General features: G+C 45.4%; 2 protein-coding genes and 1 long non-coding RNA gene across 3 annotated transcripts; 2 read left to right on the forward strand and 1 right to left on the reverse strand.

Annotated features, from left to right (window-relative positions):
- The first annotated feature begins 11,171 nt into the window (after positions 1–11,171).
- On the forward strand, positions 11,172–12,820 carry LOC123058622 (peroxidase 2-like). The gene is made up of 4 exons (XM_044481326.1): positions 11,172–11,322; positions 11,359–11,513; positions 11,624–12,343; positions 12,602–12,820. Exons 1-4 carry the CDS (start codon positions 11,172–11,174, stop codon positions 12,818–12,820), a joined length of 1,245 nt encoding a protein of 414 aa, XP_044337261.1.
- Positions 12,821–34,871: 22,051 nt separating this feature from the next.
- On the reverse strand, positions 34,872–39,206 carry LOC123062186 (uncharacterized). The gene is made up of 3 exons (XR_006429577.1): positions 38,698–39,206; positions 36,740–38,604; positions 34,872–36,654 (listed from the first exon to the last, which is right to left on the reverse strand). It is a non-coding gene; the product is annotated as an uncharacterized lncRNA (long non-coding RNA).
- Positions 39,207–57,817: 18,611 nt separating this feature from the next.
- Positions 57,818–59,242, forward strand: LOC123062187 (peroxidase 2). The gene is made up of 2 exons (XM_044485569.1): positions 57,818–58,204; positions 58,291–59,242. The coding sequence occupies exons 1-2, from the start codon at positions 57,884–57,886 to the stop codon at positions 59,035–59,037; spliced, it is 1,068 nt and encodes a 355-aa protein (XP_044341504.1). The 5' UTR covers positions 57,818–57,883; the 3' UTR covers positions 59,038–59,242.
- Positions 59,243–72,089: the final 12,847 nt, after the last annotated feature.

Below are 72,089 nucleotides of genomic sequence, written 5' to 3' on the forward strand. Positions count from 1 at the left end.
AGGAAGTACCTGGCCTCACCCGTGCAGCCCAGCCGGCCCAGCTCCTCCCGCGGCCCAGCCCACCTCCTCCTCTTTGTCATCTTCCTCCCCTCGCACCGAAGCAGCTCGGTGGCGAGCGCCGATGCCGCCTCGGCCACCTCCTGCCTCCCTGCTTGCCTCCGCTACTCCCTGGAGACGCCACGCGGCTCCCTCAGGCCTCTCTCAACTCCCTCCCGTGCTCATCCCCTTCTCCTGCTCTCCCTCTCGCTCCGCACCTCGGACCCGAACAGAGCCGTCGCCACCAACGCCGTTCGCCGCGGCCACCATCCCCCTCTCGCCTCCCCGACGCCTCCCAGAGCTCCGCAGTGCCTCCCTCGACCTCCTCGACACCTCACGCGACCAGAAGGGCCCCGAGCAACCGCCATCGACATCGTCTTCAAGCTTCGGCCCCGGCGCCCTTCTCCGTCAATTCGGCCACTCCGGCGCGCCCCCGAGCCCACTGACCCTCCCTACAGCTCCGCGGTGAGCCTCCGTGCAGAACCCCTCTCTCTCCCCTCGCGTTTGCGAGCTCTAGGCCATAGCTCCGTCGCGGCCGAACTCCGGCCGCCGCTGACCAGGTCGCCGCCGTCACTGCAGCCAGTAAGGCTCGAAACCGAGCACGGCACCGTGCTCCTAGCATCTTCAGGAGCCCGGTGAGCCCCTTAGCCATCCCCCCGTTCTCTGTGGCCTCACCCCGCTCGAACCCGTAGCTCCGGCCGCCGCCAAACACGACGCCGGCGCCTTTTCCGGCGACCCCGAACCCAACTACCTGCACCACTCGCCGCGGGCCACTCCCAGCTATCCATAGCGCCCAACGGCGCCCCGAACGGTGCCCTGTACGTGAAACCCGCACCTGCACCGCCGCGTTTAGCCTCACCGGCGGCTAAACGCCGGCGAGTTGACCCCGCCGACCAGGAGGTTTGACCTTTGACCCCCCCCTGGGTCCATGACAGGTGGGCCCCCGCCATCAGGTGATTAGCTTAAGCTAATCACCACCTAATCTAACCCCAGAGCCACTGACATGTGGGCCCTAGTGCCCTAATCTTTAATTAAATTAAACTAACCCCCCCCCCTGTCTAACCTGTGTCACTGACGTGTGGCCCCCACACGTCAGGTTTGACTCTGAGCGCTCAGTTGACCCTGCTGACGTCACTGTGACGTGGTGCTGACGCAATAAGTATTTTCTGGATTTAAAAATAATCAGGAAATTCCAGAAAATAGCTAAAACTTCAATAAATCATAGAAATTCAACCGTAACTCCAAATTAAATAATTTATATATGAAAAATTATCAGAAAAATTCAAGGAATCCATCTGTACCATTTTCATGCATGTTAGAACAACTTATAGCTGCTGTTTAGCACAAATCAATTAAAGGGCATTTAAATAATCACATATGGAGTTTGAATTTGAATCTTGTATTCAAACCAACTTCATTTAATCTGTTGCTAGTTGCATCGGCTCAAAACACATTCATTTTGCCATGTCATGATCATGCATCATATTGTGCATTGCATTGATTGTGTTCCCTTCTGTGTTGCCGGTATTTGTCCCCTCTCGATAGACGTGATACCGATGATGTGATCGTTGACACTGAGGAAGACTCAATGTTATCTTCAGAAGTGCCAGGCAAGCAAACCCCCCTTGTTCATTCCGATACAATCCCACTCTCTCGCTCCTGCTCTCTTTTACTGCATTAGGACAACACCGATTCAACTGTTACATGCTGCGGTAGTTGAACCCCTTTATCCTCTGCATGACCTGTCATTACCACAGTAAATAGATGAAACCCACTAGCATGAGTAGGAGTTGTTTGAGCCCTGTTGTGCCTACTCATTCATGCTTGCTTGTCATGCCTGCTACTGCTTAGAGTTGAGTCAGGTCTGATTCATCGGGGATGAATCAGAGGCGTGCAAACATGTCCTACTGTGTGTGAGCTAAGTGTGTGAACACGTTTTGGTAAAGGTAGCGGTGAGAGGACATGTAGGAGTACATGGTGGGTTGTCTCATTGCAGCCGTCCTCAGGAACTGAGTTCTGTGTTTGTGATCCATGATTCAGCTACTACCATACATTGGGCCCTGAAATATGACCCCGCTCGACTTCTTATTCACCATTGTCCTCTGTCCAGGAGTTGCAAGTAGTTTCTGGTGTTTGTAGCTTACTGGAGGCCGTGGACAGCGCTGACCGTAGGGGTGGGCTGTGATGCGGTAGGTACGTGGCACGGTGTACCGGATGCCCGTTTGGTATCTCGGGAACCCTGTTCACATCGTTTGGGGCTGTGAGCGAAACTCCGGCCGGATCTCCTCATGGATGGAACCCGAATAGGCGATAAACCTGGACTAGAGACTTGAGTGTTTAGGTAGGTCGTGGTCTACACCCACGTCGGCTTTCGCTTGAAGTCTGCCGAGCACATGTCGTGTGCAGACGCTAAGTGGTGGAAACATGTATGAAGAAGTACACCCCTGCAGGGTTAATATCATCTATTCGAATAGCCGTGTCCGCGGAAAAGGACTTCTGGGTTTCTTATATCAGTTCATAGACAAGTGAAAGTGGATACTCTAAAATACGCAAGATAAGCGTGAGTGCTATGGATGGCGTTCTCGTAGGGAGACGGGAGCGGATCCATAGTGGTGTATTGATATGGTGAATATGTGGACTCGTGTGCGCCACCTCAAAGAGTCGCTTGCAGTCGTAGTTTAGGATAGCCACCGAGTCAAAGCTGGCTTGCTGCAGTTAAACCCCACCATCCCCTTTGTTGATAATGATGCATATGTAGTTAGTTCTGATGTAAGTCTTGCTGGGTACATTTGTACTCACGTTTGCCTATTTTATGTTTTTGCAGAGAGACTTCAGTCTCACTAGTATTTCCGCGTGGTCTTCGACATTTAGCTTGATACCTCAGCTACGATCTTGTGCCTCGGCAGGATTTGATAGATAGTCAGGCTTCTCAGCCTTTTTCATTTATAGATGTCTGTACTCAGACATGATAGCTTCCGCTTGTGCTTTGATTTGTATGCTCTGATTGTTGGGTCATGAGACCCATGTTTGTAATATCTCGCTCCTCGGAGCCTATTGATAAATTACTTGAGTCGTAGAGTTATGTTGTGATGCCATGTTGTATTGCACATATCGAGCATATTGTGTGTATGTTATTGAAATGCTTGGTATGTGTGGGATCTGACCATCTAGTTGTTTATCTTTAGTAGCCTCTCTTACCGGGAAATGTCTCCTAGTGTTTCCACCTCCGGAACACTTAGGCTGGCCGGCATGTGTCCTTCTTCGTTCCTGTGTCTGTCCCTTCGGGGAAATGTCACGCGATGAATACCGGAGTCCTGTTAGCCTGCTACAGCCCGGTTCACCGGAGTCCTGCTAGCCCAGTGCTACAGCCTGGATTCACTCGCTGATGACCGACACGTTCGATGCTGGGTCATGGATGCCGGTCCCTGTAAGTCTGTGCCACTTTGGGTTTACGACTAGCCATGTCAGCCCGGGCTCCTTATCATATGGATGCTAGCGACACTGTCATATACGTGTGCCAAAAGGCGCAAACGGTCCCGGGCTAAGGTAAGGCGACACCCGTGGGAATACCGTGCGTGAGGCCGCAAAGTGATATGAGGTGTTACATGCTAAATCGATGTGGCACTGAGTCGGGGTCCTGACACGTTTTATACCAACATGACTCAAATGGCAGTGCCACAAGTACGTGGTACTATCATTACTATCTTATATCTTTTGGCATGAACATGTGTATCACTACGATCGAGATTCAATAAACCATTCATTTTAGGTGCAAGACCATTGAAGGTATTATTCAAATAAACAAAGTAACCATTATTCTCCTTAAATGAATAACCGTGTGGCGAGAAACATAATCCAATCATATCTATGCTCAACGCAAACACCAAATAACAATTATTTCGGTTTAACACCAATCCCGATGGTAGAGGGAGCGTGCGATGTTTTGATCACATCAACCTTGGAAACACTTCCAACACATATTGTCATCTCACCTTTAGCTAGTCTCTGCAGCCTTTTATTTTGAGTTACTAACGCTTAGCAACCGAACCGGTATTTATTACCCTGGTGCTACTAGGAGTACTAGTAAAGTACACAATAATATGACATATATCCAAAATACTTCTGTCGACCTTGCCAGCCTTCTCATCTACCAAGTATCTAGGGTAGTTCTGCTTCAGTGGCCGTTCCCCTCATTATAGAAGCACTTAGTCTCGGGTTTGGTTCAACCTTGGGTTTCTTAACTAGAGCAGCAACTGATTTGCCGTCTCATGAAGTATCCCTTCTTTCCCTTGCCCTTCTTGAAACTAGTGGTTTAACCATCAACAATTGATGCTCCTACTTGATTTCTAATTTTGCGGTGTCAAACATCGCGAGTTGCTCAAGGATCATCATGTCTATCCCTGATATGTTATAGTTCATCATGAAGCTCCAATAGCTTGGTGGTAGTGACTGTGGAGAACCATCACTATCTTATCTGGAAGATTAACTCCCACTCGGTTCAAGCGATTGCAGTACTCAGACAATCTGAGCACATGCTCAACGATTGAGTTTTTCTCCCTTAGTTTGCAGGCTTAAAAAACTTGTCAGAGGTCTCATACCTCTTGACGTGGGCACTAGTCTGAAATTCCAATTTCAGTCTTTTGAACATCTCATATGTTCTGCGACGTTTCAAAAACGTCTTTGGTGCCACAATTCTAAACCGTTAGTATTACATACTAAACTATCACGTAGTCATCAAAACGTGTATGTCAGATGTTTCCCAACATCTACAAACGATGCTCGAGGTTCAACACACTGAGCGGTGCATTAAGGACATAACCCTTCTGTACAGCAATGAGGACAATCCTCAGTTCATGGACCCAGTCCGCATAATTGCTACTTTCAACTCTCAACTAAATTTTCTCTAGGAACATATCTAAAACAGTAGAACCAAAGCGTGAGCTACGACATAATTTGCAAAGACCTTTTGACTATGTTCATGATAATTAAGTTCATCTAATCAAATTATTCAATGAACTCCCACTTAGATAGACATCCCTCTAGTCATCTAAGTGATACATGACCCGAGTCAACTAGGTCGTGTCCGATCATCATGTTAGACGGACTAGTCATCATCGGTGAACATCTTCATGTTGATCGTATCCACTATACAACTCATGTTCGACCTTTCGGTCTTCCGTGTTCTGAGGCCATGTCTGTACATGCTAGGCTCGTCAAGTCAACCTAAGTGTTTCGCATGTGTAAATCTGGCTTACACCCGTTGTATGCGAACGTTAGAATCTATCACACACGATCATCACGTGGTGCTTCGAAACAACGAACCTTCGCAACGGTGCACAGTTAGGGGGAACACTTTTCTTGAAATTTCAGCGAGGGATCATCTTATTTATGCTACCGTCGTTCTAAGCAAATAAGATGTAAACATGACAAACATCACATGCAAATCATAAAGTGACATGATATGGCCAATATCATCTTGCGCCTTTGATCTCCATCTTCGAGGTGCGGCATGAACACCATCGTCACCGGCATGACACCATGATCTCCATCATCGTGTCTTCATGAAGTTGCCTCGCCAACTATTACTTCTACTACTATGGCTAACGGTTAGCAATAAAGTAAAGTAATTACATGGCGTTTTCATTGACACGCAGGTCATAAATAAATTAAGACAACTCCTATGGCTCCTGCCGGTTGTCATATTCATCGACATGCAAGTCGTGATTCCTATTACAAGAACATGATCAATCTCATACATCACATATATCATTCATCACATCCTTTTGGCCATATCACATCACATAGCATACCCTGCAAAAACAAGTTAGACGTCCTCTAATTGTTGTTGCATGTTTTACGTGGCTTCTATGGGTTTCTAGAAAGAATGTTTCTTACCTACGCAAAACCACACGGTGATATGCCAATTGCTATTTACCCTTCATAAGGACCCTTTTCATCGAATCCGATCCGACTAAAGTGGGAGAGACAGACACCCGCCAGCCACCTTATGCATCAAGTGCATGTCAGTCGGTGGAACTTGTCTCACGTAAGTGTACGTGCAAGGTCGGTCCGGGCCGCTTCATCCCACAATGCCGCCGAATCAAGATAAGACTAGTAACGGCAAGCAAATTGAACAAATTATCCCCCACAACTACTTTGTGTTCTACTCGTGCATAGAATCTACGCATAGACCTAGCTCATGATGCCACTGTTGGGGAACGTAGCAATAATTCAAAATTTTCCTACGTGTCACCAAGATCAATCTAGGAGATACTAGCAACGAGAGAGAGGGAGTGCATTTTCATACCCTTGAAGATTGCTAAGCGCATTCGTTACAAGAACGCGGTTGGTGGAGTCATACACACAGCGATTCAGATCACGGTCGATTCCGGTCTAAGCGCCAAACAACGGCGCCTCCGCGTTCAACACACGTACATCCCGGTGACGTCTCCCGCGCCTTGATCCAGCAAGGAGAGAGGGAGAGGTTGGGGAAGACTCCGTCCAGCAGCACGACGGCGTGGTGATGGTGGAGGAGCGTGGCACGCCAGCAGGGCTTCGCCAAGCACTGCAAGAGACGAGGAGGGAGAGGGGTAGGGCTGCGCCAAGAGGGAGAGAGACTCGTGTGTTGGGTAGCCACAAAACCTCCACTATATATAGGGGCAAGGGGGAGGGGGAGGCGCCCTAGGGTTTCCCCTAGGGGGGGCCAGGGCAGATGGGATCTCCCCCTTGGGTGACTTGGCCCCCAAGCCAGGAGGTGGGAACCCTACATGGGGCGCCCCAAAACCCCCTCCTCATGTGGGATTAGGTGAGGGGGGCGTACAGCCCATAGTGGGCTGGTTTGCCCCCTTCCCTTGGCCCATGAAGCCCCCCAACACTTGCCGGGGCTCCCGAAATACCTTTCGGTCATGCTGGTCATCACCCGGTACCTCCGGAACACTTCCGGACTCCAAAACCCTTCGTCCAATATATCAATCTTCTCCTTCGGACCATTCCAGAACTCCTCGTGACGTCCGGGATCTCATCCGGGACTCCGAACAACATTCGGTAACCGCGTACATACCTTCCTTATAACCCTAGCGTCATCAAACCTTAAGTGTGTAGACCCTACGGGCTCGGGAATCATGCAGACATGACCGAGATATCTCTCTGGTCAATAATCAACAGCGGGATCTGGATACCCATGTTGGCTCCCACATGTTCCATGATGATCTCATCGGATGAACCACGATGTCAAGGATTCAATCAATCACGTATACAATTCTCTTTGTCTACTGGTATGATACTTGCCCGAGATTCGATCGTCGGTATCCCGATACCTTGTTCAATCTCATTACCGGCAAGTCTCTTTACTCGTTCCGTAACACATCATCCCGTGATCAACTCCTTGGTCACATTATGCACATTATGATGATATCCTATCGAGTGGGCCCAGAGATACCTCTCCATTACACGGAGTGACAAATCCTAGTCTCGATTCGTGGCAACCCAACAGACACTTTCGGAGATACCCGTAGTGCACCTTTATAGCCACCCAGTTACGTTGTGACGTTTGGTACACCCAAAGCATTCCTACGGTATCCGGGAGTTGCACAATCTCATGGTCTAAGGAAATGATACTTGACATTAGAAAAGCTTTAGCATACGAACTACACGATCTTGTGCTAGGCTTAGGATTGGGTCTTGTCCATCACATCATTCTCCTAATAATGTGATCCCGTTATCAACGACATCCAATGTCCATGGTTAGGAAACCGTAACCATCTATTGATCAACGAGCTAGTCAACTAGAGGCTTACTAGGGACATGGTGTTGTCTATGTATCCACACATGTATTATGGTTTCCGGTTAATACAATTATAGCATGAACAATAGACAATTATCATGAACAAGAAAATACAACAATAACTATTTTATTATTGCCTCTAGGGCATATTTCCAACAGTACAAACGAGTTACAAGCTTTTATAAAGAGGGTTAATTTGATTGGTCAATAGGTGGGGAGGCGGCCCACCCACCCCCTGAAAACCAGGGGGGAAGTTTATGATTGGTTAGTAGATGGGAAAATTTCTAGTCAGCATGTAATTACGTGTAACTCTTTGTATGTTTAGCATTATTGGCGAATGTCCTGTCTTTGTTTTTCTCCAGAAAAACGTGCATACCTAAGAATCAAACTCGCGCCCTCCTGGAGAGCCGCCCTGCGGAGCTAGAGTGGTGTTTGCGAATATTCTTGCCCTCAAACACCTTTTATGTATTCGAGTTAATTTATCTTTTTAAATTTCTATTTTTTTCGTTTGGTAGAAAATCCAAAAATCTTGAATTTTTCCATTGTCTGAAAGAGCAAAAATGCCTACTTTTTTATAGGTGATTTGTTTTCTAACTTGCCATGGGTATTTTTTATTATGTGTAGCATGGCATTTTCCATGTTTTCTACCCACACAACATTTCTTAATAAGAGCACATCATTTTCATAGTTAGTAACATGACATTTTTATTATTAACAAGATGTCAGTTTATTTATTAACAACATGCCATTTTTGTTAGTAGTAACATGGCACTTTTATTGTTAATAAAAATGGAAATTTTATTATTAGGAGGATGTCAGTTATTATTATAAATAGGTGGCAGTTTTAATATTGAGAGCGGCATTTTTATTATTAATAGGATGGCATTTTAATTTTTTATTGCATGGCAGTTTTCTTTCTGGGCTTATCCTGATAAAATATTTTATCTGGAGGAAGTAGTTTTATAAAGTAGCATGACAATTTTCATATTGTTCAGAGCATGGCATTTTCACAAATTTGTACATATTGTTTTGTTCATGGCATCTCTTCTATAGAGAGTGGCATTTTTATAAAGTATCACGGCAAATTTCATATTTTTTCAGAGCATGTTATTTTTATAAATTTGTGTGTTCATGGCATTTTTTATATAGAGGATGGTAGTTTTTGTAAATTAGCACGGCAATTTTCCTATTTTTTCGAAGCATGTCATCTTCATAAATTTTTGTGTATTCTGTTGTTCGTGGCATTTTATATGAGAATGGCAGTTTTTATAAAGTAGCATGATAAATTTCATACTTTTTTAGAGCATTGCATTTTTATAAATTTTGTGTTCCTGGAATTTTTTATATAGATGATCGCAATTTTATAAAAATAGCACTTTAATTTTAATTTTTTTTCCCAGAGCATTGTATTTTTTTATAAATTTGTATGTATTATTTTGTTCATGGCATTTTATATATTGAGGATGGCAGTTTTATAAAGTAGCACGGGAAATTTCATACTTTTTCAGAGCATTAACTTTTTATAAATTTGTGTATCATGGTTTTTTTATATAGAGGATGGAAGTTTCATCAAAGTAGTACAATAATTTTCCTATATTTTAGGGCATGGCATTTTTATAATTTTGTGTGTACTTTTTTGTTCATGTCATTTTTCATATAGAGGATAACATTTTTAAAGTTTAGCATGACAAAAACAAATTCTAGATTACTCGACCTTTTGTTTTTATTTTAAAGTCACAGCAATTTAAAAGGGCATTTTTAGGTCTCTGGGGTTCGCCTGGTCTGCCCTCCTGGCGAACAGCCAGGAACGGCCGCCAGGAGCACAACCCATGGCAAACGAATCGGCAGATGGGAGATCTCCCCTAGCAATCGATCGCTGGATATTAGGATCCTATTTGTACATATAGAAAACTACCAAAAGAGCTCTTATGCATATTGTGTGTTAATTATTATAGGCAGCAGATTTAATCCTAGTGACGGCCACTCCTTGGCGCGTGGCAAACTCGACTTGAAGAATGCATGAAGCATGGACCAAGAGCAGCGCCGAGGAACTTGACTCTTTAGTTCACTAAGGTCATCGCTAATCACGCGGTATCCGAGCTTTTTTATGCTTGTTTCACCTAACTCAAGTTGCAAGAGGCATGCACTATTGCACTCTGCAAGCGCAGGTTCGCACGTGATCCATTCCATGCGATTGTCAAAGGAAACTTGCATGCAGTTGGCAGCTGTATACCAAGAGCAGCACTTTCTCGGCACATCATGCCTGCATGGAATGGTTGTTACGTTTTCCACTCAATATTTAAGGGCATGTATAATGATTGATAAGATAATTTTATCTTAAGTTTTGCATGTAAATTAGAGATGACAAGAAAAGATGTCTACAATGGGTCATTTTTTAGTCTTATCTTCAATAATTAGTTGTTCCTAAAAATATGATGAGACAAATTATGCTAAGAGATCATCCCTTGTCTTCTCTTAAATAAGAGAAGACAAACCTTATCTTAGGCTTTCTCTCTCCTTCACCTCATCATTTATCCTATATGGTACTCTTAAGATAGAATTATTTTACATGCCCTAACAAGTCCGGCCGGCGAGGAGAGCAAGGCGGAGGCACTGATCCGAGCTTTTTATGCTTGTTTCGCCTAACTCAAGCTGTGAGTAGACATGCACTCTGCAATCGCAGGTTCGCACGTGATCCATTCCATGCGATTGTCAAAGGAAACCTGCATGTTAATGCAACCGGTTAGCATGCATGCAGATGGAAAAAATAGCCCCCGCGTATAAAATAGTGTCATCCCTGAAAATATGCTATAGCATGCTATTAGCAAGACATTGTACAATGATAATTTAGTGAGATAATTTTCAATACCCTATAGCGTGCTATTTTTTTTAGTGAGCACTTGCCCAGCACATCATGCCTGCATGGAATGGTTGTTGTCTTGTTGACGTTTTCCACTCAATATTGAACAAGTCCGGTCGGCGAGGAGAGCAAGGCGGAGGCGCTGATCCCTTTCAGCATTCAACAACCTCCCCACGCACACCGGCACCGCGAGATCTCGAGGCCAATCAGACGGCCGACGCTCAATCAGTAAGCAACTTGATCCCTCGACGACAGGGAACATGGCATCCAACGTCGCCGGTCAGCCGCTTGAGCTGACTGTACGCGCGCCCGCTCCGGTGGAAATTCGCGTCCATCTCAACGTGCGCCGCCCAGGAAACGCGGCCGTGCCTATTGCATGGCTTCGTCGTCGTCGGTCCGGGACGACCTATAAATATGCAACCCGTAACCCAGACGTAGCAAACAACACACCACACGACCATCTATCTAGTGGCTAGCTAGTGCGAAAAGAAGATGGCCGCTAAGCTCGCAGCGCTCGTCGTCTTGGTCGCGTTCCTCGCCGGGCCGGCGGCGTGCGAGGGCGCCAGCATTTGCTTCAACGGCTGGCTGAGGCTACCCACCTTCAACCCATGGCTCTGTTCTCGCGGCTCCAGGATGAGAAGCCGTTCGTGGCAGCGGGGGGCTTCTCCCTCGGGGTTAGGGCTCGGCCACGGCTACTACGACAACAGGTGGTCGAAGTCGTACTGCCCCAGAGCGGAAGTGATCGTGAGGGGTGCCGTGAAGGACGCCGTGGCCGCGTACCCTGGCATTGGTGCGGGGCTCATCCGTCTCTTCTTCCACGACTGCTTCGTTCGGGTACGCACACACAGTTCGTCGATTCTAGCTTATATACTAACTGCATTGTCGTTTAAGAAGATCAACAGCATGTTCATTATTTCTTACTTCATGTTCATTATTATATTCAGGGGTGTGATGCTTCCGTCCTCCTCACCACGACCAACTCCAATAACAGTGACACGGAGAGGGAAGGCCTTCCCAACAAGAACAGCCTGCGAGGGTTCCAGGTGATCGACGCGGCCAAGGCGGCAATCGAGGCCGCCTGCCCCGGCAAGGTCTCATGCGCCGACATCGTCGCCTTCGCCGCCCGCGACGCATCCTACTTCCTCAGCAACCGCAGGATCAACATCCGGATGCCAGGCGGCCGCTACGACGGGCGTGAGTCCTTTGCCAACGAGACCGACCAGCTGCCCGGGCCCTTCTCCACTGTCACGGAGCTCCAGACGAGTTTCACGGCCAAAGGGCTCACCTCAGATGAGATGGTCACGCTCTCTGGTGCGCACACAATTGGCCGCGCCCGCTGCATGTTCTTCTCCAGCCGCTTCTCTGAAATGGACCCGGCATTTGCCGCCAAGCTCAAGGCCCAATGCAATGGCAACGACGACACCAACGTGAACCAAGACGATGTGACCCCCTATGTTCTGGATAAGCAGTACTACCGAAACGTGATCGATCGGAGAGTGTTGTTCACCTCCGACGCCGTGCTCAACTCGATAAAAACGATAACACAGGTGACAGAAAATGCGAACATTGCCGGGACGTGGGAGAGGAAGTTCGAGAGAGCCATGGAGAACATGGGAAAAATCGGGATCAAGACCAGAGCCGACCAAGGTGCAGAGATCAGGAAGGTATGCTCGAGAGTCAACAACTAAAGTTAGCTAGTAGTATAATGCGGGGTGGCTGGCTGGCTCATGGCGGGGTCGCCTAATGGACGAGATGTAACTTCGTCTAGCTATTGTCATTGTTGGTTTTCTCACACTAATTAATGTTTGTGTGTTAATAAAGACATAAGTAGGAGTACACAAGTAATAACTGTGTATGTTCAGCTACGACTATTTTCTGGTTGCTTCTGCCCATTAAAAACTGATAATTTTGCGACCAGCTAGGTGTCAATTGACTCAATTTTTATGAGAGCAGCGATGCGGCGGACGAGCTCGCATGCTCCTGGTTTGTGCACCAATGGTACAAGGTCACGTGGAGGAGGCAATTATGGACGGAGGGAAATACGGCTTCGTACAGGAGACGGAAAGGATGGGATACGGGTGTGGGCCAGGAGGGACGTCGTGACGGAGCTGGCTGTCGCCCTGACGCCTGACGGCCGCTAACGTGATGGGATAACTAGCGAGGAGCAGCACGCAGCGGTTCAGAGTGAGTAGCTTAGGTCTCCCGACTCCCGTATGCCTAACTCGTTTGCATGCTTTCCGCAAAAAAGCGTGCGAACTAATTAAAATGTTTTTTCCCTGAATATGGTTCAGATTGACAGCTAGCAAGGAGCAGCAAGCAGATCCGTCCCTATGAAAAAGAGGCTCACAATTTGTTAGGCATAAATATAACATGCCCAGTCGCTTGCCGCCAAGAATACCATTTTTCTGTTGGGCAACTTCATCGTATGTCATCAAATCTCACAAATGTTTCGATCGAACGGTCTGAAAATTTTACGATTGAAAAAAATCACATGGGTTTCTGAAGATGATTCTTGCGGGGAAATTTCATCACAATGCATATTTTTTGAAAATGAGTTTTGCAATGGCAACTACTCCCTCCGTCCCCAAATAAGTGACTCAACTTTGTACTAACTTTGTACTAAAATTAGTATAAACTTGAGTCACTTATTTTGTGATGGAGGAAGTATATGTTACAACATGTGTCTTGACTCTTGAAACGATTTTTTTCATGGCAACTTTTATTAGAGGCATATGTTTCAAAAATTCATATTTCCATGGATTTTTTTATCACTTTGTATATGTTTTCAAAATGAAATCTTACCATGGATACATATGTTCTAAATTCGCCATGTGACCATTATATCTTTTCCTAATTTTCCCATGATTTTATAGACTGAAATTCATAGTTTTTTGTCATGTGACCATTACGAAGTTTCTATATTTTCCGTGATCTTTAGAGAAACAATTATATGTTTGTGGCAAATTTTATCATCTAGACATGGCCAGTTTTGTGGTAGTTTATTTATTTTAGAGCATGGCCAAAAAACGATTGTGTTAGAGAGATATAAATATATGAAAAATTTATATGTTTGTGGCAAATTTTATCTTCTATACATGTATTTTTTTGCTATACATATGTCTTTTAAAATCCTGACTATGTGGTAGTTTTGTTTTCAGAAGTGTGACAATTTTTTAGCTAGTTACGCCGGCGTGGCCGTGGTCGGTGGCAGCACCCAGCCACTCTCCGCGATTGCATCTAACCCTCCGCGATGGATCTGGGAAAGTGAACATGGAGTGATAGCTGACCTGACTATGCACAGAAGGTCCATAGGTTGTGGACGTCGCCCCGACAGACTGTTGAGGCCACGTTGGTAGAATATTCCGGCTGGTACATGATTTAGGCTGGCAGTGTGGGCCGTTCTGTGCAAACGGCAGTTTTTCCCTCGCGCAGAATACTGTCTCGTACGGGCCACATACCGCTCTCAATACAACTGTGTGCTTCGATCTCAATGCGAACGGGCGCGTGGAGATAACGTGGGCATGCGAGGACGAGCACGTCTATGAATTTTCGGGGTTGTGCTAGTTACTTCACTTAGAGCAATTCTAGTAGACCCCGCATCCAGTCGACCCGCAAAACTCGTTTGTAGTTCGCGCAAAACAATTTTTGCGGGCCGGCGCAGGCTGGCACAGATGCAGACCTCCTAAATGGATACGTAAAAAAGTATATTCGCAGAATATGCTTTTTACGGGTCGGCTATGCAAGTTCTGCTCTTTGCGCCGCTGCATCCTCGCATATCATCAGCCCGCAAATATCAAATCCAACATAATTCAACAATCGAAAACAAACTGAATTATTCAAATCAAACATAAAACAATAATCATCCGCATTACAAATAATTATTCAAATCACCGTAGCAAACTTAAATAATGCAATACAAAACTTGTCATGAATACAAATACCAATGATACAAAAATTACTCACTGTCCAGCCCTTTGCCCAATGGTGCTCAATGAGATCTTTCTGAAGTTGAAACTATGTGTCTGCATTTTCAATCTTTTTGTATGTCTGAAGAAAAGCTCTAATGTGGTTTGGGTCTCTAGCTGGTTTGACACGGCTACCCATATTGTCGTAAAAGAATTCTAAGTCAATTCCTCTCTCATCTTCAAAAATCATATTGTGCAGGATAACACAGCAAGTCATGGTATTCTTCAGGGTTTTCTTATCCCAAAAACGAGCAGGACCATGGACAATGGCGAACCTAGATTGCAAAACATCGAATGATCTTTCAATGTCTTTTCGGGCTGCCTCTTGCACCCTTGCGAATTCACATTGTTTTTTTGTTTTGGGTTCTTTGATGCTCTTGACAAATGTGCACCAAGGAGGGTATATACCATCTGCAAGATAGTACCCCTTTGTGTATTCATGCCCATTGATAGTGTAGTTGCAAGCAGGAGCATCACCACTAGCAAGCCTAGCAAACAAATGAGAGCATTGCAACACATTGATATCATTCAGAGTGTCGGGCATACCAAAAAAGCAATGTCAAATCCATAAATCCTCGGATGCTACGGCCTCTAGCACAATTGTTGCATCACGAGACTTGCCACAATACATTGCTTGCCAAGCTTTGGGGCAATTTTTCTAATTCCAATGCATACAATCAATGCTACCTAGCATGCCAGGCCAACCTCTCCTCTCATTAGCTGCCATCAATTTCTTTGTGTCATCTTCATTTGGTGCCCGAAGATACTCGGGACCAAAAACACGGACGATCACTTTCGCAAATCTACGCATAGACTCAATTGTGATATCTTCACCAATGCGAAGATACTCATCGACATAGTCAGCCAGAACGCCATACGCAATCACCTGCATAGCTGCGGAGATTTTTTGATATGCACTAAATCCCTTTAAGCCCGCGACATTCCTTCTTTGAGTAAAATACCGGCAATTTGCCTCGCAAGCTTCAACAAGTTTCACAAAGAGGGATTGGCGCATTCGGTACCTTCTACGGAAGAGGTGTGCTGGATATGTAGGATTCTCCGCAAAATAATCTTGCATCAACATCTCGTTCCCAAGATGGTGATTCCGAGGAATGCACAGACGCCCGACAGTAGATCCTCACCTCCTCTTCCCGTACTCGTCTTCATGCTCCTTCACGGCAAGCGCCATGACTAATGTTTGCTGCCGAAAGGTCGCAAGGATGGTCTCCACATCTGAGTCGTCCGAATCGGACAAATCAGATAGCAAGAACTTCTCGCACGGGGTCAACTCCATCTACACGCACACTGGCGCGTCAATCTACTACACAGCTCACAAAAATCACAAAAAAGGGACTAACCGGTGGCGAGTAATCCCTGACGGCGACGAGGGGGGTGCGCTCGGCGGTGGTCGATCCCCAGCGGCAGCGGCGACGGGGGGCGGCTCTTCTTGCCGGATCCGAAGGGGCTGTGCAGCGGCTCGGCGCGGGAGGGTGTAGGGCGGCCCCGCGGAGCGATTCCGCCCGTAGATATGGCCGGAATCGCCGGCGGCAGGCAGGCGGAAGCAAGGGCGGGCGGCGGCGGAAGGAGGGGGAAAAGAGCGCGGGGCTAAAATGTCCCTCCTGCCAACTGCTTCTCTGTGATGCAGGGCACCGCAGCCGCGAGGGGGAAACCCGTGTTTTCCCGGGTTGGGGTCGGGAATTTGCCGCACCCCCCAAATTTTTTTACGGGCCGGGGCGGGATGCGGGGTCTGGTCGGGCAGGCTTTCCGACCCGTACCCGTATTTTAACGGTTATTTTGCGGGTCGGAGACGGATGCGGGGTCTGCTAGAGTTGCTCTTAGCTAGCTACTCCTTTCGTCCAGATTTATTGAGCCCTTAAGTCACAACACAAAGACCAAGAAATTACATGCATGTAAAGATTTAAAAAATAAATTAGCTTAATTTGCTTCCTAACTGCCCTTTTAAATTGCCCTGTTAACTAAAGCAGCGCAAGCAACGGCCGGCGTGCGCATGCAGCCTGCATCCATGCCCAATCGGCAAGGTTCCTGCGTCGGCTCTCCATTGCAACGATGCATGCGCGGGAGAGATTTCGGGTGATATTTTTTTGAGTAATTAATGCACGGGCCTAATAAAGAGACCCTAATAAAATGGTACAGCCATCTGTGGCTCTCGGGCTCAATAAACCCACACGAAAGGAAGTAAACAAGTAGTAGAAGAATTCTCCTTTGGTTCATAGGATAGAAATGTTATAGGAATAGGAAGATCATAGGAAGTGAGATGACATGTATTTTAATTTCTATAGAAAAAGAGATGTCATTTGATGCATAGGATAGGAATTTTTCCATTGAGTCTTAGCTAATGTTTTTTTCCTCCAAAATGTGAAGGATTGATTCCTATCCTACATATGAATAGGAATCTACTTCTACAAACCAAAGGGCTTTAAAGAAAATTTTCCTATGCAGATCCTATCCTATAGAAATCATATAAGATTCCTACAAACCAAAGGAGGCCAAAGAAACGGACCGCTAGAGGTAGATATAGAAGAACCTACACATGGATGTGTGCGTCCATGACATATGCATTGCATTTCACATGCTCCGTGTCACTGTGCACCGGCGCATGCGCTCGTGTGTATTACCTCTGTCTTGAGTTACTTATTTTAGATTTATCTATATATAAACATGTTTAAATACATTTGTATCTAAACAAATTTAAGATAAATAAGTCAGGGTGAAGGGAGTATGTACCTTCTTTCTTTAAAACGAGGGAGTATGTACCTAGGGGTACATTAATTAATAAAATTAGTGATATTGGTATTAACACTCAATAAAAATATATTAAATAAACACTAAAAAAATCAGAATACTTATTTTTTAAAGAAGAATCATTAGTGTCTTTGGTATTACTCTTTAAGAAGAGAAAAGGAAAAAAAAGATAAAACAAAGAATGACAAAATTTACACACAAATTATACAAAAAAATGTTTTTCTATAATATGCAAGAATAGACATATAATAGTAGATTTTTTGCAAAAATAAAGTTTCCTAAGGACTGCATTAGTTGGTATTACCCTTAAATAAAAACTAAAATGAAAATAAACTACAAATAAATAAATTTCTAGCAAATGATGAATTAGTGGCATTCGTATATTACCCTAAAATAAGAAAGCAAATGAAACAAACTCAATGGCAAAAACATAATAATGAAGTTTTGCAAGCAAGAATGAATTAGTGATATTGATATTACCCTATAAAATAAAATAAAATAAAAAAGATCTAAATAGAGATGTTTTCAAAGAAATAAATAAAATTAAAACTAAATCAAAAGAATGAAGTTTTCTAATAAAGAATGAATTAGTGGGATTGATATTACCCATTAAGATGAAAGAAAATAAAAAATCTAAAACAAAGAATAAAAAAAATTGCACACAACATACACAAAAATTGAGCTTTTAAAAAATGTACAAGAATACGCATATAAATAGTGGATATTTAACAAAAATAATTTCCTTAAAAGGAATGAAGTACTCACATTGGTATTGCCCACAAATGAGAAAGAAAATTAAATAAAAAGAAAACAAATCAAAATAAAAAATTATAGGGAAGATTGAATTAGTGTCATTGGTATTACCTTTAAAGAAAAAAGAGAACGAAAAAAAAACTGAAATAAGAATTTTTTTCTAAGAAAAAATGAATTAGTGGCTTTGGTGTTACCCTTTGAGAAGAAAGAAAAATGAAAAATCTAAATCAAACAATAAAAACAATTGCGCACAATTTACAAAAAATATGTCTTTTTATGATATGCAAGGGTAAGCTTATAATAGTGAAAACTTTGGTTAAAGAAGTTTAAGAAGGAATGAATGAGTGGCATTGGTATTACCTTTAAAGAAGAAAGAAAATGAAATAAAACTAAAACAAAAATCAAAATAGTTGAGTAAAAGAATATAAAAATAATAAACAAATAATGATAAAATTTGTAAATATTTTACACAAAAATTACCTTCTAATATATGCAAAAATAAACATATAATAGTGGAATTTCTCAAAAATAAGTTTCCCAAGAAGGCATGAAATAGTGACATTGGTATTATCCCTAAAGAAGAAAGAAAAAAATGAAGTATTGTAAGGAAGAATGAATTAGTGTCATTTGGTATTACCATTTAAGAAGAAAGAAAATATTTAAAAAGTAAAACTTGCAGGCAACTTTGCACTGAAATTGCAGTTTTTAAGCATATAATAGTGCAATTTGCACATTCTGGTGTAATTTACACACATACAGTATATAGTACTTGGGTGTATATGTTTCCACTCATCCAATATGACAAAAATCCATGTAAAAATGGTTAAAATCTAATTTAAAAAACAAAGCAAAAAATGCGTACAAACAAATAAACAGGCAATGTGTAAGGTGATTCAACCGTAGTATGAAATTGACTTAGCCCATACAAGGCAAGTAAAAAAATAGCCTAAGAAAAAACAGCTTACTCCACATAGGGGCAAGTCAAAATTTAGCCTAAGAAAAAAACGACTTGCCCCAAATAGAGGCAAGTCAAAATTAGACTAAACAATACAAGGAAAAAAGCATGAATCTTGACAAAAGAATCAATGGTCAGAAAATTAACTTGCCCAAATTTAAAATTCAGGCGACTTACATATAGCTAAAGTGATAATGATAAGGAATCCAAAAATGCATTCATTTTCTAGTTTGTCCATAACAAATGACTGAATCTGTAAATGCTTCTGTCATTTTTCTTTGATGCCACAAAAATTGATTCACTGTTTGTTAACCAAAAAATCCTCTCCGAATATACGGGAAGGTTCCAGAACATTTTCAAACCTCTCGGAATATTCTAGAGACCCTAGTGGGTTGCCCCCCGGGCTAGGCCATGGGGTGACACCAAATTGGGCCGAAGTGACCCAATAGTGGGGACCCCCTTGCATTAGGGGGCAGGCCACTTGTGGTGGCCAGGGTTTTAGGGGTGCACCTCCTAGTGTGGCCGGCCCTAGGAGGGGGGAGCCCCTCCTCCAAGGAAAGCCCTCCCCTTGCGCCTATAAACAATGGAGGGGCAGCCCCTAATTCCCATGTGGAATTGTGCTCCCCCACTCTTGCTGTGTTGTTCTCTGCCAACGACGTCAGGTTGCTCCACCATATAGTCTCCGGGTAGTTCTTTGTCCAGCACTGCGAAGCCTACTGCTCGGTGACTTCATATGTGTGCATACTGGCAGAGGGATCGTAGCTTTGGTCCTTGAACAAGAGATATTCTCACGGTTGGGATGTTTAATCTTAGCTGCTAGAATCTGCATCAACATGTTCACCAAACTCTTCTCTTTGTTGCTTAGTTGGTAAAGATAAAATCAAACATATTTGCATCTTCATAGCGATGCCGGTTTTATTCATATGCCAGATTTTTTTTGTTTTCTACTATGTTTCCCAACAGTGGCATCATGAGCGATATATGAGTAGATGAAAATTTGAACTAGAGAACATATGATGTGTGGGCATTGCGCAATTTTGTGTGTGCTGGTACTAGATTGGATCTTTTACACGATGCTCTTTTTGCTTCCCTTGTATTTGCAAAAAAAATTCATCTGGACTGGATGGTGATGATTTTGTTACAAAAGGTTGGCTTACGCGGTCCTTATGTGTTAGTTGTTAGACCAATGTTATGCTTCAGTCGCTTCTCACTTTAGTTAAGAAATATAAATTTTGCAAATAAAAGGGCTTGTAGATGTGATCTAGACAGGGGTCACACGTTTAACAAAGTTTAGTTTGGGGCTCGTGATTTTTCATTAAGTCTTGTGTTTCATACACCCCGAAAGTTAAACTAGAAAATTGAATAATCAGGCTTGATGATAATGTAGGTAGCTAACAGTTTGCAACGGAAATCCTAGCAGCCATGATAAAATTACAAAAATGGTTTAGTGGCGTCTAACTTATTTTTGCAGGATTTACATGTGAAGTGGTATAGTCTTAACCATGTCATATGACATGTTATATGTTGTAAATTATTATTTACTTGAACTGCTGTTGGCACTCAAGCCCTAGTGACAAGCATTAAGCATTGCAAAGTCATAGCAACATCAATCTCAAAACATAATGGATACTAGGGATCAAACCCTAACAAAAATAACTCGATTACATGATAAATCTCATCCAACCCATCACCGTCCAGCAAGCCTACGATGGAATTACTCACGCACGGCGGTGAGCATCATGAAATTGGTGATGGAGGATGGTTGATGATGACGACGACGATGAATCCCCCTCTGCGGAGCCCCGAACGGACTCCAGATCAGCCCTCCCGAGAGGTTTTAGTGCTTGGCGGCGGCTCCGTATCGTAAAACGCGATGATTTCTTCTCCCTTATTTTTTTTCTCTCCGAAAGCAAATATATAAAGTTGGAGTTGGCGTCGGCGGGCATCCAGGGGGCCCACGAGGTAGGGGGCGCGCCCTAGGGGGGGCGCCCCCCACCCTCGTGAGAAGGGTGTGGGCCCCCTGGTCTTCATTTTTGGCGAGGATTTTTTATTATTTTTTCTAAGATGTTCCGTGGAGTTTCAGGTCATTCTGAGAATATTTGTTTTCTGCACATAAAACAACACCATGGCAATTCTGCTGAAAACAGCGTTAGTCCGGGTTAGTTCCATTCAAATCATACAAGTTAGAGTCCAAAACAAGGGCAAAAGTGTTTGGAAAAGTAGATACGACGGAGACGTATCAACTCCCCCAAGCTTAAACCCTTGCTTGTCCTCAAGCAATTCAGTTGACAAACTGAAAGAAAGAAAGAAAAACTTTTACAAACTCTGTTTGCTCTTGTTGTTGTAACTATGTCAAGCCAGCATTCAAGTTTTCAGCATAGATCATAACTAACCACATTTGCAATAATTCTCAGGCCTCATAATTACTCATATCAAGAGCATAATCAACTAGCAAGCCATAATAATAAATCTCGGATGACAACACTTTCTCAAAACAATCATAATATGATATAACAAGATGGTATCTCGCTAGCCCTTTCTGAGACCGCAAAACATAAATGCAGAGCACCTTTAAAGATCAAGGACTGACTAGACATTGTAATTCATGGTAAAAGAGATCCAATCATAGTTATACCCAATATAAATTAACAGTGACGAATGCAAACGACAGTTGTGCTCTCTAGCTAGTGCTTTTTAATAAGAGGGTGATGACTCAACATAAAAGTAAATGGATAGGCCCTTCGCAGAGGGAAGCAGGGATTTGTAGAGGTGCCAGAGCTCGGTTTTGAAATAGCGATAATTTGTATTTTGAGCGGTATACTTTCATTGTCAACGTAAAAACTAAGAGATGGCGATATCTTCCATGCTAAACACATTATAGGCGGTTCCCAAACAGAATGGTAAAGTTTATACTCCCCCTCCACCAACAAGCATCAATCCATGGCTTGCTCGAAACAACGAGTGCCTCCAACATACATCAGGTCCCAGGGGGAGTCTTGTTTACAATTAATTTTGATTTAGTTTGCATAAAGCATGGGACTGGGCATCCCGATGACCAGCCATTTATCTCGTGAATGAGGAGTGGAGTCCACTCCTCTTCAGAATAACCCGCCTAACACGGAAGATAAGGACAGCCTTGGTTGATACATGAGCTATTCGAGCATACAAAATAGAATGTTTATTTGAAGGTTTAGAGTTTGGTACATACAAATTTACTTAGAACGGCAGGTAGATACCGCATATAGGAAGGTATGGTGGACTCATCTGGAATAACTTTGGGGTTTAAGGGATTGGATGCACAAGCAGTATTCCCGCTTAGTACAAGTGAAGGCTAGCAAAAGACTGGGAAGCGACCAACTAGAGAGCGACAATAGCCATGTACATGCATTAAAATTAATAAACATTGGATGCAAGCATGAGTAGGATATAATCCACCATGAACATAAATATCGTGAAGGCTATATTGATTTTGTTTCAACTACATGCGTGAACATGTGCCAAGTCAAGTCACTTAAATCATTCAAAGAAGGATACCACCCCATCATACCCCATCATAACCATCTCAATAGCATGTTGGCACACAAGGTAAATCATTATAACTCATAGCTAATCAAGCATGGCACAAGCAACTACGATCTCTAATTGTCATTGCAAACATGTTTATTCATAATAAGCTGAATTAAGAACGAGGGACTCATCATATTTACAAAAATAAAAGAGGTCGAGTTCATACCAGCTTTTCTCATCTCAGTCAGTCCATCATATATCATCATAATTGCCTTTCACTTGCACGACCGAACGATGTGAATAATAATAAGAGTGTACGTGCATTGGACTAAGCTGGAATCTGCGAGCATTCAATAAACAGGAGAAGACAAGGCAATATGGGCTCTTGGTTAAATCAACAATAATGCATATAAGAGCCACTTCAACAATTTAATTATGGTCTTCTCCTACTGACCCCCAAAGAAAAAAAAAGAAATAAAACTATTTACACGGGAAAGCTCCCAACAAGCAAAAGAAGAACGGGAAATATTTTTGGGTTTTCTTTTTAATTATTACTACTACAGCAGAAAAATAAACTACTACTAATTTCTTTTGGTTTTCTTATGGTTTAGCAAACACACAAGAAGAAAGCAGGAAAAGGAAACTAAATTAGCATGGATATTACAGTGAAAGAGTATGAGCACCGACATCTAGCAATGAGTGTGTGTGAACATAAATGTAATGTCTGTGAGAAATACATACTCCTCCAAGCTTAGGCTTTTGGCCTAAGTTGGTCTATGGCCACGGCTAGCCTGGCGGATATCCATAATAATAGTTGTTGGGGTCGTACTATGATGAGGAAGAATAGTTGGGATCATACTGATGTGCAGTGGTTATCGCCTGCTGAGCTGCAGCGTGGAGTCGAGCTGCCTCCTCTCTCCTCTCGTACTCTTCTGACTCCTCTCTGGTAATAACATATCTTCTTTTTGTCTGTGAATCAAAGAAGGTAGGAGCAGGGAGAGTAATACGGAAAATAGGTCGTTTGTCAAAAATTAAACGATATAAGAGAGGTGATTCAGGCCTCTCGACAAACTGGTGCGAAGCCATAGAGTCATAATCTAAATATGCAGGAGGCAACTCCGTATCACCCTCACGAATGTCTATCTCAAGAAAATGAGCTAAGCGGGTTGCATAAATTCCTCCAAAGAAATCTCCATTATGTCTATTATGATGCAACCTACGAGCTACAATGGCTCCCATATGATAAGATTGGTCTCCTAACACAGCACTCCTAAGAATGCTAAGATCAGGGACACACATGTGACATGCTTCATCCTTAGCATTTATGCATCTACCGATGAAGAGAGCAAAATAATGTATAGCAGGAAAGTGAATGCTCCCTATGGTAACATGCGTTATATCTCTAGATTCCCCCACAGTTATACTAGCAAGAAAGTTTCTAAATTCAGATTTAGGGGGATCCCTAACACTACCCCATGATGGAAGTTTGCAAGCAGAAGTGAAATCCTCTAAGTCCATGGTATAAGATTTGTCATAGAGATCAAACATGACTGAAGGAGAATTACGCGAAGATGAATACTCAAACCTCCTCACAAATGAACTTGTGAGATCATGATACTGGGGTATTTGTTAGCCTCAAAATCCTCAAGACCGGCATTGCGCAAATATGCTTTGAATTCTTCTTTAATTCCCGCACGGTCCATAAAATTTTCCGACGGCCATTCGCAAGGCCGTACTGGAGCGTCTCTTGGTGGATCCTCGTCAGCATCGCGCATAGCAATCCTGGGTCCTTGCTTCTTAGAGGAACCACCTTGGAACATCTTCCTAAGCATATTGTTTTTCTCTGAAAAATTCTGAAATTTTTAGTAACTTCAAACAAAAGTGAACCAACTTCAATAAAACTGATAGCAACTACTCCTACAAGTGCCTAGAGCCTAAATCAAGCATTAGAACTACTTGGAACCATATAAATTTGACATGCAAGCTCAAGAACATGGTCACCTATGCAACACAAATTTGCAAAGAATAAAGCACTAGAACAAAAACTAATTGGACCAATGGAGGAGTCACATACCAAGGAACAATCTCCTCAAGCAGTTTTGTGAGAGGTGCTTTGAGCAAGGAGATCAAAAATCACAGCAAAAGTGGCTGGAACTCGTGCTTGAGTTGGTTTTTCGGGTTTGTGTGAGACAGAGGAAGAAGATGGGTGCTGGGATAAGTGGAGGAGGGCCACCGTGGGCCCACAAGGCAGGGGGCGCGCCCTAAGGGGGGGCGCGCCCACCACCCTCGTGGTCAGGTGGCAGCTCCTCCTGCGGTGATTTTTGCACAGTAAATCCTCAAATATTCCCGAAAAAAACATATTAAATTGGCATGTCATTCTGAGGACTTTTATTTTCGGGATATTTTTATATTGCACGGATAAGTCAGGAAACAAGCAGAAAAATACTATTTTTACTTTATTTCTACTAATTAACAGAAAGTATAGAGAGGGTACAGAAGTTTGTGCTTCTAGTTTTATCCATCTCATGCTCATCAAAAAGAATCCACTAACAAGGTTGATCAAGTCTTGTTAACAAACTCATTCCGATAATCATGAAACCGGAGAAATTTCGAATAACACTAAGTTACCTCAACGGGGATATGCACATCCCCAATAATAAGAATATCATATTTCTTCTTGACAGTAGGAAGAGGAAATTCAAAACCTCCAAATATAATCAATGGAATTTTTCCAATAGAGTTGATACTATGAACTTGAGGTTATTTCCTCGGAAAGTGTACCGTATGCTCATTACCATTAACATGAAAAGTGGCATTGCCTTTGTTGCAATGAATAACAGCCCCTGCAGTATTAAGAAAAGGTCTTCCAAGAATAATAGACATACTATCATCCTCGGGAATATCAAGAATAACAAAGTCCATTAAAATAGTAACGTTTGCAACCACAACAGGCACATCCTCACAGATACCGACAGGTATAGCAGTTGATCTATCAGCCATTTGCAAAGATATTTCGGTAGGTGTCAGCTTATTCAAGTCAAGTCTACGATATAAAGAGAGAGGCATAACACTAACACCGGCTCCAAGATCACATAAAGCAGTTTTAATATAATTTCTTTTAATGGAGCGAGGTATAGTAGGTACTCCGAGGTCTCCAAGTTTCTTTGGTATTCCACCCTTAAAAGTATAATTAGCAAGCATGGTGGAAATTTCAGCTTCCGTATCTTTCTTTTATTAGTAATGGTATCCTTCATATATTTAGCATAAGGATTTGTTTTGAGCACATCAGTTAATCTCGTACGCAAAAAGATAGGCCTAATCATTTCAGCAAAGCGCTCAAAATCCTCATCATCCTTTTTCTTGGATGGTTTCGGAGGAAAAGGCATGGGTTTCTGAACCCAAGGTTCCCTTTCTTTACCATGTTTCCTAGCAACAAAGTCTCTTTTATCATAACGTTGATTCTTTGATTGTGGGTTATCAAGATCAACAGCAGGTTCAACTTCTACATCATTGTCATTACTAGGTTGAGCATCATCATGAACATCATTATTAATATTTTCATTAGGTTCATGTTCATTACCAGATTGTGTTTCAGCATCAGACATAGAAATATCATTTGGATTATCAGGTGGTTCAGCAATAGGTTCACTAGAAGTTTGCACAGTTCTATCATTTTTCTTCTTCTTCTTTTTAGAAGAACTAGGAACATCAATATTATTTCTTTGAGAATCTTGCTCGATTCTCTTAGGGTGGCCTTCAGGATACAAAGGTTCCTGAGTCATTCTACCAGTTCTAGTAGCCACTCTAACAGCATAATCATTTTTCTTACTATTCATTTCATCAAGCACTTCTTTTTGAGCCTTAAGTACTTGTTCTACTTGAGTGGTAACCATAGAAGCATGTTTGCTAACAAGTTTAAGTTCACCTTTAATATTAGCCATATAATCACCCAAGCGTCTAATCATATAAGCATTTTCTTTTAATTGTCTACCAAAATAAGCATTGAAGTCGTCTTGCTTAAACATAAAGTTATCAAACTCATCCAAGCACTGACTAGCAATTTTAGTAGGAGGAACTTCAGCTTTATCATATCTATAGAGAGAATTTACCTTTACTACATGTGTCGGGATATCGGGATCAGGAGGTTCTTCAGTAAATAAAGAATTGAGATCATATGTTTCTTCAACAGGCGGTATATTAAGACCATGTATTTCTTCAATAGGAGGTAAATTCTTAACATCTTCAGCTTTAATACCTTTTTCTTTCATAGATTTCTTTGCCTCTTGCATATCTTCGGGACTGAGAAATAGAACACCTCTCTTCTTCGGAGTTGGTTTAGGAATAGACTCAGTAATTGGAGCAGGAGTGGCTCAGGAGCTGGCTCAGGAGGTGCCCAATTATTTTCATTTGTCAACATATTATTCAATAGAATTTCAGCTTCATCCGGTGTTCTTTCCCTGAAAAGAGAACCAGCACAACTATCCAGGTAATCTCTGGAAGCATCGGTTAGTCCATTATAAAAGATATCAAGTATTTCAGGTTTCTTAAGAGGATGATCAGGCAAAGCATTAAGTAACTTGAGAAGCCTCCCCCAAGCTTGTGGGAGACTCTCTTCTTTAATTTGCACGAAGTTGTATATTTCCCTCAAAGCAGCTTGTTTCTTATGAGCAGGGAAATATTTAGCAGAGAAGTAATAAATCATATCCTGGGGACTACGCACACAACCAGGATCAAGAGAATTAAACCATATCTTAGCATCACCCTTTAATGAGAACGGAAATATTTTGAGTATATAGAAGTAACGCGATCTCTCATCATTAGTGAACAGGGCAGCTATATCATTTAACTTAGTAAGATGTGCCACAACAGTTTCAGATTCATAGCCATAAAACGGATCAGATTCAACCAAAGTAATTATATCAGGATCAACAGAGAATTCATAATCCTTATCAGGAACACAAATAGGTGAAGTAGCAAAAGCAGGGTCGGGTTTCATTTTATCTCTAAGTGATTCTTTGTTCCATTTAACTAATAACCTCTTAAGCTCATATCTATCTTTGCAAGCTAAAATAGCGGCAGAAGATTCCATATCAAAAAGATAACCCTCAGGAATAACAGGCATATTTTCATCATCACTATCATCATCGTATTCAGATTCAATAATTTCTTTTTCTCTAGCCCTAGCAATTTGTTCATCAAGAAATTCACCAAGGGGCACAGTAGTATCAGGCATAGAAGCAGTTTCATCATAAGTATCATGCATAGAAGAAGTGGCATCATCAATAACATGCGACATATCAGAACGAATAGCAGAAGCAGGTGTAGGTGTCACTAACTTACTCATAATAGAAGGTGAATCAAGTGCAGAGCTAGATGGCAGTTCCTTACCTCCCCTCGTAGTTGAGGGATAGATCTTGGTTTTTGGATCTCTCAAGTTCTTCATAGTGTCCAGCAGATATAAATCCCAAGTGACTCAAATAATAGAGCTATGCTCCCCGGCAACGGCAGAAATTAGTCTTAATAACCCACAAGTATAGGGGATCGCAACAGCTTTCGAGGGTAGAGTATTCAACCCAAATTTATTGATTCGACACAAGGGGAGCCAAAGAATATTCTCAAGTATTAGCAGCTGAGTTGTCAATTCAACCACACATGGAAACTTAGTATCTGCAGCAAAGTGTTTAGTAGCAAAGTAATATGATAGTGGTGGTAGTGGCAACAAAAGTAAAGACAGCAAAAGTAATGTTTTTGGTATTTTGTAGTGATTGTAACAGTAGCAGCGGGAAAGTAAATAAGCGAGAACCAGTATATGGAAAACTCGTAGGCACCGGATCAGTGATGGATAATTATGCCGGATGCGGTTCATCATGTAACAGTCATAACATAGGGTGACACAGAACTAGCTCCAATTCATCAATGTAATGTAGGCATGTATTTCGTATATAGTCATACGTGCTTATGGAAAAGAACTTGCATGACATCTTTTGTCCTACCCTCCCGTGGCAGCGGGGTCCTATTGGAAACTAAGGGATATTAAGGCCTCCTTTTAATAGAGAACCGGAACAAAGCATTAGCACATAGTGAATACATGAACTCCTCAAACTATGGTCATCACCGGGAGTGGTCCCGATTATTGTCACTTCGGGGTTGCCGGATCATAACACATAGTAGGTGACTATAGACTTGCAAGATAGGATCAAGAACTCACATATATTCATGAAAACATAATAGGTTCAGATCTGAAATCATGGCACTCGGGCCCTAGTGACAAGCATTAAGCATAGCAAAGTCATAGCAACATCAATCTCAGAACATAATGGATACTAGGGATCAAACCCTAACAAAACTAACTCGATTACATGATAAATCTCATCCAACCCTATCACTGTCCAGCAAGCCTACGATGGAATTACTCACGCACGGCGGTGAGCATCATGAAATTGGTGATGGAGGATGGTTGATGATGACGACGGCGACGGATCCCCCTCTCCGGAGCCCCGAACGGACTCCAGATTAGCCCTCCCGAGAGGTTTTAGGGCTTGGCGGCGGCTCCGTATCGTAAAACGCGATGATTTCTTCTCCCTTATTTTTTTCTCTCCGAAAGCAAATATATAGAGTTGGAGTTGGCGTTGGAGGGCATCCAGGGCCCACGAGGTAGGGGGCGCGCCCTAGGGGGGGCGCCCCCCACCCTCGTGAGAAGGGTGTGGGCCCCCTGGTCTTCATCTTTGGCGAGAATCTTTTATTATTTTTTCTAAGATGTTCCGTGGAGTTTCAGGTCATTCCGAGAATATTTGTTTTCTGCACATAAAACAACACCATGGCAATTCTGCTGAAAACAGCGTCAATCCGGGTTAGTTCCATTCAAATCATACAAGTTGGAGTCCAAAACAAGGGCAAAAGTGTTTGGAAAAGTAGATACGACGCAGACGTATCACGTGTCATGGAATGACATGATGGCATGAGCCATATGATTTTTTTATTGGACGAGCATGTCAAATTTCATGTAATGCATTTATTTTATTAGCTATAGCGATAACAATAGTTATACTTGCATGGACACGAAGATGATAATAATGCACCGGTGGACTTTTTTTTCGACCTTATGCCGTACACGAAGATGGTGTTGTACATCAAAGGTGTTGAACGAAGGGGACACGGCGTCTGGGACATTACTCGGCGCGAAGGGACTATGTCATATCACATAATATTATGAATTTTCTGTGATGTTAATCCCTTTTTATGCACCATGTTTGATGCGCGGTAGACGTGTTTTATAGGGTGATCACTCACACAAATATCAAGTAGTTAGTGTTCTCCCAAGTATAGCACCGTCTAGAATATGTGTCACTTCGAGGTGCGCCATATCACATTGGTACGAAAGACTTGTCGCGGATGAGGCGGGCATGATCAGATCGGACAAAAAGATCACTTTGTTTTCTTGGTGTTCAGGCAAGATGGTCTTGAGGCCTGAACACACACATCAAAAGATGAACAATATTCACATGAAGCCTTGTTACGGTGGCTATCACGTGTCGATTACCCTTGACGAAACCAATTTCATGACATGCCATTTTTCATCATGGAAGTAAACACTTCCATGATGAAATAGTGATTATTGTCATCAAACATATCCGTGATAGCACATGTATGACTATCTTGATTCATCATTAAAACATCACAGATGTGCATGGGTGACAGAAAAATGACCTATTGTGACGAATGTGTATCATGACGGATGTGTCATTTTTGTAATGAGTGTTGTAGGAGAGCCAAATCCCCCCCCCCAATAACCTCCCTTAGTCTAAGGATCGGGTAGGAACAAACCGGAACAAAATCTATGAAGAATCGCGGAAGTCATGCCCGACTTCACAGCATCCGTAGGCTAGTATGAGCGTTAGTATGATCTGGCCTAGTCGTACCAAGCGCCATCTTCTCTCGTGTACTCTGCATGTGCAAGTTCGTATTTCTGCAATCATTTTCTCATACGAACTCCTATTTGGATGCTCTTGGACTCGTTGGATTTGCCTTAGAAAGCTTGATATACTGTAATGCCCTCGATGCGGCTATATCTCCTACGAGTCGAAGCACGACTTAGAGGCATAACCGTATTGAAAGCAATGTCGCAAATGATGTAATCTTCACAACAACCCATGTAAATAAATAAAGGGGAAGGGTACATAGTTGGCTTACACTCGCCATGTCACACAAATACATGAATAAGTCATTACATTCATCTAATACACTCATGGTCCGACTACGGTACCAAAATAAAGATCAACCCCCAAATGCGATAAAGTCCCCGATCGCCCCACTGGGCACCACTATTGATCATCTGGGAAAGACATGTAGTAACGACGAGAGTCTTCATCAAACTCCCACTTGAGCTCGGTCATGTCATCTGGAACGGTATCATCGGTACCTGCATCTGGTTTGGAAGTAAACTGTGACTCACGGGGACTCAGCAATCTCACACCCTCGCGATCAATACTATTTAAGCTTATAGGAAAGGTAAAGGTATGAGGTGGAGCTGCAACAAGCGACTAGCTTATATGGTGGCTAACATAATCGCAAAAGAGAGCAAGAAGAGAAGGCAAAAGCACGGTCGAACAACTATGATCAAGAAGTGATCCTAGAACAACCTACGTCAAGCATTACTCCAACACCGTGTTCACTTCTCGGACTCCGCCGAGAAGATACCATCACGGTTACACACGCGGTTGGTGCATTTTAATTAAGTTAAGTTTCAGGTTATCTACAGCCGGACATTAACAAATTCCCATCTGCCCATAACCGTGGGCACGGCTTTCGGAAGTTCAAATCCCTGCAGGGAGTCCCAACTTAGCCCATCACAAGCTCTCATGGTCAACGAAGGATATTCCTTCTCCCAAGACAATCCGATCAGACTCGGCATCCCGGTTACAAGACATCCTCGACAATGGTAAAACAAGTCCAGCAACACCGCCCGAATGTGCTGACAAATCCCGATAGGAGCTGCACATATCTCGTTCTCAGGGCACACTCAGATAAGCAATCCGTACAACTAAAACCAGCCCTCGAGTTTCCCCGAGGTGGCGCTGCAAGGGGCTCTAGTTTGGACCAACACTCAGAGGAGCACTGGCCCGGGGGGGGGGGTTAAATAAAGATGACCCTTGGGCTCCGGAAACCCAAGGGAAAAAGAGGCTAGGTGGCAAATGGTAAAACCAAGGTTGGGCATTGCTGGAGGAGTTTTATTCAAGGCGAACTGTCAAGGGGTTCCCATTATAACCCAACCGTGTAAGGAACGCAAAATTCGGGAACATAACACCGATATGACTGAAACTAGGGCGGCAAGAGTGGAACAAAACACTAGGCATAAGGCCGAACCTTCCACTCTTTACCAAGTATATAGGTGCATTAAGATAAACAAGACAATAATGTGATATCCCAACAATAAACAAGTTCCAACAAGGAACTATCTCCAATCTTCACCTGCAACTAGCAACGCTATAAGAGGGGCTGAGCAAAGCAGTAACATAGCCAAACAACGGTTTGCTAGGACATGGTGGGTTAGAGGTTTGACATGGAAATTTGGGAGGCATGATAAAAAAGTGGTAGGTATCATAGCATAGGCATAGCAAAAGAGCGAGCATCTAGCAAGCAAAGATAGAAGTGATTTCGAGGGTATGGTCATCTTGCCTGCAAAGTTTTCAGAGTTGTCTTGATCCTCGTAAGCGAACTCAATGGGCTCCTCGTTCACGAACTCGTCTCCCGGCTCTACCCAAACAAGAACAACAAGCAAAAGGAGCACAATCAACCACATGCAATGCTCAAGCAACATGATGCAAACATGGTATGATATGCGGGATGCGGTATGTGATGCGTATGCATGATTTGCAAAGAAATGATTGAACCTGGCCTCAACTTGGAAATCCAAGAGTGCCACTGGAAAGGTGAGGTGATTTCGATTGAATAAAGATCACCAGAATCGGATGCACTATTTGGAAATGGCAAGCAAAACAAATATGGCACCGGTCTGCAATAATCAGCAAGTAACCATCTAAATGCATCAAGATAAATATGCTACAGCACTCAAACATGACAACAAAATACATGGCAGGGATCCACTCATGATTCTTGACAAAAGATGAACAATGATCTACAGCTAATTCATCCATTAACAGGTTCAAACAAGCATGGCAAAAGTGCAAATGATAATAGGTTTCGGACTTAGTGAAATTAACACAAGTCTGGAATTTATTATCAGGAAGCAATCTTTAGAGCATGAAAACTACATGCTACAGGAACATATCATGGCAAAGCAAGGCATGGCATGAAGCTATTCTAAGCACATAACAAAAGTCCCTTAGTGACCTTGAGCCAACAGGGATCAGAAAATACAATTGCAAGCATGTGAACATAGCAAAAACATAAACAGATTCAGACTTGGTGAAAAACTGGAGCATGCAAACAGATTAACAAGTAGGCATGTTTATGAGCTCGATGCACTCACTACAGAGCATGGCATGACAAACTAAGCATACACCCATCAAGAAGACATGGCATAGAAGCTATACATGGCAAGAACAACAACATAGCATGCACGAATCAATAACAACATCCTCGGCAAAATCGCTAAACATGTCAACAATCTGCCAGGAACATTTTATAGCAAAAGTAGAGCTCGATTGACTCAAGCTAGGGTGCTCCATAATTGCAAACAAAGACATGGATGGATAGAGCACCACAATGCTAACAAAATATCCTTACTGATCATCCTCAAAAGAGCCACAGATCACTAGGAAACAACATGAACATATGGCATAAAAACAAAAGCAGGACAAGGACTTTGTGAAATTCTAAGTCCCTGAAATCAGCATCAACGATTACGCTACGTTGCATGCTTTTGCTAGTCACCACAAATATCACAAAAATACATGACATACACCCATGTAAATATGGCATGGCATTCTACAAAACACATGTAGACCTCAGGATCATAGCATGCACACATTAATCATGGCAAAAATGACAAAAGGCCATTTGCTGAAATAGATCTGACAAATTCATCACATAGCCCTCTTCCAATAGCATTTCGGGCATCAAGATGAGCTCAAATGAAAATGATGCAATGAGATGAAATGATGTACTCGTCGAGACGAACATTTTGATATGCTACACACACGAATCGAAGCTACGAATGCAGAGTTATGGCATGTCAAAGTATGCAAGAAAAATTAGGGTTCGGGGAAAAAGTCGACCACGTCTGGATCTGGATCTGGAGGTACTGTAGCTGTGCACGGATCACGAGGTTCGTCGGCGACGAAGAACAACGCGGCGGCCAGAGTAGCGAGGGAGGCTGGAGGCCGCGGTGGAGGAGGCGAGGAGGGTCGCGGTGGCCGGAGCGGTGGCCGGCGCCGGGCGCGGTTGCCGGCGGCGAGGCTTGCCGCGGGCGGGCTCCGGCGGTGACCGGCGAAGCAGCGATGGCGGCGGACGTCGGACGCGGGGAGGAGGACGACCCGGGCGGCGGCGGGCAGACCGGGCCGCAGGGGCTTCCCGCGGGCCTGGCGGGCCTCGGGCGGCGGCGGCGATGTGGGGCGTCGCGGGGCTGGCGTGGCGGCGCCCTGTTGGCCGGCGGCGGCGGCGCAAATTGTCCGGCTAGGTACGGACATTGTCTGGCGGCAGAGAGGGATTTTTTTTAGGGTTTGAGACGAGGGGATCCGGGATTTTCGGAAGGGGGTCTATTTATAGAGGTAGAGGGAGCTAGGAAACTCCAAATGGAGTGCGGTTTTCGGCCACGCGATCGTGATCGAACGCTCTAGACGATGGAGGGGGTTTTGGTGGGTTTTGGGCCAAATTGGAAGGGTGTTGGGCTGCAACACACACGAGGCCTTTTCGGTCCCTCGGTTAACCGTTGAAGTATCAAACGAAGTCCAAATGGCACGAAACTTGACAGGCGGTCTACTGGTAGTAAACCAAGGCCGCATGACAAGTCTCGGTCCAATCCAGAAATGTTCAACCCCCACACACGAAAAGAGGTAGAAAGGACCACCGGAGGACATAGGAGCGCCGGAATGCAAAACGGACAACGGGGAAATGCTCGGATGCATGAGACGAACACGTATGCAAATGCAATGCACATGATGACATGATATGAGATGCATGACAAAGACAAAACACACGGAGACAAAAACTCGACAATGAGGAAATAAAATAACTTAGTGCCAGGAATGGCAAGAGTTGGGATACACATAAGGTAAATTACATCCGGGTGTTACATATACCTATGGTATTGGACCTTTAATTTGGGCACTTTTAAAAATGTTAAAATATCCAACTCTCCAAAGGGCTTGAATCTAATGCCTAGAACTCCTCAGGTTTTTCCCCACTTGGTTCTTTTTTTATATTCCATGTCCATAAAAATGTCAATACACATACAAAGCAACCAAAACAAAGGAAATATTAGAAAAACTTAAAGTTGTACAATGAACTTGGGAAAGCGGGTAAAGATTAGAAACTATGCATTGTGGACGTGAAAAAATGCTAGATGGATATGACATGAGAGATTTTTTACTAGAATGGACTCTAAAAGTGATGCAAAGATCCACTCATCAATTATCTTCGTCCATTTCATCATGATTGTGGTGTTGCTCTTATCCTGTGCAGGGTTAGTACATCGACGCGAACGTAAGTTCTTTTCTATAATACATAGCCAAGGCTATTATCCGGTGAGATTGTTTGCTACAATGCCCAGAATTTGTTTTGCACATATTCCTACAAAGTATGAATGCTATGACGAGGCATACCCTTCCTCCTCCACAACAACAACCCTAGAGCTCATGTCCACAGAGCTCATCTTCTATTTTGAGAGTGTATGGTGCTTGTTGGTAATAAACTCCTTATCTGACTTATGCTGGTTGGTCATGACTTATTTCTCCAATAGATCATCTATATGTGCTTATATGAGTCTATACATGGATATGTGCTAGTATGGATATTAGATATGGTCCTGAGATCGTTATTTGATTATATGGATACTAGAACATGAAGGCGCGCGTTGCCGCGCCCGTCCGTCTTTGCAAAAGAACAACTAAAAATGAAGTTCAATTGAGAAAGAAAGACGGAGAATGTAGAACAATTGATAACCAACAAGTAGACGGCTAGGTTGTGGCAACTTAACCGAAGTTTCCTGTGTGCCATAAGCCATAGCAGTTAATTTGAATCAACCAGAATCATCTGAAAAAGCTGACACTAATTCCTAGTGATTTAAGGTGCAAATCAGAATAGTCATAAGCAGAAAGTACTAATATTAAATACTATGAGAAACTGAATGCTAATAGCACAACATCAAAGCGTATTTCTTTTTGACGGTTAACAGCAGGAACTCTGCTTTTCATTAGAGAGGGAAATACTGTACTGAATTCAAAGAAAATAAGAGAGAGAAAAGTCTACTCGCAAAAAGCCTGACCTACAGTCAGGAAGTCATCTCTAATCAAAGTAACAAGGTCAGCAATATCCAAAGTTGTGTTATCAAAAATCCTTTGATTTCGCTCTTTCTAGATGTGCCACGCAACCAGAGCTGGCAGGACAGACTTGTGGAAGGCATGGTTCTTCGTAATCGGTTACCCTATCAAATTCGTTAGTAAGGCATATGGCTTTGTCATATGCGTCTCTCAAGTGTCCATTCTCGTGATATAGATCCATGGGAACTGCTGCAGTGAGACTACTAACCAAAGGTCATTTTTCTAACATGAATTTGTGACTACAACTTTGTAAAAATAATTATTTTCTCAATATACTTACAGAACAATAGTTAATTGCTTGTTTTATCCTGAGCTTTGTAGAAGATTGAGTTTCTGCCAGTTCCACAACCAGTACCACATGCCACCGAAAGAGAACAAATATTGTAGTGTCATCGTTTCTAGCTACTTGCTCAACGTTGAAAGTAATGGTCCTTTGGGTATGCATTTAGCGCAAAATTAAATCCTCACTTCAGTTACAGGGTCTTGGAAGAAAGTGCACAAGGCAAGATTTCAACCCTCAACAGCAAACACACCTGATTGTGCAGGAACAACGCCTCAACTCGAATAATTGTGTTCATATGAATTTGCTTGAATAGTGAGATGATAGATATAACTTACAATTATATAATTTAATCCGAGTGTTAGCTGCTCAGGTTTCCCATATGGTTCCCTTCCTCCGTCGCCGCTTGCCAACTGATTTGTCGTGTGGTTGTTCATCAGCCAGAGCGGACATTCTGAATTAAATTCCTAAACCAAGTTCAGAAAAACCAACAAAATGAGCTCAGCAACAGATCCAGCATGGTGCCTCGCCGCTGACGAGTGCAACGTCCTCCTAAGGTGAGAATGATGAGGCGGAAGTTCGTGCGAAAAGCTCCGGACGCGGTAGATCCACGCGGGCTCCACATTACTCCATCTATGCAAAGCACCATTTGTGGTCGGCGAGAACCAAGTCCACACTATCTCCGCCCCGTCGCACCATTGCTAGTGTCATTGCCCTCAGCACTGGCTATGACATCTTGCATCGGATTTGGTCCACAGGGCGCCCAACCAGAACAAAGTATAGTGTCTTCCTCCAACTCAATGGCCATGGAGAGGTCATTGGCGTGCCTTGACGGTCCGCCACACCTCCTCGGCCAGGTGGATCTATCTCTCGTTGCCTTTCTCCGTCTTTGCTGCCCGCCGGTCATGGGGATGGTAGAGGAGACGTCATGGTGGGAATTTTATTTCATGTCTTTTTTCCCATCTCGGGTTGGTGAAGGAGAGGAAACGGTGGCGGCAGCGGCGGCGGAGGTGAAGGACAAGCAGAGAGAAGACGATGCAGGCATAGGCAAAGTGAATCATGTAATGGGCCAGTGCACCCGCCCAGGCCCGATCAACCGCAACAAGCCTGAATAGTTATGCGGAGCAGCGGCCCAACTGAAAAACGAAGATGCACAGGGGACGTACGATGGAAGCATCCGACGGCCAGCGACTTCAGGGCGCTGTGGAGCCTCGTAACTCGCTGCATTGCCGCGCTCGTCCATTTTAATAGAAAAATAGTATAAATATCTTTTATAATTTAGATGGTACCAATATCTAATAAGTATGTGTGTTCGAAACTACAACACCTCAAATATGAAGATGATTATTTCCTAAGTACCTTCGAGGCAATTTGCTGAATTAATGCGAGAAATCTTTTGGAGGCAGAAAGAAAATTGAATGTAAAGCGTCATAGCATGGCCAACAGGAAAAAAAAGAAGGATATGGTTTCCGGTGTTCTCTGAAAAGTAACAGCTTCCAAGGTGATGCTGAATCAAGGAACCTCTCAAAGCACAAACATGAAAATCCTGCAAAATGTAACATCAGCACATAAGCTTGCCCAACAGGAGATGAATACGTGACAAGCAAGAGTTGAATATGGATAAAAGAAGACTGGCTCTCAAAGTTGAACATGACACTGCTGTCAACAACGACCTCATAAAATGGCTTGCACCACCTAATTAATGGCCTAGCTGTAAAACATATCAAGAATTACAGTGTACTAAACATGCAATGCACCAGAACAAAAAGGCACATGCAAGGTAAATCTTTAAAGTACATGAGCATTTGATCAAATAGCTAACAAATAGTAGCACCAAACTGAACTTATAAAACTGATCCCATGGAGATTGCTAAAGTATCAAGGTAATTCAAGGAACAATTTCATAAAGAAAATGAGCTCACATAATCTGAAAGTAAATTCGTATATAACCAATAAAGCTAACGCATGTAAAAAAACTATGCATAATACATGAATTCCAATGTTCCAAGTTAAGCTTCTGATCTTATTCATCATAAGAAGACAAATTACTCAAACCTCGCCCCTCCAGGATTGAGGAACAAAGTCAAGGAATCTGCATACGAAACAGTACACCGACTGTTCCAACTACATCCTCCCGAGATGCTCATCACGCATCAGCACAACAAATCAACAACTTCATCCTCCCTGGAGATTATCAAGCCAGCTGAAATTATCAATAGATCAAACATAAAATCAGATGTTGTAGTTCAGAATCTAATCTCTACAGCCTGTTGGTGCAGAGACGTTGTTCACGTACCTTGCTGGGTAAGCACGAAAGAAGAGGGGACGCCGATCCTGCGACATAAAAGGAGGATCAAGCGCTGTCGACTAACTACGATTTCTCTCTCTAGGTCACGATCGGCTCTGTCGAATCTACTTCGCCGTCAAGGGAGGGTCGAACGAAGAGGCATCTCAGGTTCGAAACGGGGTGAGACGCGCGTTAGAACTGCAAGGGCATGGTGTCGAGCACAGGAGAAAGACAATCGGCGATGGACGCCGGCGCGCGTGGCCGCGTCAACTGCCATGAAGAAAGCTGCAGGAACGACATCTCAAAAAAAAGTAAAGAAGACACCCACCATAGGGGCATTTGGAGGAAGAGTAGAGGGGCAGTGGAAGGAGCGGGCGCTTAAGCAGACGTGCTTCAGAAGCTCGCTGTCGAGACGAAGGACGATGACGAACAGAGGAGCTTGGGGATAGGGCTTGCGCCGCCGCTCGGGGATAGAGGAAGAGACCTGGACGATCTGCCTGCTTTGTATGTTGGGCTGAACCTGGGCCTTCTATCTTTACAGCCGGATTGCTGACAGAAACGGCAGCTAAATCTGCGGAGCAGCGGCCCGTCAAACGGCGCTTAGTACGTGCGTAACGACCTTGATGACTGAGCAAATCCAGCACATTCGTACACATGATCCGACGGCTTGGAGCATCAAATCATTATGGAGGCTCCTAACTAGCTCCGTCTTACTGTTTTACAATGTGCTAGTTATATTGTAGTTTACATGCGTAGTTCTTCTTAAAACGGTCAACGTATGTGTATGTGTTGTCTATATATGTGATAAATTTCCGGGGTGGTACATCCAATAAACAAGAAGAAAAAAGACCTATAGTACAGTAAGCTGAGTTTTATACTAGACACCGGGTGCCCCACCCGACCTACGGGACACGTGGCACAATCTGGTAATCCAAGACCAAATGCACAACACGGCGCATGTATAAGCCAAGGGATGACACTTAGCTTATACCTACGCCATGAAGTTTCGATGGGAACAGTCGGCTTATAAGCTAGTGGACGATTGATCATTGGCAACCATTTAAGCTCTGGGCGACTCTCGGCGTGTACCTACTCCATGAAGCTCCTAGAAGACACTCAGTTTATGCCTCTGTCATGAATTGTATGCAAGGCACTCAATTTATATGGCTAAAATGTAGTTTGCATCGACGCTTGGTTTACGACTATACGTGAACCATATCTATGACACTCGGCGTATTTTATGCACACGTGGCGTCCTCCGGTTAACTCCTGGCTAGGATGAAAGCCGAGCGACGACACTCAGCCTACTCAGCTTTGTTTCCGTCGGCGGACCATCATGTGCCTTTATGTTATGTTACCGTGGGGTGCATATTTTACACTCGGCCAACCCTACCGAGTGGACGATGAATAACACTCGGCTTACTTCCCTATGGTGGCCAGTGATAAGACTAGTTGACTTTGCCAACTTTAATACTCGGCAAAGTCTTTGCCAAGGTGGGTTTCATCTTTGCCAAGTGGTTTCCATACTCGCTTTATGATGTTTCTCCTGTAGTGTTTTTCCCTTTCCGAATGGGGAAACACAATTCCAATGAATCTGAACAAGTTGCCTACACATAATACACTCGAAGACGTTTGTTTCTTTGTGCAATTTTAGAATGACAAATCAAGCCTTAAAAGAGTGATAAATTGGGCTTACCATTAGCCGTACAAATTCCGTATATATAGTGGCATGGAATTGGTTGCCAAAACTCATAATAAGCCAAATAAACACAAGGGACTGCTACTTTTTTGACCATATATAGAGTTCGGTGCAGCCGGTGTCCACTCGGTTTGCAAACAGGTCAATTTCGGGCTAGCCATTTTTGCTTATACTGGCAGTCAATGTTTGTTTCTCTACGAGTGCTGATTTTTCTTTGGCGATTAAGAATGCCGCATAACGTGCATAGTTCAACACACGTGCGTGCGCAGCATCTCCTGTCACATTTGTACAGATAAAAAATTTACTGGAAGCACTCAATCATTTGTAAGATCGAAGAAGGGGATAAGAACACGAGGTACTTACATCGAAAAGCAATGTGGAGACAGAAGAAGAACACCATTAGTAAGATCAAAGATGAGTCCGGGAGCTGGGTAAATGACTCGGATAAGATGAAGGCCATGGCGGCCCAATTCTTCATGGACCTTTACATAGAGGATTCGGAAATTTACCCAAGTACAATCGCGAACTTTCTCGACTGCAGGGTGACCGAGGACATGAACGCAAGCTTGAAAAAAAACTTTACACACGAAGAAATTGTTGATGTTGTTTTTTCAAATTGGGCCTATGAAAGCACTGGGACCCGATGGTTTCCCAGCCAGATTTTTCAGAAAAAACTAGAATACCCTGAAGACAGAAATAATCAAGGTTGTACGCATGTTTTTTTGAGTCCGGGCTGATGCCATCTGGGGCAAATGATACGGTGACCTGCCTAATCCCAAAAGGAAAGGACCCCCAAACCCTCAAGGATTACCGTTCGATCAGCTTATGCAATGCGATATACAAAGTGGTGTCCAAATGTTTGGTAAACCGCCTCCGTCCGCTCGTAGATGAGCTAATTTCAGAAACCCAAAGCGCATTCATTCCAAGGAGAATGATAACAGATAATGTTATTATCGCTTTCAAGTGTTTTCATAAGATACAACATAGTAAGAATGCAAACAAAACCCATTGTGCATACAAGCTCGACCTTGCCAAGGCCTGTGATAGAGTGGATTGGCATTTTCTGGAGAAGTTGCTGAGGAAGATTGGGTTCTCTCTAGTTTGGATTGATTGGACTATGAGTTGTGTGAAGTCAGTGAGGTATGCAATTAATTGGAATGGATAGTTGCTGGACTTTTTTCAACCATCTAGGGGTCTGCGACAGGGATCCATTGAGCCCCTACTTCTTCCTTCTTCTTGCTGACTGTTTGACAAGAGTTCTTAACAAGGAGGTCTCAGGTGGTAGGGTGGCACCGATTAAGGTTGCTAGGGGCAGCCCGGGTATCTCAAACCTTTTATTCGCGGACGATAGCTTCCTTTTCTTTAAAGCATCGGTGCAAGAGGCATTGGCTATCAAGAAAGCCATTGACTGTTTTCAAAAGGGATCTGGTCAACTTCTCAGTCCACAAAAGTGCTCACTATTATTCAACGAAGCATGCCCGGATGCGGTGCAGCAAGGCATTAAAGATGTTCTTTGTGTTGTGTCTTCATCTTTTGAGAGTGAACACCTCGGCCTTCCCACACCAGAAGGGAGAATGAAAGAGGAGAAGTTCCAGCCGATAATAGGAAGATTCTCAAGGAGATGCATGGGTTGGTGTGAAAGGTACATGCCTCATGCCGCAAAAGAGGTATATGTCAAAGCAGTAGGCCAAGAACTCCCTAAATACCCCATGGGTATTTCTAATATGACCAAAGGTTTTTGTGAAAACTATGAGAAATTGATCCGGGACTTCTGGTGGGGAGATGAGCAAGGTCATCGGAAAGTGCACTGGATGGCGTGGGAGAAAATGATCAAACCGAAAAAGGGGGCGGCTTGGGATTTAGATATATGCATCTCTTTAACCAAGCCCTTGTGGCGAGGCAATGTTGGAGAATCCTCCAGAACCCTAATAGCCTTTGTACTCGAGTGCTCAAATCAAAATATTTCTCGCATGTGAATATTTTGGACACCATGTTTCCTTCAGATGCGTCACCAATCTGGCAGGGGCGGACCCAAGACAAAAATGACGCGGTGTCCCATGTCCATCACGTGTGTGGATATCAAGTTATAATATACATAATAGTAACACACATAACAATAAAATCTACATAGAATATTATACAAGAGTGAATATGCTTACCAGAAATCCAAATATAAGAGTTTCACTTGAAATATTGGTTGATCATAGAATATGGAGCAACGACAGAGCATCAAATTATCCAAATTATGAAGATGAGTACAAAGGACGATGGTGACAAAATGCAACTTGAGAGCTTTGATTGGCTACAACAGAAAAGAAACAAAACCACTTAGTAGCATACTACGTATAATTCTGCAATAAACAAATATGTTAAGACAAGTACCTTAAAAAAATTGTAATTTCTTTCATGGCACCAAAGTGATCAGTTACCGCTTCATTTGTAACCTTCCTCATTTTGCCTTTCTCCACATAACAAATGAGGTTGTACTTTCGAGGCATCGCCACTAAGACTACTACACAAATATGTTTTCATAATTGTTATAGGTAAAAAAAGATATTTCAAATGTAGCAATGGCAACCAACAACACTAATGTCAAAAGTCAACAAACCAAGGGAAAACAAATATGTGTCTTTGTCTCCATCATTTCTTGAGAGACTTCACAAATATTACTTAAACTAGATAGGCAAACATCTACCCGAACATCGCCAATGTAAAGACGAAGGTGATGTCTAAGGTCCTTAGCTCTCCATCATCAATATATTTTGGATAAGGTCTAGCTAGACTCATCAAATGCTGTAAATTGAAATCACGAATGATCCTTTTAGGTTCAAACGGGCCTAGCAGATAAACAATTCATATTTTCTGGTTGATATTTTCCATTTTTTAGTCCATAAACTGAGCTTCTACTATAATTTAAGATTTTTTCTAACCGTTATTAAGATAACTAAATTTGCACAAAGAAGAAAAGAGCTATACAACATAATATTGTACTTGAACATCAAGGTATATAATTAGACTTACTTGACATTGTGTTTGTGCGTCCAGCTGGTGGGTGCTCGAGAGTATCGCAGTCTTTTCTCCAATCTTCACTCAGTGCATGGTAATTATAGATAATCCAATAATACCACATACAATTAATTTCTCTCTAGCCCTGTGCAGGAGCCCCAATGCCCTATGATAGAAAAACAATCAAGAATTAGATTCTGAATGTTATAGGTGCACATCACACTTGGAATTTGGGGCTTTGGTGCAGCAGCAGCAGCAGCAGCCGTACCAATTTAGAGCATCTCTAGCGGACCCCGCAAAATCCCAACCAGCATAAGTCTTTTGCAGTTCGCGGAAAAGTGTATATGCAGGCCGGCACGGGCGAGGTCAGACTCAGACCCCGCAAAACGGGCCCGTAAAAGATGATATTCAGTGAATATGCTATTTTACGGGTCAGCTACGCGGGGTCTGCTCAGGCACCGCCGCATCGACCCGCAAACCGAAGACGCCCAATTATCGAATTTGACACCAATTTTGACAAATAAGTTTAAATTTAAACAATAGAACACAGTTCACGCGCAAATAAAAGCTTAAGTTTTGTAGGACAAACGCAAAAGAGGGTCTTGCAAAAGTGACGACCACGTTCGGCATCATCTTGGTCGATCTTCACTCCGCGCCATCGAGTCCATGGAGTTCATCGGAACGACCGAATCCACCTCCGACGCTTGTTCCAACTCCCACACCGAAATCATCGACATTGGTTCCAAACCCCGCAGAGAAAACATCTCCGGCACTGTAACACGCACTGGCCGACACAATCATTCTCCTCTTCAAGATTTCTCTTCTTGCCATATCATGACATTCTTTGGTGAGGTCGTCCATGTCATTGCAGTTCATTGTCATGATCTTGTTCTCTTCGGCGAGCAACTTGGACATGGCTTTGTTTTCAGCGGCACGTGCTCTTCTCTCCTCAATGGCTGCTTTGCGCAACCCCTCTTCCTTGAGCAATTGCCATTTTTCTTGCTTCTCTCTTGCCTTCTTCTCGGCCAACTCTTTCTTGATCTCCAATGACTTCAATAACATCAACTCATTTGATTGCACCATGACATCAATCTTCTCCCTCAAGCTCGATGCTTTGTGCTATCTCTTCATCTTCTCCTTAGTCTTCTTGTCGCCATTGGGCTTGTTCAAATTTCTTGGGCCATCATCATCCTCATCTTCATCCATGTTTGTAAGTGAACCTCTCTTTGGTGGGTATTCTTTGTCGATCAACTTCCACTTCTCGCACTCTCTGAGCAAGTCCCAACAATGCTCTAGTTTGAAGAATTTGCCTTCCGAAGCTTCCATGTCTTTGTATCTATGTTGGGCAATTTTGTCCTACACAATTTGAACAAAGTCAAATGATGCAATCATTTCATATGATGCAATATGATGTGCACAACTTGAAAAAAGTCAAAACGAACTCATATAGTTGGATTTCACGATTCCACTTGGAGGTGCATTGCGTACTTGCTCCAAGCAATCTGCCCAATGACTGCAAATAGGCTTGATCACATCCCAACGCCCTTGAAGCGACCGAAAGATGCGTGGAGTCCTATTGGGGTACTTTGCCATCATGCGGAAGTATTGATCTTTGATCATTTGCCAATACCTCTTGGCGGTTTGAGAAGTACCCGTGCATGCATCAAGAGACACCGCACTTCATGCCTTGATCAACATTTGATCTTCCAAGATCATGTAGTTCTTCTATCTCTGGCTTTTCCCAGTTTTTGTTTGCGATTGCTAATACGCCCCCTCATCGATCTCCTCCACTTCTTCCTCACCACCATGATCATCCACGCCGCCCTCCGTTTCATTTAATCGAATGCAGTGAATGGGGCTGGATCGATGTCAACGTCGTTGGTGTCCAACAAGTTCACGAACTCGACGGTTGCATTGTTCGAACCACCGCTATAGTGAACGACAACAAGTCACGAGTTATCGCAAATGGTGAAAAGCAAAGAAAATTTCCATGACCGAAGACGCATACCTTCCAGCCATTTCGTCAAACACCTTGCTTGCGTTGGGAGCAGCAGCGCTGAGCGGCATCGCCGGAGAACCTCTTTCCGGGGCGGCGCGCAGGCCTTCGCAGCGGGGGCAACCGGATTCCCGCCCTGCACGACCACGTTGCCCTGCCGCTTGCGGGCATGCACAGTGGTGCCTTGGGCGACGGCGGGGCCAACATGGCCGGCGGCAAGATCCTCCCAAGGGGATTGAGCGTGCGCGGCCTCGATGGTGACGGGGGACAGCAGGGAGTCATCCATGACGGCGAAGGACGGCAGGGGAAGATGCACCGGAGCGTGAGGTGGCGAAGGGTGGGGGAGCGGGAACAACCGCGCGGAAATGTCCCTCCCGCCAAATCTCGCTGCGGATAGGGGCCGAGCTTGGGTCGTCCTCCCACCCCATGAATCTAGAGGTCGGGGGAGATCTTTTGCCGCGCCCTGCAAAAAAATTTACGGGTCGGACACGTATGCGGTGTCTGATCGGGCAGGTTTTCCTGCAGCGACCCGTATTTTGGCGGTTATTTTGTGGGTCGGGGCAGGATGTGGGGTCTGCTAGAGATGCTCTTAATTCCCCACTGATCCGGCTTCTGGCGAACTGGCAAGATCTGGTGGCGTCACTAATGATTTGGGATGGAGGCGCACGTACCAATCAGATCGATTGATGTGGTGTGGAGGATCTGGCGGCGAACTGCTTGTTCGCGGCTTGCTGAGTCGCATAAGTGGGCCGCGCTAGCAGCTGTTCTCCTTACTGGGCCGCGTGGAGCAGTACCGGTGTCCCTCACTTTTTTAACCGGTGTCCCTCTCTATTGGGCTCCATGGTTACAAAGTAACAAGATTTCTTACCTAGTGTCCTGTGCTACCTGCTGGGCCAACGTGGGCTCACCCCTACAACCTGGAGAGGCACCGAGTTTGGGCTAGAGTTACTAAAAGAGGGCATTATATGAAGAGTGGGGGATGGGAGGAAGATCTGTATTGAGAGGGACAACTGGATCCAAGGCAGGTTGGACAAAGTGTAGCCAAGTTCACCAGAAGGACAAGGTCAGATGGGTTAATCAACTGATCCATATAGATGCAAATGAGTGGAATGTTGACCTGATCAATCAGTTGTTCCCTGTGTATGATCCAACAACTATTTGTGACATCAAACTCCCAAAGCGGAAAGTTGAGGACTGCATAACGTGGAGGCCGGAGAGGTTCGGTGTATTTTTGGTCCGAAGTGCTTATAGGCTTGCTACAGAATTAAAAGTAAAGGAGAATTCCCCTGCGTCAAGCTCCTCCAACGATGCAAATAATAGGAGCATCTGGAATCTCATTTGGCAAGCAAAAGCCCCGCAAAAAGTGAAGATTACATGCTGGGGATTTGCCACCGAATCACTAGCAATGAGGGAGAACAAGACACGCAGAACCTTGAAAAAGTTGGCCACTTGCACCATCTGTGGAATGGAAGACGAGACTGAATTTCATACTGTCATTGCTTGCACCAAAGCCAAAGCTTTAAGGTCCGAAATTCGGAAAATTTGGCAGCTTCCAGCAGAGAGAATGTTCGGATACACGGGTGATGATTGGCTTTTGTGTCTATTGGACACATGCGACGAGGTCACGCGGGCTAGAATCCTATTGCTTATTTGGAGAGCGTGGCATTTACGTAATGACTGTGTACATGAGGGAGGGAAAGCTTCGGTCTCTGTCTCGGTCGATTACCTGAAGAAATACGAATAGGAGATGAACACCAGCATAGCTCCCGATGGTGGACTAGATGAGAAACAATCCTTGTTCCCTAAGAAAACTGCAGCCCCAACTGCTCTAGTCAAACCGATTAGGTGGCCACGCCTCCGTCTGGATGGTGGAAAATGAACTCTGACGCAGCCTTTAATCAGTCTGATGGCGAGGCGGCTGTCGGCTGGGTGACCAGGGACCACAACGGCATCATTCTGCTATGAGGATGTAAGGCTGGTCATAGTGGGGAATAACTTATATTAGTGTCATGCATATGATACTAGTCTAAGTTATTACTTTCATAGTACAAAGTAACATAATACTAGTGTCATAGATAACTTCATTTATTAGCTTGTAGACTCATCTTGTATTGAGAAACGTTATGTTACAGTAACATATTAGGCTAGTTACAATGGGGAAGAACATAAGCTAGTAACTTACACACTTTCCTAGACTATGTTACTACCTCCATAGTGGGTAGGAACATCTATGTAGTGTCATGCAATGATGTATTTATTAGGTTATAGACTCATTGTTTTTTGAAATGTGTGATGTTCCGGTAACTTAGCTAGTTACCACAAGCACCTCTCTCTTCATTAAATATATGCCACATAAGCAAAGTTGTATTGGAGTGTGTGATGTTACTCTTAAGTTCCTCCCCATTGTGACCAGCCTTATGTTACTACATCTCTCTCAGTTTACAGGGCGTGCGCGTGCTCCTAGGTCGTTAATTTGACCGACCTAATACAGATCATATATTACAAAAAATATATCAATATAAACTTCAAAAGTTCTATTTTCAAACCGTATATTTTTTGTGTTATATAGTTTATATTAAGATGATAAAATTGGTAACCTAGGTATACGCGTAGGACTTGTAAACTAAAACGGAGGTAGTACTAGTTCTCATTAACTACTTGCCACATAAGCAAAAGTTTCTTGGAGTGCGTTATGTTACTAGCTAAGTTACTCCCACTATGACTAGCCTAAACGTATCAGCACATGTGCTGGTGCAGAGGAGGCTGAGGCTGAGGTTGTCTTGCATGGTCTAGCCGTTCTAGCTAACAGATTTAGAGGACAAATTATTGTGGAAACAAATTGCGCAACTCTAGCTGACAAGTTAAAACCTGACACTCCGAATAGATCAGCACTCTGACACACAATCATTGACATTAAAGAAGTCATGATGAAGAGGTCAGGAGGTGAAGATTTCGGTTGTTGGAAAAAGATGAAATGAAGTTGCCCACGCCCTGGCGGCACAGGCGTGCAAGGAAGGAGTGTCGGATGTTAGGAAAGGTGCCTGACTGTGTTGCCCGTTTAGTGGCAAAGGACTGTAAGGGCCAAAATGGTACTCCCTCCTTTTCGGTTTATAGGGTTTATCTCAAAATTTTAGTTTTTTATTTTATAAGGCTCAATTTATTTGTTCCCCATCACATGTTCAGACTTCAAGATGCATTAAATCATTGCATGCAAGTATTAAGAGAAAACTGATTAATGCATGCACTTTATGCATGCATGCATTGTAATTAATGCATTCGTAAACATAATTTTTTGAAGAAAAAAACAAGAGCATTAATTGAATGTTTTTACAAACTATAAAAAATATTCCATCACTCATCATCTACCTTGATTGGTGAGATTTTTGAATTGAGCCTTATAAACCAGAAAGAAAAGAGTAGCGTGTAATATCTAGCTGTTGTTTTCTAAACAAATAAAGCGCTCGATCATATGCATAATGTTTAAATTATTACAAGCACCAAATTTAATACTAGTGACAGCCTGGCGTGGTAAACTTGACTTGAATAATGCACGAAACACTGACCAGACAAGAGCAGCGCCCAGAAATTTGAGTCTTTACGGGCAAACTTGACTTCGATAGGTCACTAAGAGCAACTTCAATGGGATCATCCATTTTATCCGTTTGAATCATCTAGACACAAAATATGGCTCAACGGGACAATATAAATGGACACAATGTCCGTCTGCTGTCCGTTTTGTGTCTGCTCGGACCCATATTTGACCCAAATTTGAGTCACATTAGGGTCTGCGGCGGACACAAAACGGACGCTTTCTGTGGCCTTCTCGTCCGCCTCCGTCCGCTGCATGTGAGCGTTGGCCCATCTGTCATCGAGGGGCCACCCACCCATCCCACCTCCGTCTCTCTCATCCTTTCCCCCTTTTTCTCCCATCCATCTCACAGCAGGGAGCAGGGGCCGGGGCAACGCCGAAGAAGCATCGGAGCCGGAGAAACGCCGGGGAAGCGCCGGAGCCGACGGGAAGCGCCAGCTTCGTGGGCGCCCACGGCGTCTTCCAGCAGGAGCGGGAGCACGTGCTCGCTGTCGACGGCGGCGGCCATGGCGGCCGCGTCAGGCACGGAGGAGATGCGGGTACTCATGGAGTAGCGCCGGGCCAAGCGGATGCTCTCGACCACCTCGCTGTCGGCCGTTTCGGCCTCCGCGCTCGCCTTGCCGCGCCGGTGCGCTCGCGCTGCCCTGCCAAGCTCGCGATGCTGCTGTATAGATGTCGCGCACGCATATGATGTCTACACGCGGGGCCAACTGCTTGCTACTCCGCTCACTGGATTGCACGTACGGGCACCAGCAGAAGAAACACGGGAGCACATACATGCAATCCTACCGCGAGCGCGACGTCTCTATGGACCGCGGCTCCCCAGCTGGTGCATCCGGTCGCACCCGGCCTTGCCTCGCTGCGGTTCCGCCTCGCCGCGCCCAGTTGGGTCCGCCCGCGCCCAGCCGCACCGCGGCTTGCCGGCGTTCGCGGCACCCACGCTTCCGCCCCCGCGCTCCTGGCCGACCACGAGCCACAACCAGCCCCCTTGCTGGTGTGAGCGCGTGACACGGAGCACGGGCGGTGGCGTAGGCGAGCTTGCGGGGGCGTGACCAAGCTGCAGGCGGGTGCGTGGGACGGGGTGAGCTGCCGGGCGGGGGTGGGGCACGCGCGGCCGGCGCGGCGAGCTGTCGCTGGGAGCTCGCGGGCGATGCAGCGGACCTTGCGGGCGAGGCGACCGAGGCGAGCTCACGGGCGCGTGGACGGGCGAGGTGGCGCGGGAGCTCGCCCACTAGGTGTTCGACTGAATGCGACACAGACCTGAACAAAAATGTGTCTCGCTTTCGTTGGGCACACCGGGCGACCCAAACGAAAAAGCAGACCCACGCGGACGGGCGACTCAAACGGAGAAAAAATGGAAGGAGACATTCACCGCTGCTCTGTAAGGGCATCTCCAGCCGCGCCCCCAAGAAGGCCTCCCAGGCATGTTTTCGTCCGCCGGCGCAAAAAAATCGGCCCAGTTGCCCCCCAAGAGCCCACTTTTCGCCGGCTCGGACTGAAATTGGCGCCGGCGGACCCAACCCGAACCCGGCGCGCTGGGGTCGCTCGGGGGCGCCGGGCGAATCGTTTTTGGCGCGAAGAGCCGCGGGCCCGCCACGTCAGCGACTTTACTCTCTTCTCGCACCTTCGTCGTCCTCATCGCCTCGTTTCCCGCGGCGAATCAATGCCAAAGCTGCCGCGCGCTGCCGCGCCGGTCAGCCTTCATTGGTGCCTCATGGGCGGCGCAGTGAAGCTTGGGCGACGCGTCCCTCGGCCGCCACGCAATCACGCCACGCGTAATGCGTCGGCCAAGCCTACCACGCGGCGTCTCCGCCTATAAAAGCCGACTGCAAGCGTGGCGGAGAGACTCACCCCGATCATCCACCGACGACGCGCTCATTTCTTCCCCTTTTCTCCTCTCGCCGTCACCAGTTGAGAAAGCATGGCCGAGCGTTTCCCAGGCGACGGCGCGGCGGCGAACGGATTCGGGCGCCGTCATCTGCACGAGGACGAGGCTCGCCTCCTTTTCGAGGCCGAGTACCCGGTACCGCCGGACATGCGGGTGCCCGGGGCGTGGAGGATCAGCGCCGGCGGCGTGCCGGTGCCTCCGGTACCCACCGGCGCGGCGCGGCATGCGGAGATCGCACACATCCGCTCGTCCCTGCCGCGTGCGGCGAGGGAGGGCCCCCGGTACGTCCCCGACAACCCAATCTGGGAGCCGTACTTCCGCCGCCGGCACGGCGAGCAGCTCGAGGCCACCAACGGCGTCGTGCCCTCCGGCAGGTTCAACGCCGCCGGCCGACGTCGGTGGTGGGGCGTGCCCGGGCGCATGTCGGAGTCCGTCCTCGAGTACATCGAGGGCAGCAACACACCGCGCCTCGAGTACCCCGCTCCCCCGTCCTCCTCACGCCGCCGCCGGGGAAGCTCCTGGACGCCGAGGCGCATGGAGACCGGGGTGTCCTCCTCCTCGTCCGGCGGCTCTCCCTGCCTCCACCTCCGCCCCGTCAAGCCGGAGCCCCAGGACACGCCTGTCAGCGCGCGTACCCGCAGCTCCGGCGGCTCTCCCTGCCTCCACCTCCGCCCCATCAAGCCGGAGCCCCAGGACACACCTGTCAGCGCCCACCCGCAGCTCCGGCGCCCTCGTCAAGCCCAAGGTGGAGTCCAGCCTCCCCCCGGAGTACGAGGAGATAGCCCGGCGCGGCTTCTCCGACGAGGACGCCATGCGGTGGTCACGCGACGACTACCTGCGCGAGGAGATGATCCGGCAGCGCCGGGCCCTAGAGGAGATCGCCGCCCGCAAACGTGGGCGCGAGGACGAGGACGGTGTCGTCGTCCTCGATAGCGACGACGACGACGCCCCCGAACCGTCCAACCCGCCGCGCCAACCGGGGGAGGGATGCAGCAGGGACGGCGGAGGCGTAGGCGGGGGCGACGACGACGACGACGACAGTGACTACACGCGGTTCTACAGCCTCCTCGGCATGTAGAACCGCGTGGGCGGGCGGCGAGGCGAGCGGCGAGGGAGACGGCGGGGGTAGCCCGCGGTAGTTTTTTTTTTGTAAAATATGTTTAAATTTGAACGAACTCGCCCGTGTTTGCGTTGTGTTTGCACCGAATTTGAACATTTTAAAAACCCGTGAGGGGTCGCGACTGGGAGGCATCACGCCCCCGATGCACGGTTTAGCGCCGGTGCGTTTCAGGGGGCGATTTTTTGTCCCTCCTGAAAGGCCAACGGCTGGAGATGCCCTAAGGGCAGATCGGTTCGCAGCTGACCGAGTTAATGCAACCGGTTAGCATCTGTTAATGCAACCTGCGTGGAGTGGTTGTTGGCGTTGTGGACATTTTCCACGCAATGAACAAGTCCGGCGAGTACAGCAAGGTGAGGCACGTACTGTTCCATGCAACTTTCAACGGTCAACCAAGCTTGTCGATACGCACAGCACACCGGCACCGCAAAATCTCGAGGCCGATCAGACCGCCAACGCATAACCGTAGACTGCTTTAAGGGCATCACCATTGCTAGGCGCCTACTGTAGACGTTTATGAATAAAAAAACAGTTCTACAAAGTCTCAGTCACTAAGTTCTAATTATGGCTCGGTCGATGCTATCTTAATAAGATCTTATATTAGATTTGTGTGATTTTTTTTTTGTTTTTTTTCTTACATGTTATAGCACTTAACTTATATTCGATTAAGTCACCATAAGATAAGAGACAAGCTTAGCGCTTTCCAACCCAACGGCAAACGCTAACAAGGGACGCTAATTAATTGCAGAACTAGCAGAAAAATCGATCGCTACATGTACGGCTGCGGAAAAAAAGGCAAAAACGCCCGCCTCTAGCATTTGCGTCCCTGGCTCACTGCCAGGTTAGACGCTAGAATTTTGTAGTCTAACTGTCGATTGAGTCGGATATTTAACCTAACGCCCGGCGTTGTAAATGCCCTTATGTATACTGGTCTCTTTTTTTTTGACAAAAATACTGCATGATGCAGCATTTCATTGAAATTAGAGAAGAGTTTTATAGGGGCATAGCAACTAGCAAGTTACCCACGATACAAAGCTAGTATCCAGCCACCTAATTATAGTCGGAGGTGATGTTTGATTCTCTAGTTCAAGGACATTTTCTAGTCCCAACTAAAAAGTCTCTAGTCCCTAAAAAGTCTCTCTCTGTTTGTTTCCAGAGACTAAAAAATCCCTAGTCCCTTCCTAGAGGTTATTAAATGACCATGTTGCCTCTAGTATATAGAAAAATAACAGTCAAACAACACCATGGGGTGGGGGGCCAATGGGTGCATGGAGGGGCATTGTTGGAAAAGGCCCAAAAAGACTGTCCTTAAGAGTCTTCTTCATTTAGTCCCAAATGCCTAGTTTAGTCCCTAAAAAGTTCCACCCGTTTGATAAAAAAGTCTTTAAGAGGGACTTTTTCTAGTCCCTACACAAAAAAGTACCTGGAAACAAACACCCCCTGAACCTCATTACTAGCCTACCAACAGCACAACTATTAATCTGGTTCCCTAGGTCTGTGAATCATTAGGGCCACCTTATGCTTGCCTGCCAACGTCCAATCAATGAGATCATTCTTGATTCAATCCAACACCTGTTCTTCCGTCGAGTTCTTGTGGTCAAAAATCCACGAGTTCCGCTCCTTCCACACTAACCACCACGTGAGCTGCACTAGCGAGCTCCATGCTGCCCTGTGCATCTTCGGCACCTGCTGCCTTGATCTCGACCACCACTCCCGAATGTTCTCTGAGGCTGGTGACGGGGCAAGGGTCACTGGCAAGCTGCATTTTTGCATTATTTTCCCCCACAAGCTCACGTGAAAGGGCAGCAAGCTAGAAGGTGCTCGGGCGTCTCACGCTGAGCGTTGCAGAGGCAACTCGTCGGGTTGTGAGGCCAGTTTCGCTTCGCCAGGTTGTCCCCTGTCAAGATCTTCCCAAGCACCGTCATCCAAGAGAACACTTTGCATTTCAATGGTGCCTCCGACTGCCAGATCAGTTGCTTGTAGCTCGTCCGCACCGATCCCTCAAACTGGACTGTATAGGCAGAATGAGTGGAGAATCCGCCGTTTGCCGTCCACCACCAAGAAACCGTGTCCTGCTGTTGGACTAGTGTGACGTCCTGTAGTAGCACCCACAAGGCAGTGAACTCTCCGACCATCTGCAGCATGAGACTTCCCCTGAGATGACGTGTCCACCGACCGCCGATGAGTGCCTGAGCCACCATTAGCCGCTTCCGTGTGCAGACGCCAAACAGAGCCGGGAAGCGGTGGCAAAAGCTCATCCCTTGCATCCAAGGTTCAGTCCAGAAGCAAATGCGTTGCCCACCCCCGAGGTGGAAGTTAACTGAAGCCACGAACAACGTACATACTCTGGCATCGGTCGGCAGTGATAGTCCCAACCAGGCTTTGCTCGGGTCCGTCCATGAAAGCCACAACCACCTCATCCTCAGCGCTGTGCTCTGCGCACTCAGGTTCGTCATCCCCAGCCCTTCAAATTTGATTGTCCTGCAAATGATGCGCCAGCTAACCAAACACTTGCCTCCCATTGCAAATTCTTTTCCTTCCCAAAGAAAACCCCTTCTGAGTTTGTCGATTCTTTTCCGCAGCCACGCACGCATCTCAATGACCATCATCTTAAACACCACCATAGCAGAGAGCACATGCTTTACCAATAGAATTCGGTCATCCATGGAGAAGTGAATTCTAATCCAACCCTTCAGCTTGTTGCATAGTTTGTCAAGCGCTGGCTGGTAGTCCACCTTGCGAAGCTTCGAGTCGGACAACGGCATACCAAGGTAGGTGCATGGGAAAGGTTTGATCTCGCATCCAAGCGAATGTATAGCTGCCGGCAAGGTGATCCCACTACAACAAATGGGGGTGACTGAGCTCTTTTGGTGTCGTGGCGTCTTCACTCTTGGGCAACAGGATCAGAGTTGCATCGTTGAGTAAGTGTAGCTTGGAGGAGTTTAGTCTGTATAGGGTGTGTAGCACCTTCATTATATCTTCCCTGATGATATCCCAACAGTGCTTGTAAAATAGGCCGGTGAACCCGTCCGGTCGCGGCGCCTTGTTCCCATTCATCTCGTTCACGGATGCACGAGCTTCCTCCATAGTGAACGGGATTTCCATGTCTGCTAGCTCCACCGGCTGAATCTCTAGCTCCTCAAAATTGAGCCAGGCCATTCTCTCTCCATTTGTACCGATCAGAGCTTCGAAGAACGTGTGCATAGCTTCCAACTTGTCTGTCTGGTCTGTGCAAACTTTGCCATTGAACAGTATCCTGTGGATGTATTTCCGCCGTCTTCTCGCCGATGCTTTGGAGTGGACGAAGCGAGTGCTAGCATCCCCTTCCTTGATCCACTGAATGTGCGACCGCTACCTCCAAATCATCCGCTCCAATGCCGCAAGGCCTAACCGCTGCACCTTCAGAGCTGCCCTGAACTGTCTTTCTTCAGTTGTGAGATCTCTCCTTTCCATCGCCTTATCTAATCTGGCCACAATCTCACATATAATCGCTGATTTGAGCGCTATGTTGTTCACCCTCCCCCAGCTTTTCAACTCTCTGGTTGTACGCTTCATCTTCTCCGCAAAGGCACGCAAGAGGCTCTTGAGTGGTCATTGGTCGCTGCCAGACGCTGGCTACCAACTCACTGAACCCGTCCATCTGGACCCAAAAAATTTCAAAACGAAATTGTCTCGCCGGCCTGAAGGATGTGTCACAGGTGAGAAGCAACGTGCAATGATCTGACATCTCGCTAGAGAGGGCTTGCAGTAGGCAGCCAGGGAACCTAGCGTCCCAAGCGTCATTGTACAGTACCCAGTCTTGTTTCACCAAAGTGGCCCTCTCTTGCTCATTGCTCCAAGTGCACCTGCGGTCGTGCATGTATAAGTCTTTGAGTTGCAGCTCATTGATGAATCCCCTGAAGGCTGACAAACACCTGCGGTTGATGTTATTATTATTTTTGTCTGTTGCGTGCGCGATCATATTGAAGTCTCCTCCGAGGAAAATTGTCGTGCCCACCGGAAAGGCTTGCACCGCCGCCTTCATGTCAGCTAGAAACACCATGTTATCTGTCACTTGTTGTGGCCCGTACACCGTCATCAATCCAAACGGGGCCCCATCCGCAGTGTTCCCATGCGCCGTGATAAAAGAGTTGTGCAAATCCACATTAGCGAGATTGAATTTTGCCCCAACCCAAACGAGCAGTATCCCACCTCTCGTCCCATCCGCAGGAGATAAAGCAAACTTGTCAAATTCGGCTCCACATCACTCTTGCACAATCCTACTGCCCACCAAAGATAGCTTTGTTTCTTGGATACATGCCATGGCAACATTGTGCGCCTTTACCATGGACCTGACCACACCTCTACGTGCTGGATTATTGAGTCCCCGCACGTTCCAAAGTAGGATGTTGTGATCCATCAAACACTTTATCTTCCAGGCTATCGGCCTGACCGCCTATGCCGTGGCCGGTGGCACCATCACGTGTTCTTTCCCTGACCGAGCAAGGATCATCAATGCCTTGATCTGCGGTGGCCACATCGGTTCATCAAAGGCTCTAGCATACCGCTCGACCCTGTCGTCTTCAGCCTCTCCGCGCTCGGGAATAGCCAGCCCCCTCTTGGACATGACTAGCAACCTAGCCTGCTTCATGATGGAGCTTCCCTCGGGGAACAAGAGCTTCTTCCCCTGCAATCTGCTGCTGCGTCTCGTTGCTGTTGCGGGCGCCCGAGCCGCCTTCCTAGGACGGCGACCAGGGGGCCTAGGGTTGGGCAGCAACGGCGGTGGCACTTCCTTCGTCGCCCTGGCCAGGAAATCTGCAACGCGGGCGTCGGGCAGGCCTGCGCCAACCCGCTGTCCAGCTGGCGTAGCCTCTATGGTGGCCTGGCCCGAGAGTTGGGCCCCGCTCAAGGGCGTAGCGTGGCCCACCATGTCTACCTCGGCTCCCCTAGGCCGAGCCTGGGCTGGCGCAGCCCATCCGCAAGAGTAGTGGCGGGCCCCAACGCTGCGTCGGGCATGCCCATCTCTTCAGCCGCGTTCTCCTGTTCACCTGCGGGCGTGCATGCCTCCCCCCCCCCCCCCCCCCCCCGCATGCCGAGAGAGGCACTCCCTCGGGGCCATCCCATTGACCCGACGCAAATGAGCATCTGACGCCCCCCGATCCACATATCATAACACACCTCGAAGCAAAATGAGCCTAGAAAGTAATATATGAATGTTTCTATGTTATCACATCTATGACACTATTCACTATAGAGTATGCTATTACTAGTCTAAATTACTTCATGTTATGTCGCTAGGTCATAGCTAATCACGCGATATCCCAGCTTTTTACGCTTGTTTCGCCTAACTGAAGAAATACGCTAGGAGAGTACGTATACTACTAGTGCACTGCAAAGCGCAGGTTCGGCCGTCCTGCCGGAGTGAATCCAACCGGTTAGCAGCTGTATACACTAGTACCTGCCTGCATGGAATGGTAAATGCGTGGTTGGTGACGCTGTGGACATTTTCCACTCAAAGAACAAGTCGGCGAGGAGCGAAGACACTGTTCCCATGCAACATTCAACGATCAACCTAACTAACTTGTCCCTACGCACAGGCTCAGCACACAGGCACCACGAGATCTCAAAGGCCGATCAGACCACCGACGCGCAATCAGCGAGACACCGCGAAAATCCATCGAACGTCGCCGGTCAGACGCTTCAGCTGTCCGGTCCAAGTTTGCGTCTATCGCAAGTCGCGACGTGCGCCGCCCACGAAACGCGGCCTGCCCACATACGTCGTTGCCAAGCTATATTGCCTTTGTACGTGGTCGTCCGGGACGGCTTATAAATATGTCATCCGTAACCCAGCTTGAGCAAACAACACACGACACGAAACGACCATCACCTCTCTAGTGGCTACTGGCTAGTGCGAAAGGAAGATGGCGACTAAGCTCGCAGCGCTCGTCGTCTTGGCCGCGTTCCTCGCCGGGCCGGCGGCGTGCGACGGCGCCAGCATTTGCTTCAACGGCTGGCTGAGGCTGCCCACCTACAACGCGGCGCTCTGTCGCCCCAGGCCGGACGTTCAGACGCGGCAGAGGAGACCTGCTCCCTCGGGGTCAGGACTCAGCTCCGGCTATTACAACACCAGGTGCCCTAGCGCGGAGAAGATCGTCACGGATGCCGTGAAGAAGGCCGTGGATGCGAACCCTGGCATTGGTGCCGGGCTCATCCGTCTCTTCTTCCATGACTGCTTCGTTCGGGTACACACACTGACACACCTCGTCAATTCTACTAGCTTATATACTAGCATGTTCATTATGAGGTCCTTCATGTTCATTATATTTAGGGCTGCGATGGTTCCGTCCTCCTCAACACGACCAACTCGAAGAACAGCGACACGGAGAGGGAAGGCCCTCCCAACCAGAACAGCCTCCGAGGGTTCGAGGTGATTGACGAGGCCAAGGCGGCGATCGAGGCTGCCTGCCCCGACACAGTCTCATGTGCCGACATCGTCGCCTATGCTGCCCGCGACGCGTCCTACTTCCTCAGCGACCGCAAGATCAACATCCAGATGCCGGGCGGCCGCTACGACGGCCGCGAGTCATTCTCCAACGAGACAGACCAGCTGCCTGGGCCCTTCTCTAACCTCACGGCGCTTCAGGGGAGTTTCGCGGCCAAGGGACTCACCTCCGACGAGATGGTCACGCTCTCCGGCGCGCACACCATCGGCCGCGCCCGCTGCTTGTTCTTCTCCACCCGTTTCTCTGAGATGGAACCGGCATTTGCCGCCAAGCTTAGGGCCCAGTGCAACGGCAACGACGGCACCAACGTGAACCAAGATGATGTGACCCCCAACGTCCTGGATAAGCAGTACTACCAGAACGTGGTCGACAAGAAAGTGTTGTTCACCTCAGATGCCGTGCTCAACTCGACGAAAACGATAACGCAGGTGACAGAAAACGCGAACATGACCGGGGCGTGGGAGAGGAAGTTCGAGAAAGCCATGGAGACTATGGGGAAAATCGGGGTCAAGACCATAGGCAACCAGCAAGGCGCAGAGATCAGGAAGGTATGCTGGAGAGTCAACAACTAGTACGGGCCAGTAGTAATGCCTGGTAGTTGGCCGGCTCCATGTCTGGATCCCCCCATGGAGGAGATCTAACTTTGCCTAGCTGGTGCCGTTGTTGGTTTTCTCATACTAAAACTCTGTATGTGCGTGTGTTTTGGTGTATCATACTAAAACTCTGTATGTGTGTGTGTTTTGATATATTAATAAAGATATAATAATATATAAGTAACCGTGTATGTTCACGTACGGCTATTTTCATGGTTGTTTTTGTCGATTAAAAACTGACACCGAGTAGCGGGGTCCTGAGCTAAGCCCTGACAAGGAATCCGAACAATGCCGTCGTTGGTTTTCTCATACTAAAACTCTGTATATGTGTGTGGTTTTGTGGTGTGTTAATAAAGATATAATAATATTCTAGTAACTGTCAATGTTCATGTACCACTATGTTCATGGTTGTTTCTGTCGATAGCTAAGCCTCGACAGGGAATCCGAAAAGTGCATTCATTTTTTTGTTTGGTCTTGACAAAATGACTGAACCAGTAAATGTTGTAATCATTTTTCTCCAATGCCACAAAACTTGATTCATTATTCGTCACAGGAAAAATCCTCTCCAGATATACCTACGTACTGTTTTAGGGATAAATATGGTCGCTTTATTGCATGATATATAAGCTACAATAGCAGTATCATTTGGCTACGCGAGTCAAGTGTGACGACCATGCTTGAGGGACAGCGAACTCTTTACAAGATTGTGATCTACTGAATTGGAAGCCCTTCCCTCGTGAGCGAAATGAACCTCTGTGAAACATCAACGACGAAACGCGATTTCTTGAAGGATCGACTTGTGCACACCCTTATTGTTAAGTAATTAGGCATAATTTTCATGATTAATTCCAGAATATTAAACATGATGATTGCAGCTACTGGCATGTGAAACTCAAGCATACTAGAAGCACTAAACAACATGAACAGCAGCAACACAACATCACAAAACATGAAACTGGCAAACATGTTTAACCAACGAGATGGGACACTACGGTTATACCGATCGTTTGCAGATGAGGTAGCCGTTGGTGCAGCGATGTTGTTGATGACAACGTTGGTGAAGACTGGTCGCAGAAGACAACGTTATAGACGGCGATGAGTCGATGAGCAAGATCGCTCGACCTGGACGGTAGGCAAGCCGTGATGAAGACAGCGAGCACTCGCGCGCGTGGTGCTTCCCGAAAATCTCATTCGCCCTCTCCCGTATAGGATCACAAAGGCGAGTGGTTCCGAAGACCTGCTCTCCCATTCGCCGGTGCACGCCGGCGCTCGGGATGGGATGGACTACGGTGGCGGTGCAAGGAACGAGGTGTGGCAAAACCTAGATTGGTTTCTGTGTGTGTTGCGGCGCCCGCGACATGTCCTTATATAGCGGTTTGGAAAACCCTAACGGGTGCAACGTGGGAGGCCCATGCCGCACGCCCGAGTCGATTGCGGGAGCGACCTGAACCGACTAGACTGTAACGTGTCCGTTTAGGAGCTTCATTGTCATCCATCTCAAGGACTATATCATGTGGTTCCTCATGTGGTTGTTTAGAATAATCATTTGATGTACTAGATCCAACTATTATCTTAGAAGATATTCTAGCAGTGCTATGCATATATTTCATAGGAAATATTCTAAAAAAATGTTGCATCACGAGATTCCATAATAGTATCAACATGCATGTCAGGTACCTTGGATTTAACCACTAAAAATCTATAACCAACGCTACGCTGAGCATAGCGTAGAAAGATACAATGTACTGCTTTGGTCCTAGTTTACGTTTCTTCGGGATTGGAACATTGACCTTCGCTAAACATCCCAAAGTGCGCAAATATGAAAGTGATGGTTTTCTCCCAAGCCACTCCTCATAAGGTTTTTTTCTCTTTATTCTTGTTCAGAATTCTATTCAGGACATGACACGAAATCAAAAAAGCCTTCCCCCACCATGCCTTAGATAAACTAGCAGTGTCCAACATGGCATTCATCAAGTCGGTCAGCGTGCGGTTTTTCCTCTCAGCAACACAGTTTGATTGGGGCGAGTAGGGCGGCGTCCTCTATAATTCCATGTTCCTCACAGAATTCATAAAATATTTTGGGAAATTACTCCCCACCATGATCCGACCTAAGATGTTTGATCTTTATCTCTAATTGATTTTTCAACTTCAGCCTTATAGATTTTAAAGTAGTCTAAAGCTTCATCTTTAGTTTGCAACAAATAAATATAGCAGAACCTAGTAGTATCATCAATTAACATCATGAAATATCTCTTTCCACCTTTTGTCAACACACCATTCATCTCGCATAGATCAGAATGTATAAGTTCTAGAGGTGCCAAGTTTCTCTCCTCGGTTGCCTTCTGAGGCTTCCGAGGTTGCTTAAATTGCACACAACTAGGGTGTCGGTGTCAAAACCGGCGGTTCCGAGGTTGCTTAAATTGCACACAACTAGGGTGTCGGTGTCAAAACCGGCGGATCTCGGGTAGGGGGTCCCGAACTGTGCGTCTAAGGCGGATGGTAACAGGAGGCAGGGGACACGATGTTTTACCCAGGTTCGAGCCCTCTTGATGGAGGTAAAACCCTACGTCCTGCTTGATTTATTCTTGATGATATGGGTATTACAAGAGTTGATCTACCACGAGATCGGAGAGGCTAAACCCTAGAAGCTAGCCTATGGTATGATTATATGTATATGTTGCCTATCGACTAGCCTGGCCTTGGTTTATATAATGCACCAATGGCCTAGGATAACAAGAGTCCTAGCCGCATACGCCGGTGGGGAGGAGTCCTTGTCTTGATCACCAAGTCTTGTGGAATCTTCCATGTATGCGGCAGCTGTCCGAACTGGCCCATGAGTATACGGACATGGGGGTCCTCGACCCAATCTAACAGATCGGGAGATGACGTGTTGAGTACCCCCTAGTCCAGGACACCGTCAGTAGCCCCCTGAACCGGTCTTCAAGTTAGGGACGCTCCTCGATTCTTCCGAACTATTTTTCAGCTTCGGTTGTCGGTCTTGAAAACTGGTTCAACAAATCTTCTCATCTTTGATCTTGAGGATCGCCGAAATGCATTCGACAAGTTTATATGTCGGGTATCCGAGGAGCCCCTTTAAGTTTCTGGCCTTTATCAATGCCTTGTTATTTTTATGCCACACCTCGGGTTTGAAGTTGTTCCCGGGAGGCAGTGCCCTCTTGCGTCCGAGCTCTAACGCCGGACTGCATTCGAGGTATTTTTTGCAGCCGAGCACCAATGCCGAACTACTTCCGAGCTCCAACGCAGAAATGTATCCAAGCTCCAACGCCGGACTGTGTCCAAGCTCCAACGCCGGACTATATCCAAGATGTCATAGATCATCTTGGTCCAAAAAAGTTAAAGGAGTTTAGCCGAGCTTAATGCTGGAAATGCCCTCTATGGAGCCAGCCACTAGCGCCCGAGCTTTATGCCGGACTGCTTCCGAGGTGGTGCACCACCCCGACTGTGGGCCGATTTTTTGTCAATATTTTTTATTGGTGCAATTTATTCTCTGCCGAGATATACAGCCAGTAGCCCTCAAGGTGTGTATCGGTCTAAAACCCGAGATGCACCTGAAGGATGACGTAAGACCGCTGATCCCAGTAGCCGCTGAGACTCAGGTTGATTTGCAAAATCGGCCTGAGGATCAAGTCTTAGCTCGGCAGAATACTTCGGGACACAAAAAGCGGTTTGCTCAGTCCTCGAGACTCAGGTTGGGTGCGGCCGACCAACCTGAGGATCAAAATCTCCTCGGAAACTATATTGCACATAAAATTTTCTGCATTGGACAGGCAATGCAGTAGCCCCCGAGACACTGGTCGGGTGGCAACACCAGATCAGGGGATCGATGTGCCCATTTAATATTTGTAAATAATAAGCCCGAAGCCCAGTAGCCCCCGAGCCTTAATGCGGGCACGGGTGGCCGAATTGAGGATCGATATCCATAGTAAAATCACAAATTATGTGTAATGACTCTATGTATCCAAGTACTTTACGTTATTAATGCTCGGATCCGCATTGTACAAAACTTTGTTGACCGACCATCGGCTTCAACCTCCTCGGCCAGTAGCCGAGGAGTGTTTGTCCTACTTTATAAAGCCTTTATGAGGGCAAAGATTTACGACAAACAAGGAAAATTGGCCATACGATTTTATAAACAAAGGTACGCAGAGAGATATGTTATATTACTGTTTAACATAAGAAATGTCTTCCAAAGAAAATAATCCTGCTAGCGGTTCCTTTCTTTGGGTTGTCATGCTAAGCATGGTCATGAAACCTTATCTCCAATGTAAGAGCAAAATATTGGGGATTTAGTTTGGGAGGCCAGTTACTAGCCCCCGGTAGTGTTCGGCGACAGTCGAGGTCAAGCCGTAAACACTTCGGCCAATGTTATGAATGGCCCATCATATAACACAATCATCGGATCGCTGACCAGTTTACGCTTATTGTGACAGTCAGTTTTTGGCTTTCTCCACTGAGGTGCTTAACCATGTGAGCTGAAAGCACAATCGCAGTGGTTCTCCATTTGCACACCTAGCCGAACAAAGCAGAACGTAGGAGGCAAGCGCAGGAGTCGGGCAACCCAACTATTGGCCGAAGACACAATTCGAAACCGATGCATATATATCAATATCTGAGAATGTTTTTGCCGAATCTCTAAAGGTGTTCGGTGTTGCACTGCAAGACTTGTGCTGAAAACACACAAATAGTTTAATAGTGCCAAAAGCTTGGAGAACCAAAAAACGTCAGTAAAAACATGACGTCCAAACAAGATCAAGTGTTCGGTGCCAATCCGAAAATTGGTCTTAGAAAAAAGAATGCTTCTGTCGTGCTTTAACATGACACATCCTATCTCAAGACTCCAAGCGGGTCAGCCTACGGCTTCAACCTCCTATCCCGAAGGCGGAGTACTTTTCATTAGGCCAGTTTAGCAAACTAAACTCTAGCGGCTTTGAGAGAGAAATTAGGCTCCCCGGCTAGTGACCACACACTCGTGTCAAAAAAGGAGTGATGAATAATATTAGTAATAAAAAATTTGCAGCAACTAAGAAGAAGAACACTTATTATAAAATGGCTCATATAAATTTAAGAGCCCCCAAGTGACTTGGGCCAAAGAATTTTGTGTATAATGATTGTATGTATCGAAGTACCAATATCATATATTTGTTCACCCGAACTTTAAACGTGTCTTAACCGACCATCGGCTTCTCCTTCTTCGGTCAAGGACCAAAAAGTGTTATGTACTCCACGTGTCGAGAATATCGATAGTGTTTCCGATAACCAGGCAACCGGGTCATAAGGCTGTAACAGACAAAGCGCGCTCAGGGAACTTATGCTATATTACAGACGAAGTGTAAGAAGCATCTTCGAAGAAAATAGTACCCCCATCAATACCTTTCTTCGGTGCTCATTATTACTATGAGACTTGTGCAATAGATTTTTTGTACTCATGAGTTCCGTTGTGTGCCGACCATGATTGAAAACAATAAGAGCGCTAACTTTCGGCCTCACCCAGTCTGAGGTCAGAGCTCGGAGGACCCGGTCGTGACAATCGCAGAGGTGCTCCCTTTACTCCCTAGCCGAACAATCGGGAACGTAGGGGTAAGCATAGGAGCTAGGCAACCCAGCTTGCAAATCGCTTAAGTCAATATGGTGCATATTGTGGCGTAATACACGAACAAGGAACGAAGCCGTACAAATATAATCATATGCAAGAGGAAAAGCTTCATAAAGGAAGCCCCCAAATAAACGGGGTATTTGAATTTGTGCATCACAAACAAAGTTTGGACAAGGAAATTTTTTACAAGCAACTTTTTTTCCAAAAAAGTATAATGCTTGGTCGAACCGAACACAAGTTAAAAATTTAAAACTTTGAGCATGAAGGCAACTTAGCTGGTTAATGTGTTCGATGTTGATGACACAGGCCGAGATTGTGGCGGGACAAGATCCCAACCCCCAAGCCGGTCCCGAGATGTCCGAGTAAAGAACTCGGCTTGATGAAGTGGTGACACAGCATAGTCGATGCAGGCCGGCAGAGTGATGTTGAAGTCCCCGGCATGGGGTAATGAAGTGTTGATGAAGCCCCCCGTCCAGTTGATGTGACGCCAAAAGATATAGTCTAGCTGGATCATTTTCCTGTGCACAAAAAATAGTGCAAACCGGAGATAATAGTAATAATAAAAAAATGTTGCATAATAAATAACACCTGGGAAAAATTCCTTGGGAAAAATGAATCCGAACAAGCAAAAAATACTAGGATTAATAGCACCTGGGTTTATTTGTTGTAGCGATCCGAAGAAAGGTGAATCCAAAAATTGGGACTCGATCTGCACACCCATTGCCTGATGGGCGATAAAGCGACGGTATGGTGATGCTGGCAAAGGTTGGCTCGCCGAGGCAAAGCCCTCGGTCCAGCTAACGTGACGGAGCTGGTCGGCTAGTGACGCCGAAGTCTCCGGAGTAGGTTGATAAAGAGATGGCGAAGCCCCCGGTCCAGCCGAGATGTCGAAGCCTCGATGTCAGCCGATGAGTCGAAGTAGGTCGGCGGGATGGACACTAGCTTGAAGAAGCAATAATGCGGCCCTGCCGATGCAGGTCGTGACGTGGTCGATGTCGGCTTGATGAAGTGACCGTGCAGCGATGCCGGTATGCCCGCTCCATGTGATCCATGGGGCGGCGATGTTGATGATGATTTATCCTTCGCGATGCCGGACTCTTGTTCGGCTTGCCGAGATGATAATCTGAAGAAGTTGAGCTCGGCTCAACAAAGTGACGACGTGTCTAGCGCAGGTTGGCAGCCTTGGAGCAATATTGCCGGACTGGTTTGACACTAGCATGATGATGAAGATGACCTTAGGGGAGGCTTAAAAATTTACGGGCACGCACAATGCCCTAGAAGAGAATTCCTCTAAAAAGATTGTCCAATATCACGTTGATAAAGAAACATGAATTCGGGTCGGATCCGTATTCGCGCAGAAAACAGATCCGAAAATTGGTCCACTCATCGGAAGGTTCCCGGAGTTTGAACCGTCGGATCGAGCTGAAATTGGGAGAGGTAGTAGATATGGGAATTCCGCAGTAGATGAACGGTTGGATCTTTCAAAGGACCTCCGAGCTGGGCTCTGGAGACCACGCCCTAAACTCGTCCAGATTCCCGTCCAGATTTGATAGGGCTCCGGTATATCGTAGATTGTCGGAGATTCCTCCATCGAAACTCGACGAAATTTTGCATGGCTGTTGTAGACGTAATTCCACACTATTCCACCAAAGCAATCGTCAAATCGACACTCGAGGAGGTGGTGACGGTGAATACAAGTTCGCTGTCCATAAAAACAGCACGGCCGCCCGAGGGCAATGTTGGCGTTGAGCCCTCGAGCTCCATGGATGACTCCTCTATGATCATGATAGAGATCGGAGTTGATGTTTATGAAGGCCCCAGTCCGAATCACGACGATCGGATATGGAGCGCAGTCCTCGGTCGAGTCAAGGTGACAAGTCGAGCCGGTGACGAAGATGTTGACGTCGCAATTAATCCGCAGACGAGCCATCGATCCTTTTGCCGATCACACATTGGAACTCTCAATGAAAGCACCAATGTCGGTGTCAAAACAGGTGGATCTGGGGTAGGGGGTCCCGAACTGTGCGTCTAAGGCGGATGGTAACATGAGGCAGGGGACACGATGTTTTACCCAGGTTCGGGCCCTCTTGATGGTGGTAAAACCCTACGTCATGCTAGATTTATTCTTGATGATATGGATATTACAAGAGTTGATCTACGACGAGATCGGAGAGGCTAAACCCTAGAAGCTAGCCTATGGTATGATTGTATGTATATGTTGCCTATCGACTAGCCTGGCCTTGGTTTATATAATGCACCAATGGCCTAGGATAACAAGAGTCCTAGCCGAATACGCTGGTGGGGAGGAGTCCTTGTCTTGATCACCAAGTCTTGTGAAATCTTTCATGTATGCGGCAGCTGTCCGAACTGGCCCATGAGTATACGGCCATGGGGGTCCTCGGCCCAATCTAACAGATCGGAAGATGATGTGTTGAGTATCCCTAGTCAAGGACACCGTCATAGGGCATTTAGAACCTTTGGCAGTGGTCAAATTCGGAATTAAACTCAAATTGGATAGCCGAGATAGTAAACCAAAATTAACATGACATAAATGAGAGTGCCAAATATCAGCCTCTGAATCAACATTGCCACAAATATGGTTTACAGACTTATTGCAAAATTCGGAAAGTGAAAAGTGGAACATGCCTGCGCACTCATAGCCTTTACCAATAAATTGTCCAAATCTTGACACAACTACTTTATTGGACTCAACCACTACTTTAAACCCATCTCTGCAAAGAAGGAAGCCGCTAACGAGATTCTTGTTCATAGTAGGGACATGATGCATGTTCCTCAGCTGCACGATCTTCCCCTAAGTAAACTCTAGATCTACCATGACAACAGGACGAATAGTAGCATGTGATCCATTCCCCATTAGGATGGAAGAATCCCGAGCGACCTGATAAGAAGTGAACATAGAGATGTCAGGACACATGTGAACATTAGCACCCGTATCAATCCACCAACATGGAGACTGAAAGACTGAAAGTGCCATCAGAAAATTACCATACCCATCAGTATTGCTAGCGGTCAAAACGTTGACATTCTTTGTGCCGTTTTCCCTCTCTTGTCCGCACGATGAAGACACTCCTTGGAAAAGTGGTCGAGCGATCCATAGGCATAGCACTTGAGCCCAGCTTTGTTCATCACCTTCTTCTTCTTCGTCTTCTTCTTCTTCTTCTTCTTCTTCTTCTTCTTCTTATTCTGGAATGAAGTAATATTGGTAGGACCATTGAACTGGGGCTTGTGGTAACCTTTGTTCTTGTTGTTGTTCTTGACATGGTGATTCTTTTACACCATGTTGGCGCTAGCCTTAATCTCACCACCTTTGTCACTAATGTCCTTTGCCCTGGCTTTCTCCTCGACATCAAGATACGCTATCAGATTTTCAACCTATATCTCATGTCTCTTATGTTTGAGAGATGTGACGAAGTTCCTCCACGAAGAAGGCAACTTTGCAATAATGCAGCCAGCCACAAATCTGTCAGGCAACACACCCTTGAGGAATTCGAGCTCTTTTGCAATGTGCTACCTCTTGATCTTGCGTTGGTTTTTACCTTGAAGAGGAAAGGGTGATGCAGGAAAGGAGCGTAAGTATTTTCCCTCAGTTTTGAGAACCAAGGTATCAATCCAGTAGGAGACTACGCAACAAGCCACCGAATACCTGCACAAACAAACACCAACTTGCAACCAACGCGACAAAGGGGTTGTCAATCCCTTCACGGTTATTGGCAAAGTGAGATCTGATAGAGATGGATAAATGATAAAGTAATATTTTTGGTTTATGAAATGGAAAGTAAAAGATTGCAAAGTAAGGGAACGTCGACAGAAATTGGCAAGTCGATGGGAAACTAATATGATGTAAAATAGATCCGGGGGCCATATGTTTCACTAGAGGCTTCTCTCAAGATAGAAAGTATTACGGTGGATGAACAAATTACTGCCGAGCAATTGATAGAAAAGCACAAAGTCATGATGATATCTAAGGCAATGATCATGAATATAGGCATCACGTCCGTGTCGAGTAGACCGAAATGATTCTGCATCTACTACTATTACTCCACACATCGACTGACTCCTGCCTGCATCTAGAGTATTAAGTTCATAAGAACAGAGTAACGCATTAAGTAAGATGTCATTATGTAGCGGGATTAACTCAAGCAATATGATGAAAACCCCATCTTGTTATCCTCGATGGCAACAATACAATACGTGCCTTGCTGCCCCTACTGTCACTGGGAAAGGACACCACAGGATTGAACCCAAAGCTAAGGACTTCTCCCATTACAAGAAAAACCAATCCAGTTGGCCAAACCAAATCGATAGTTCGAAGAGACTTGCAAAGATATGAAATCATGCATATAAGAATTCAGAGGAGAATCAAATAGTATTCATAGATAAGCTGATCATAGATCCACAATTCATTGGATCTTGGCAAACACATCGCAAAAGAGTATTACATCAAATAGATCTCCAAGAACATCGAGGAGAACTTTGTATTGAGAATCAAAGAGAGAGAAGAAGCTGATATGTCTCCAACGTATCTATAATTTTTGATTGTTCCGTGCTATTATATTGTCAACCTTGGATGTTTTATACGCATTTATATGCTATTTTATATGATTTTTGAGACTAACCTATTAACCTAGAGCCCAGTGCCAGTTTCTGTTTTTTCCTTGTTTTAGACTATCAAAGAAAAGGAAAATCAAACGGAGTCCAATTGACCTGAAACTTCACGGAACTTATTTTTGGACCAGAAGAAGTCCACGGAGTATCGGAGTTGGACCAGGAGAGTCCTGGGCTGCCCACAAGGGTGGGGGGCGCGCCCACCCCCCCTGGGCGAGCCCCCCTGCATCATGGACAGCCCGGAGGTCCACCGACGTACTTCTTCCTCCCATATATACCCATATACCCTAAAAACTTCGGGGAGCAGAATAGATCGGGAGTTCCGCCGCCAGAACCATCCGTAGCAACCGAAAACCAATCTAGACCCGTTCTGGCACCCTGTCGGAGGGGGAAATCCCTCTTCGGTGGCCATCTTCATCATCCCGGTGCTCTCCATGACGAGGAGGGAGTAGTTATCCCTCGGGGCTGAGGGTATGTACCAGTAGCTATGTATTTGATCTATCTCTCTCGTGTTCTTGAGGTGGTACGATCTTGATGTATCGCGAGCTTTGCTATTATAGTTGGATCTTATGATGTTTCTCCCCCTCTACTCTCTTGTAATCGATTGAGTTTTCCCTTTGAAGTTACCTTATCGGATTGAGTCTTTAAGGATTTGAGAACACTTGATGTATGTCTTGAGTGGGATACCCGTGGTGATAATGGGGTATTCTATTGATCCACTTGATGTATGTTTTGGTGATCAACTTGCGGGTTCCGCCCATGAACCTATGCATAGGGGTTGGCACACGTTTTCGCCTTGACTCTCCGGTAGAATCTTTGGGGCACTCTTTGAAGTTCTTTGTGTTGGTTGAATAGATGAATCTGAGATTGTGTGATGCATATCATATAATCATACCCACGAATACTTGAGGTGACATTGGAGTATCTAGGTGACATTAGGGTTTTTGTTGATTTGTGTCTTAAGGTGTTATTCTAATACGAACTCTATGATAGATTGAACGGAAAGAATAGCTTCGTGTTATTTTACTACGGACTCTTGAATAGATCGATCAGAAAGGATAACTTTGAGGTGGTTTCGTACCCTACCATAATCTCTTCATTTGTTCTCCGCTATTAGTGGCTTTGGAGTGACTCTTTGTTGCATGTTGAGGGATAGTTATATGATCCAATTATGTTATTATTGTTGAGAGAACTTGCACTAGTGAAAGTATGAACCCTAGGCCTTGTTTCCTAGCATTGCAATACCGTTTACGCTCACTTTTATCATTAGTTACCTTGCTGTTTTTATATTTTCATATTACAAAAACCTTTATCTACCATCCATATACCACTTGTATCACCATCTCTTCGCCGAACTAGTGCACCTATACAATTTACCATTGTATTGGGTGTGTTGGGACACAAGAGACTCTTTGTTATTTGGTTGCAGGGTTGCTTGAGAGAGACCATCTTCATCCTATGCCTCCTACGGATTGATAAACCTTAGGTCATCCACTTGAGGGAAATTTGCTACTGTCCTACAAACCTCTGCACTTGGAGGCCCAACAACGTCTACAAGAAGAAGGTTGTGTAGTAGACATCAAGATCTTTTCTGGCGCCATTGTTGGGGAGGTTAGCGCTTGAAGGTATATCTTTAGATCTTGCAATCAAATCTTTCTGTTTCTTGTTTCAGCACTAGTTTAGTTTATAAAAGAAAACTACAAAAAAATGGAATTGAGTTTGCCTCATACGCTTCATCTTTTTAATATCTTTCGTGAGTATGATGGAAAGAAAATTGTGCCGAAGTGTTAGAAGAAGAATGCATTAAAATGTTTGGCACTAAATATTTGAATGATGAGCATGATTGCAATGTTGTTAGTATGAATTCCTTGATTATCCATGATGCTAATGATATGCAAAGCCACAAGCTTGGGGAAGCTATGTTTGATGAAGATGATATTTTTTGACCCCCAAGTTTTGATGAGCAAATTTATTATGATGAAAGCATGCCTCCTATTTATGATGATTATATTGATGAAAGTGGATTTGGAGAGGTCATGACTTTATTTTGTGATGAATCCACTATTCCGGAAGAGGTTCCAATTGATTATGAGAACAAAGTTGCTATCTATGATGATTATTGTGATGACTTGTATGCTATAAAGAATAATGATATCCATGAAACTTGTCATCATGATTTTAGTTTTCAATTGGATTATGCCTCACATGATAATTATTTTGTTGAGTTTGCTCCCACTATTATTCATGAGAAGAATTTTGCTTGTGTGGAGAGTAATAAAAATTATATGCTTGTAGATCATGAAAAGAATGCTTTTATGTGATAGTTATATTGTTGAATTCATTGATGATGCTACTGAAAATTATTATGAGGTAGGAACATATGCTTGTAGGAATTGCAATAATATCAAGTTTCCTCTCTATGTCTTGAAAATCTTGAAGTTATCCTTGTTTTACCTTCCTATGCAAGTTAATTCTTGTTCCCACAACTTGTTTGTTCACAAAATCCCTATGCATAGGAAGTGGGTTAGAATTAAATGTGCTAGTAATATTCTTCATGATGCTTTCTTTATGATTTAATTCTTATCTTTTATGTGAGCATCATTGAAATTATCATGCCTAGCTAGGGGCGTTAAACGATAGCGCGTGTTGGGAGGTAACCCAATTTTATTTTTGATCCTTGATTTTTGCTCCTGTTTAGTAATAAATAATTCATATAGCCTCTGTTTAGATGGGGTTTTATGTTTTAATTAGTGTTTGTGCCAAGTAAAGCCTTTAGGACCTTCTTGGGTGA

This window comes from Triticum aestivum, chromosome 3A, assembly GCF_018294505.1.
Source record: "Triticum aestivum cultivar Chinese Spring chromosome 3A, IWGSC CS RefSeq v2.1, whole genome shotgun sequence".
NCBI lineage: Eukaryota > Viridiplantae > Streptophyta > Magnoliopsida > Poales > Poaceae > Triticum > Triticum aestivum.

Excerpts from the sequence above, each read along its gene's own strand:
- LOC123058622 (XM_044481326.1), top strand. The coding sequence starts at position 11,172 with ATGGCCGCTAAGCTCGCAGCGCTCGTCGTCTTGGTCGCGTTCCTCGCC. Across the intron at positions 11,323-11,358 it reads CGGCTCCAGGATGAGAAGCC|GGCTCGGCCACGGCTACTAC; the intron begins GTTCGTGGCAGC and ends CCTCGGGGTTAG. Across the intron at positions 11,514-11,623 it reads TCCACGACTGCTTCGTTCGG|GGGTGTGATGCTTCCGTCCT; the intron begins GTACGCACACAC and ends TATTATATTCAG.
- LOC123062187 (XM_044485569.1), top strand. The coding sequence starts at position 57,884 with ATGGCGACTAAGCTCGCAGCGCTCGTCGTCTTGGCCGCGTTCCTCGCC. Across the intron at positions 58,205-58,290 it reads TCCATGACTGCTTCGTTCGG|GGCTGCGATGGTTCCGTCCT; the intron begins GTACACACACTG and ends CATTATATTTAG.